This window comes from Chenopodium album, chromosome 4, assembly GCF_948465745.1.
Source record: "Chenopodium album chromosome 4, dcCheAlbu1.1, whole genome shotgun sequence".
Taxonomy (NCBI): Eukaryota; Viridiplantae; Streptophyta; class Magnoliopsida; order Caryophyllales; family Amaranthaceae; genus Chenopodium; species Chenopodium album.
The window spans coordinates 5,617,058-5,688,673 of NC_137837.1; the positions used below are offsets into that span (position 1 = coordinate 5,617,058).

The 71,616-nt window shown below is 35.9% G+C and overlaps 6 protein-coding genes and 1 long non-coding RNA gene across 7 annotated transcripts; 4 read left to right on the forward strand and 3 right to left on the reverse strand.

Moving 5' to 3' along the window:
* The first annotated feature begins 2,543 nt into the window (after nucleotides 1-2,543).
* Nucleotides 2,544-10,748, forward strand: LOC145628706 (CBS domain-containing protein CBSCBSPB3-like). The gene is made up of 14 exons (XM_081681084.1): nucleotides 2,544-2,915; nucleotides 3,125-3,299; nucleotides 3,406-3,538; nucleotides 4,389-4,559; nucleotides 4,990-5,068; nucleotides 5,169-5,282; nucleotides 5,370-5,436; nucleotides 5,523-5,628; nucleotides 5,724-5,782; nucleotides 6,826-6,932; nucleotides 7,000-7,127; nucleotides 8,221-8,303; nucleotides 8,397-8,486; nucleotides 10,205-10,748. Exons 1-14 carry the CDS (start codon nucleotides 2,779-2,781, stop codon nucleotides 10,376-10,378), a joined length of 1,623 nt encoding a protein of 540 aa, XP_081537210.1. The 5' UTR covers nucleotides 2,544-2,778; the 3' UTR covers nucleotides 10,379-10,748.
* Nucleotides 10,749-11,311: 563 nt separating this feature from the next.
* On the reverse strand, nucleotides 11,312-19,223 carry LOC145628707 (zinc finger CCCH domain-containing protein 19-like). The gene is made up of 10 exons (XM_081681085.1): nucleotides 18,991-19,223; nucleotides 17,252-17,331; nucleotides 16,207-16,394; nucleotides 14,321-15,308; nucleotides 13,839-13,945; nucleotides 13,211-13,270; nucleotides 12,838-12,888; nucleotides 12,395-12,467; nucleotides 11,993-12,209; nucleotides 11,312-11,588 (listed from the first exon to the last, which is right to left on the reverse strand). Exons 1-9 carry the CDS (start codon nucleotides 19,131-19,133, stop codon nucleotides 12,013-12,015), a joined length of 1,887 nt encoding a protein of 628 aa, XP_081537211.1. The 5' UTR covers nucleotides 19,134-19,223; the 3' UTR covers nucleotides 11,312-11,588; nucleotides 11,993-12,012.
* Nucleotides 19,224-27,454: 8,231 nt separating this feature from the next.
* LOC145628709 (uncharacterized protein At4g08330, chloroplastic-like) lies at nucleotides 27,455-28,111 on the forward strand. The gene is made up of 2 exons (XM_081681087.1): nucleotides 27,455-27,583; nucleotides 27,680-28,111. Exons 1-2 carry the CDS (start codon nucleotides 27,504-27,506, stop codon nucleotides 28,107-28,109), a joined length of 510 nt encoding a protein of 169 aa, XP_081537213.1. The 5' UTR covers nucleotides 27,455-27,503; the 3' UTR covers nucleotides 28,110-28,111.
* A 131-nt stretch (nucleotides 28,112-28,242) lies between these two features.
* Nucleotides 28,243-33,953, reverse strand: LOC145628708 (uncharacterized). The gene is made up of 10 exons (XM_081681086.1): nucleotides 33,441-33,953; nucleotides 32,178-32,298; nucleotides 31,746-31,831; nucleotides 30,717-31,125; nucleotides 30,514-30,614; nucleotides 29,971-30,037; nucleotides 29,550-29,777; nucleotides 28,868-29,344; nucleotides 28,675-28,747; nucleotides 28,243-28,516 (listed from the first exon to the last, which is right to left on the reverse strand). Exons 1-10 carry the CDS (start codon nucleotides 33,866-33,868, stop codon nucleotides 28,269-28,271), a joined length of 2,238 nt encoding a protein of 745 aa, XP_081537212.1. The 5' UTR covers nucleotides 33,869-33,953; the 3' UTR covers nucleotides 28,243-28,268.
* A 156-nt stretch (nucleotides 33,954-34,109) lies between these two features.
* LOC145628711 (uncharacterized) lies at nucleotides 34,110-34,976 on the forward strand. Its single transcript, XR_014111474.1, has 2 exons — nucleotides 34,110-34,728; nucleotides 34,819-34,976. It is a non-coding gene; the product is annotated as an uncharacterized LOC145628711 (long non-coding RNA).
* Nucleotides 34,977-55,786: 20,810 nt separating this feature from the next.
* Nucleotides 55,787-57,019, forward strand: LOC145627525 (uncharacterized). The gene is made up of 2 exons (XM_081679909.1): nucleotides 55,787-56,506; nucleotides 56,702-57,019. Exons 1-2 carry the CDS (start codon nucleotides 55,787-55,789, stop codon nucleotides 57,017-57,019), a joined length of 1,038 nt encoding a protein of 345 aa, XP_081536035.1.
* Nucleotides 57,020-68,206: 11,187 nt separating this feature from the next.
* LOC145627526 (agamous-like MADS-box protein AGL62) lies at nucleotides 68,207-68,866 on the reverse strand. The gene has a single exon (XM_081679910.1). The coding sequence runs from the start codon at nucleotides 68,864-68,866 to the stop codon at nucleotides 68,207-68,209; it is 660 nt and encodes a 219-aa protein (XP_081536036.1).
* Between the last annotated feature and the right edge of the window lie 2,750 nt (nucleotides 68,867-71,616).

Genomic DNA, 71,616 nt, shown 5'->3' on the forward strand with positions numbered 1-71,616 from the left:
GTTGTCACTTGAACATGTACGATAGACTTTGATATGAACGCCAGTAAGTTTAATTTTGATCAATAAAGCTACATGACAAAAATGACACAATCACACTTGCAGAAATAGAATTAAAATTTACAAATAGCTAATAATATTCGTGTAAGTTAATCAAACAAGTCAAGTGAACCAACCAACAACTAATATATCCGACATAAAAAAATAATAAGGACCATCCATCCAAAATAAAATCCGATTCATCGCACGGGATCAAACACTAAATCAAACTCAAAAAGGCATCCATGAAGCATCTAGTCTAGCACAAGCAATTCAAACAAGCACAATGATCAAATTTTCAGATCCATGACCCTCTTTTGTCTAAAGTTTGATGACAAATCTACAATGATGACATTATGGATCATAAGTTCATAACTCAACACTACAATTACTCAACCCAAACATAATAAGGCTGAACAATTATAATCATAACATTATGGACTTCAATATGGGCCAATATATGGGCCAGACATATTATATTCGAATGTTCTTCTTCCCCCACGTTGCATAATTGGTATACACTAGACCCTAGTGTAGGTACCACACCCTACACCCCCCTCTAAACGATGCGTTTAACAATCTCCCTCATATACCCACTTTCTGCAATTGTACAGTAAAAATCAAACCACCATTTATCTTTTTTCACTTTCTCTCTCCTCACCCATTTTTTGCATTTTCTCTCTCTACACCTATTTTCAGCATTTTCTAATCCAAAATTTTCAACAAACTTTGCGACAAATTATCCAAAAAAGTTGTTCAACTGCTACATAATTCAACAAATCAAGGTCGAAATTCAAAAGGAGTAAGTGATTTTGTTCATATTTAATTCGAAAAAGAGTATAAACCCTAATTTTTATAATTTATTGTTGCAATTATGTTACAGGAACATTTACTATTTTTAGTTTTAAAACTAGTAATTTGAACAAGTACATTTTGAATTTTGAGTATGAAGTATTTCATTTTTTTTATTGCAGTATGAAGGAAATAGTTTCGGAGAAGAACATAAAAAAAATCTGGAGAAAAGTAAGCATTAATTAAATTAGTTCGTAGTGGTTTTTTTTTTTTTTTTTTTTTTTTTTTTTTTCTTTTTAAAATTATAAATGTTCATTTTCATTTTGATAAATGTTCATTTATATATTAGTATACAATCATTCACATGTTAATAAATGATTAATACAAATATTTATTTATATATTACTACATAGTCATTGTAAAAATCTCCTATTGTAGATCAAGAACTTTTAAAAGATATTAAAACTTATGGTATAGATGTTAACATTTCTACAATTCCGAGGTAATATATGAACATATACTGAATTATAAATGTTCATTTGTATATTTGAATCTATTTGAGTTTATATTTGACTTTATATGCCAAAATAAAAAAAATGTTCATTTTTATGATACGTTATGCACATTTATGAAATGCATAAATATTCATTCATGTGAGTTGAGAAACTGACTTATGCATACTATGAAATCTTTTGATCATATATGAAATTCATAATGTTCATTTACATATATAGTAATGGAAATCAATGTAAGTATTATACTATAATCTTAGCAATTTTTATTGAAGAACTAATAAATTATATCTGTACATTCTTCAGTTTTGTTTGCAGAGCGAAGGAAACCGTTTCAGAGAAGAGAAACAAAGATTATAGTTCACAGTTATTTTTATTATTATTATTATTATTTCTTTAATTTTTTTATTTTTATTTTTATGAATGTTCATTTTCATTTTGTTAAATGTTCATTTATATGTTAGTATAACGTCATTCACATTTTAATAGATGATAAATGTTAATTTACGTATTGATAAATGTTCATTTTCAATATATATAAATGTTAATTTACGTATTGATAAATGTTCATTTTCGTTCTTATTCATGATCAACAAGTAAATGCATTAATTTTAAAATGAATATGTGCATATACTTAAAAGTTCATTTTTATACTACTAATTAAAGCACCCAATTATATCATGAATTAGTTATTTTAACAAATTTAATAAGGAATTTCAATAAGAGTGTGTGCTATGTTGTAATTTTCATGGAAATGATTCTTACGATTACAATAAGGAGTGTGTGCTACCTTCAAAAATTTTCAATAACAAGTACAAAATTATAATTTTTATACATTTTTCATCTATAATAATGCTCCTTAATTAAATGTTCAATTATAAATAATTGTATGTTCATTTACAATTATTAATAAAATATGTTCAGTTTTGAAATATTATATGTGCAAAATGACGTCACTTGGGGAGGGGGGTATAGGTAGCAGAAGCTACACCGGGGTGTAGTGTAAAATTTTTGCAGGCTCATGATTGGGCCAGTTGGCCCATTATTATAAGGTGACTTAAACTCCACGTTACCCAATCAAAAAATAAATAAATTGTTTTTTTTTTATAAAAACGTTGGATTTGAATTGAACTTCAATAATTTTGGGTGGGAAAAAATCACGAAAATCGAGATTATTTATTTTGGCGCAAAATAGGAGAGAGAAAATCTGAATTCACCAAAGACAGAATTAAAAACTCAAAGTGGGTCCCACTTACAACTAAGGAGAGAGAAATTTTAATTTTATTTTTTTTAAAAAAGATAAACCCTAGCTCTTTCTCTCTCTTCTCATCCCCAAATTTGAAAAAAAAAACATTTGACCTTGGAACCCTAGATTGATTTTCCCCAATTTGATTTGTGTTTTTATTTTGATTGTCAATAAATTAAAAAATTACAAAAAATGAGTTCTTCCCAAGTGGTACCACCGCCACCGCCGAGAAGAACTAGTTTGACCCAGAAACGGCAGCCGGCGACGGCGGCGAAAAAATCGGCGCCACCACCTGAAAATGGAACCTCCTCTAAGCCCACTTCACCTCCGTAATTTTTAATTTTTCTTTTTTTTTGGTTGAATTTTGGTTTATTATTTGAATTTTTGTTGGAATTGAAATGGGGTTATTGATTTTTTAATGGGGTTATTGATATTTGAAATGGGGTTGTTGATATTTGAAATGGAGTTTGATTAATTTGGTTAATTTGAAAAAAGATTGGAATTTAAGAAATTTAACAATGTGTGTGTATGTATGTAGGTCATCTGTTGCGGGAGGAGAGAGAACGGTGAAGAAGTTGAAGTTGTCAAAGGCATTAACGATTCCGGAAGGGACGTCGGTGTCGGATGCTTGTAGAAGGATGGCGGCACGTCGTGTTGATGCTGTGTTGTTGACTGATTCTAATGCTTTGTTATCTGGAATTGTTACTGATAAGGTTAAATTGATGTTTTAGTTTGGTTGTTGATTGATTGAAATTTGTGTTTTTGTTGGGGTCTGTTTGATTGTTTGTTTGTTTGTTTGTTTGTGTGTGTGGTGGTTAGGATATTGCTACTCGGGTGATAGCAGAGGAGTTGCGACCGGAACAGACTGTTGTATCGAAAATTATGACTAGGAATCCGATATTTGTGACTTCAGATACATTAGCTATTGATGCCTTGCAGAAGATGATTCAAGGTTAGAGGCATTTTCTAATGTCAACTTCATTTCATTTTGGAGTGTTTGTTTTGGTTGAAATTTTCTTATTTTCCGCATATGCGAAGTATTAAGTAGAGTGGAATAAAAGTATAAAACTAGTAGGAAGAAGTGGTAGTGTAATAATGTGTTAAATGCAATACAATTGAGACCATTAATATGAAATATTCTATAAAGGAAAAGAGAATAGTTACTTTGCATTGGAGGGAGTATGTTGTTCCTTATAGCGCATTGTGAAAATTGGTGGAGTACATGAGGTCCTAGGTCTCGTGCCCAAAATGAGGTTTCCAAGCTGGTTTCCTTCTCCCCTGCTACATGTACGGGTATATTCTCTTAAAAATTTATACTAAAAAAGCTTGGATTCTGATATTTGGTGCTCAATTGTGGTTTATGATGTGAACCAAGGATGCAAATTATCTTCTTAAGTTGTTTTCAGTATTGATATGATTGCATGGGTGGACCTTTTTTCTTTTTTCTTTTTTTTTTTATTTTTTATTATTATTTTTATTTTTTAATGAACTCTACCGTAAATAGATGTTTTATGAAGAGAATGTTTTCTCCAAGGCGTTGAAAATGACTGCCTTTAAAAGTGGAGCATGTCCTTTTCCATCAAGGAGGACCATTCTTCCAGCAATGTCATATGTGTTTCTGATTTAAATCACTTGAAATTTGTCTCAACAATGTTGTTTTACAAGCTCCAAAATGATACTTTTTGTTGATTCTTTTTTTCTGATCCAATGGAGCCATATCATCTATAGTTTTCAATGTTGGATGTCTATTATGTTGGCTATCTGTTGAAATTTTTGTAATACCTTCTGTTACTGTTCAACAGGAAAATTCAGGCATCTTCCTGTTGTAGAAAATGGTGAAGTGATTGCCTTATTGGATATCACTAGGTGTTTATATGATGCCATATCAAGAATGGAGAAAGCTGCTGAGCAGGGTAGTGCTATTGCTGCTGCAGTTGAGGGAGTTGAGCGTCAGATGGGAAACAATTTCAGTGGTTAGTTAAGCACTCCCCCCCCCAAGCGCGTGTGAACGAGAGAGAGGGCTTGTTCACTTGTTTTGTTCAGATATGCTGAGTTGTCTGTCCAAAATTCTTACTTTATTGGAACAAAAATTTTGAGCAGTAGACTTGGGATTTTAAAAGGCTAACTATTTAGGATGATTTTCATTTCAGTATGTGCTTCCTTTCTTTGTTTTCTTTTTCATACATCAGTGTCCCAAAGGTCCTTCAACCTTTTAGTTCGTATAGTTCATGCTCATGCTTGCAGAGCTGAGATAGTTTACTAAGTGGAGTTCTTGAGACACCCTGAACTTTATTAGAATTTAATAGGAGTGATGTTTGTCTCTTTGATCTCTTTCATTTCTTTCTTATGACTTTATGTTGGCTGACAATTTTTCAAATGGTCTTTACTTTATCTCTTTTCTAGCACCTGCTGCGTTTATAGAGACATTAAGGGAACGGATGTTCAAGCCTTCTTTGTCGACTGTTATCACTGAAAACACCAAGTATGGATTGACTTAAATTTGCATATGAGCTATTTTGTATTGATATATTGCTTTCTGAGTTTGTGTTTGGTGCTAAGATGTATGGCTTTGGGTCTTTCAGGGTAGCAACAGTCTCACCGTCTGACCCTGTTTCTGTTGCTGCAAAGAAGATGAGGGACTATCGTGTTAATTCAGTTATCATAACAAGTGGGATCAAAGTTCTTGGAATCCTAACGTACATTATTTTCACCTAGAATTCATATTCTCCTGTGTTGTTTCTTGGGATAACTTCCATTTAAGGTGCATTATATTTGTCTTGCAGGTCAAGAGATATACTCATGCGGGTTGTAGCACAGAATCTTTCACCTGAGCTAACTCTGGTGGAAAAGGTTTTGAAGCTCAACGTTCTTTTTAAGAATTGCTGTTTCAATTCTGTTTCTTTCAAAAAAAAAAACTAATGCATGTACTCCTCCAGGTGATGACATCCAATCCTGAATGTGCAAATTTGGAAACAACAATTCTTGAAGCATTGCACATAATGCACGACGGAAAATTCCTTCATCTTCCAGTTTTGGACAGAGGTAAGGATATAGGCATTGGTCATTACAAGTAGGTGACGTTTAAAATAGGTGATCTATGCTCATTGAATGTTCCTCTTATTGTTTTTGTCCTGCAGATGGATCCGTTGCTGCTTGTGTTGATGTCTTAATGCTAACTCATGCTGCTATTTCCATGGTAATCATTTTCTTGGTTCGGTTTTATAATTGTGTGATCATGTAATTGTGGACCAATTATTTTGTATTTCCTTCAATAGAAACAACATATTGTCACCTTTGTAAATGCTGTACACCTGCCTGTGAGTTTATAAATTGGGAATGGAAATGGAAATAATTGTAATAACATTTTAATTACTTTATTGAGAGTGTTTTGCCATTGTTACTTCCTTTCTTCTTTTCTGAAATCTTGTGGGCATTGTTGTCCAACTAAGGTATTGCTATAATGTCTCAAGTTATTGTATTGATGTCGCAAAGATGCAAACACATCTCCTTCTGTAGCTCATTGATATTTATCTTTTGGCCTTCATTTTATATAAAAGTATTTGTCTCCAAGCAATTGCCTTCTAGCCTTTTTTGGTAAGTACAAAAGATTGACAGACTTCAAATGGCCTTTGCACTAGTATAGAGGGTTGTACCTGATACATGGCTCTGAAAACCATTTCTACTTGTTGGACCTTCAAGGCTCCTTTGAATAATTTTTTTTTTTTTAAAAAAAAAAAAATTAAAAAAAAAAAACCAAGACAAAATTAGTTCTGTGAAATAACTGAAAAATACACTTTATAGAGAGCACATGTCGTCCACTGATTTTGTTTTTGTTTTTTTGTTTTCGAATTTGTTTTTTTGTTTTTGTTGTTATTTTTTTGTTCTTTTTATCTTTTGATTGTTCTAAAAAGAATTGCTCTTTAATTCCGTATCATCTAAAATTCTGAATACCTATGCTGTTAAAATTTTGCCAACATCTTGTGGGACTTCTGCAAATCAATCTAAATCAGTATGTCTCGTAATGAATTTGTATAAGTTTGTCTCTTGGTTTAAGTGTTCAGGATTAAGGCCTTCCCAAATCCAGACCTGCTGGTATATGTAATATGTTTTTTGGGCTGGATATATGTATATGGTTTTAGTGTTGTCGGTCTAGTCTTCTGGTGTAATTATTTTAATATTGTGTAATTACCATTGAGTTTATAACTACTGTTTAATGTTTATTTTCTTACCATTTATAAGGTTGAGAATAGCTCTGGAACTATGAATGATATGGCAAACACAATGATGCAAAAGTTCTGGGACTCAGCACTTGCATTGGAGCCACCAGATGATTCAGATTCTCATAGGTAATTGTTTTCTCTGGATTGTCCTTCAAGCTTTATGGTGTTGTTTTAACAGGGATTATTTTTACAGTGAAATGTCAGCTGCGCTGATGAATTCTGAAGGAACAGATTTGGGAAAATATCCATCGCTTGGTCTTGGAAATTCATTTTCATTTAAATTTGAGGACCCTAAAGGGCGTGTTCATCGATTTACTTTTGGTAAGTGTCATGTAGTATCTGGTTTTAGTTTGCTTGGACATTAGGAAAACACTTCAAATCTCCTTGGTAGCAATATATACTGCCTTGGTAAATTTTCTGCCCAAAGTATAAAACTGGTGCTGGCTTCTTGACTAGATAAAATTATTAAATGGGAAACTGAATGGATCTTCTTATATGAATTTGTGGAACAAAGATTGTATTGGGAATTTGGGACTTGCTGGAAGAAAAATTGGGTGCATTTATTTTGGAACATTAGCAGTATCTTTATCCTCTTTGAAAGTTTTTCCAGTCCTGTAGTGCATTATCATTCCCCGGGTTATCATGTTAAGTCAAATAAACAGTTTAAATTAAGTAAATTGCAGTGCTTGTGTATTTTCCCCGCTCTCTGTTTATTCTCTCTTGGTCTGTCTTGTCCATGCCTCACAGCCTATTCCCTTTAGTTTTTTATTGGAGGGGAAAAGGGAGTATTTGAAAAAAATTCTATCATTATTTCCTGGTGTATTCCAACTCCCCTTAGTTGACGTGGACTTGGATTCATCTTTCTTCCTTATCTACAGCTATTTTTGCTTTGGATTGATGTTGTCCATGTACACTGCTAAATGTAGCAAGAACGGCACTGTTCCTTTATTGTATGTTAATCTTTGGTGAAGATTTTGACATTTATGATTTTGATTGTGTATGCTATGCATTTATTGCTACCCTCTTATTTTCTGTAACCCCTCGCGTTTTCTGGACCTGTGTCCCATGACAGTGGGTAAATTAGGCATTTCTACTAAAAATATTCCTCCCTGTTGGATGTACTTGTTGGCTCAACATTTAAAGAGTGGACGATAAACCACGTCTTGTTTAGCAAACCTTGCATCAGCGGATTTAGTCATTTGTGGTGATGAGTAGTTGCTATATTGTTATGTGTGATTAATAACGGTTGTAATATTATTTAATGGTTGATGTCATAGTAGTTATAGGGTCATTGAGGTTAATGGTTTGGTAAGACCATGTTTGTGAATATGCAATTTTACTTGATATTTCACAGTTTTGTGTTGATGGAACCTAATTTGACGTCCCTGTCCCTTTTCTGTAAAATTTCCTTCAGCGACCGAGAATTTGGACGAGCTTGTTTCCGCTGTCATGCAAAGAATAGGGTCTAGTGACAGTGGCAATCGTCCACAATTATTGGTAAGTTTGTGGAGTTTGTGTTGTGATAATTCCGTTTTGGCCTCCCTTTTCATTAGATGCATGGCTCTTAACATTATGTTCCTTTGATTATAGTATGAAGATGATGAAGGTGATAAAATATTACTCACTTGTGATTCTGATCTCATTGGTGCTGCTCTTCATGCAAGATCAGTGGGACAAAAGGTACTATGTTTAGCCCATTTTTGCAGGGTCAACCTACAAAACTTCAGTGCATCATTTTGAAACTGTATCATAATATCCAGGTTTCCAAATTAACCACTAACATTGATTAACTATAAGTGTTACCATGGGCATGTTAATATTTAATTTTATTTGAACTCTTGGTTTCTAATTTTCCCACTAACAGAAATTGATGTCTAGTAGTCTATGTGAGAGGTTTCCGAATTTGGATAATATTTGACACTGCATTGCAGCTTTAGGATTAAAAATTTCCATTTTGCAATGCTTGTTTTTATTCTTTTCCTAATAAAAAGTAAAAACAGACATGTTAAGCTATTTAATATGAACAGCTATCCAAAAGGATCGAGAATAATATGGGAATATGTGGAAGGTTAGCTTTTATGCCAGCTTTCTTCTAACTAATCAAGAATAATATGGGAATTTTTTTTTCCAAGGACAGCAGGTAAGGACAGCAGGTAAGTTCAGCATTGCACCAAAAGTAATGCTTTGTGAGGATAATCTGATTCATTTCCCCCATTTCCAATCCAAAACTTGAGTGCTGAAAAAATGGCCAGTTATTGATTTTGATTGATGCGATACATACCACTGACTTATGTTGTAGTTTTTTTTTTCAACTTTAAGTAAATTGGGGACCATGCATTCTGGACCAGACCTACGTTGTTACGTTGTAGTTTGTTTTATTAGTATGATCTCTTAGAACTATTCCTATAGATTGTCAAGGCCCACTTCACCTTCATTTGTTGACCATGTATTCATCTAAATGGGATTTAGATGCATTAGATAATTAGATATCTGTCACCTTGCTAGATTTGTTCCTGGAAGCCTTGAATTTGGAGCTCAGCATGACCAGATCCAGTCATTGTGTATGGTATTCTGGATTCTAAAGATCCTTAATACTTAAAAAAATAATTGGGCTTGCAGAATATGATTGTTGAAAATGATGATGTTTTGAGCTGTAGCAATGAAATAATTTCAAAGTTGGAAGTCAAGATGTATCAAGCATTCGCATTCAGATTTGTGTATGGAAGCTGCAGATTTGCAGGCCTGTAATGTCTGGAGAATTAAGATTGTAATAAACTCTATCACAGAGAAGCTAGTAAATGCAAATCCGTTCACAGAAATGGTTTGGTAGTGGGAGCCGAGGAGGCAGCTGGGAAGCGGGGTATGCTGGAGGCAGGGGATATGGTGGTCTTCATGGCTATTTTGATGGTGGGGATGAGAAAGGGGATGGTGTGGTTGGTGTGAATTTGAGGACTTGAAGAAGAAGAAAGGTGATTTGAAGATGAGGATTGATGCTTCAATCTCCTTGCTTTGAACCAGAAATTACCCCTGGTCACACTCACCTTGTGCATCAGTGCATCCTGTGCATGTCATGCTCATTTATCACAAAATAATTTTACTTGATTTTTTAATTGGATTCAGAGCAGAATACAATCATGATTTGATTTCAATTGAATTCTTCTGAATGCTTGCTTTTGTCAACAATTAAATTCAAATGAAATAAGTTATGACATAATTACAAGTTTAGCAGATTTTAAATACGTAGTAAGATAAGATCAGGTAAGCTTAAACAAAATAAGTTGAATAGAATTGACCCTTAATGACAGGTTTCACTTTCCACTATCATCCCCCATATCAGGAGATTTATATATATATATATATATATTCTCGGCTCTTTAATGTTATCTTTTCCTCAACAGGTTATAAGGTTGTTTCTAGAGTTCCCTGAAGCTGTCAAGGAAACCAGTTCAGAGACTAGTGCCACTGTTGTTGAGAGATCTAGATGGACATCAGTTCATTCAGGGATTTTGGCAGGTACAGTGATGGTAACAGCTGTTGGTGTGGTGGTCTATTTGAGGCACGCAAAACGCTGAGGTGTTGCATGGAATCAGTACCAGGCTGCAGACATTGGCCGTCCTAACATAATTATACTTTTACTTCCCATGCTCAACTTGAGCTTGGTGTAAACAAAATCATGATTTGGCCTCAATTGATGCCTGCTTCTTTGTGGGAAGTTGTTAGTTTTCCCAAACACAATGTGATATGCATAAGTTTTTGTCCTTTCGGGGCCATTGTGACCTTTAAAACTATCCCATATTTTTTGTAAATTGAAAATATATAAAGCAATCAAGCAAAGCTTGGATCTTCTGACATCTGTTACTACTCATGGTGGCTCACCTTACAGAAGTATGACTTTCCTTTTTGGTTGGTAAAATTAATAAAATTTTTGTAAGTTATGTACAATTGTTCTTGAGTCTTCAGAATAAGCCTCTGCCAACATATTGACATATTGTTATCAACATTTAACAAAGTGCATATAAACGATGTTACAGTATAATGAAATTGTCTGCTCATTAAACTGTTACTTCTGGATCTTATAGCTTCAGAATAACTTTCTGAACTATTGTGAGTATTCACTCTGGTAGGAGTAATCCTAAGGCCGAAAATGAGTCTTATAGCAAAATACTCGCTAACTATAATAAAACAATAGTTCACTGTTAAATAGAGACATAGTAACCATGAAAGCTAAGCTATCTTCAACTTATCACCTACCCTAGCTATAGGGAGCAAAAGCTTATCTAAGAAATCAACAAATATAATTAGCCTTTGAAAATGCGGACAGATAAAATGTAAACTCCTTATAACTGGCATTAATCAGTATTACTGTGTAGTTGCATAACGAAAAAAGCTCCATTTTTCTGCCTAAATTAGTGATGTTCATATCATTCACCGAAAAATCACACACAAGAGCAAATAGTTCAAAACTAATCTGAAGCTTTATGAGAATGAGTTCATATCATGATTAATATCATAGTTCAAAATTCACTAGAGTTTGCCATAACATATTAAGTTGTTTCATTGTATCATCAACAATTAAGTTTTAGCTCACTTATTCATCTTAAGAACAAGCCATGAACTTAATACAATACGGTTTCTACAATAAGGTTTCTGCTGTGAATTTTCTGTATTTACAGAAAACAACTTTACCAACCGAAAAAACAAAAACTTCTAAGAGTTGTATTGTAATCGTCTGCAGGCTTGTAGCATACTATATCAGGTGGGTTTCAGATATTATTTCTGTATCTGTCACGCAAGGAAAGAAAATCAGTCAGCTTCAACCCAGCATTTTCATAATCCATACAAGAAATGGGCAAACATTATGAGACAAACAAAATGATCTATATCAATTAAGAAATTATTACTGTAACAAGCTAACAGCAAACTAAGTCTTCAGGTTTTATGGCCTTGAATCTACATGATGAAGCAGCGGATTCTAAAACTATTTTGGGTCACTACTCAGCCAAAGAAGCATAAATTATTAGCATTTTTTTACTAATGCTCAAAGAAGAGTTACGAGTATTAACAAAATCAGGCCAGTGAGAATCATCTAGCAAGATGTTATTACATCCATTCAATTGGCATAAGATCTATATACCTAAAGAATCATTCAATCAAGTTCAGAATAAGATTTAACATGTTAAAGTTACCTAGGGTCATGGAGTACCAATTACGCTGGAATTTTCTCATTGCCTCCAGAGTTTCCACTGGGAATCACTCGAGTGTTAGCAGTTCCGGAATTATCATTATCCTGAGTCTCCTCATCAGGTTTGATTACATCTGCAATTACTTTAGGGACCTCATTTAGCAAGCGCGACTGCTCTGCCTCTGACTGTAGTAGGTCTCTCCTTTGACGCGATTCAAATAATGTAAAAGACATCAAGGTTAAGGATAAATGCGTCAACATAGTAACTATGCATGCAATTGCACACAAACATATTGGTGAGTATATCAAAGAAACATCCAAAAGCAGATTGATGTTGCACAAAAATTTATTATCGAAATAATTGAGGGGAAAAAAAAAAAATTCACAATTATGACTTCTAAAGGATATTCCTGTCTCCGTCCCTTCTCATTTGCTAGATCAATGCGATTCTTTAGGATAGACAGTTCTCTGGAGATCCACTGTTGGATATTGCAAAGACAACAAAAAATTAAAACCGGTAAATCAAAATAACTCAAGAAGAATCAAAGCATGATCCCAGTGTAGAGCAGTCAATGCTCAATATACAAGAGATCTATGCAAAGAGATTATAAAATATACAAGAGAGCACCATTATTCAATAAGAGAGCAACTTCCCCTTATCTCCCACCACACAAACACCATTATTAAGAGATTTTGCCTGTGCCTTGAGAAATGATTAGGGCATAGATAGCACCTTGACAATGTTGTATACCAAGGACTACATTCAGAGATTATGCCTGTGCCTTGAGAAATGATTACGAAAGTAAGCTGGACAAAGTACATTCCAATATTAGTAATAGAATTACTCACATATTTTGTCATATCTTCATGGATTTCTTTTGCTTTCTTCTCAAGCTCCACCTGTTTGGACCAATATATTTTAATCAAGAATTACGCAAGAAATTTCACTCTCTCAAACAAAATCACCAGAAAACTTCAGTTGCAGAAGGAAAAATGAGATACCATCCAGCCCTTATTAGTATATTTTAGCAAAGTATTCAATACAAAATGTTCTGCTTTTTTTGGTCAGATATACCTTATTAGCTGAATTAGTTCAATTAGAAAGAAAAACCAAATGGTTATCCCATTATATTCATTACCAAACTTTCAAGACATTTCTACAATATCTTATACTTATTATAATAGTATTCCTTGGAGTTCTAGTAAAGCCGAGAGAGCTTACAACAGTAGGCCTAGGAATAAGGCCATTGTCCACTTTCTGACGCAATCCTTCACAATCTTCCTGCATATAACAAGCAATTCAATGCTAACAGTTAGTGTTCCTACTCTGAAATACGAAAACAAACATATGAAAGGAAATAGAAGGCAAAGGGTAACTCCACCATATTATAGGGAAAAAACAAGAGGACATACAACTTAATGTTAGATGCATATAAAAAGAGCTACATATATCACAGGAATGAATATGGAAATGGGAAAACTAATGTAGTACGCCACAGACACGCAGTTCCTGCATGCTCATAAAGATTTCGTAGGATGTCATATACCCACCTAGTCAAGGTTCATTTTACACTTTGTTGAGAATAAGCTCAGATTTTACAAAAAACATCAAATTAGCACAAAGATCTAAATTAAGGGCAGTAACATGACTAACATATTAATGCAGGGAGAGGGAAAAGATAAAGTAATATTTTTATGCATTTTTAAAAGGTGACAAAAATATTAATCAAATTTTTATCTGAAAATTACATCACATGTTTGTAAAAAAGAACTAAAGATCAGCAAATTTACTACAATGAGTCATTACACATCCATAGTATAATATTAGGAGTATCTAATTGATCAAGTACCTCAGCTATATCATCATTTGATAGTAAGCGAATAGGAACATCATTAGCTAGATTAGATACTTGAAGAAAAACCTTTCCATTGTTCTTATCACCAGAGTTCGAGATTCCTACAAAGGTATAAAAGGAGAAAAAAAAAATCAATACAATAAGCAATTGGGATAGATAAGGAAAGCATGAAGTCAAGTGCTAACTTCCCAGTTCCCACCAGTTTGTCACAAGAGGAACAGTTCAACAGATATAGAAACATGAATGATCACTGTAGAGTTAAATTTATTTGAAGAATTTTGTGTCATAAATGACAGCACTGTAGTGTCCTGTTATTATGCTTTGATACTATGTTGAACAGTTGGTAGGAAAAAATAAACGAAGCACAAAATATGTCGAAAGTATATGTAGGTTAAAGAAACAAATTACTAAGGTTAATACCATATCCAACCATATAGTTTACACATCACTCATCATCATCATCTCATATTCATTACCTTTTACTGGAAGGAGTTGATATGGACGCCTTGCATCAAATGGTTCTGACTTGACTTTCACGAAGCTTCCCACCACTTTGCTTTCAAATGTTTCACGCTGCTCCAACAACTTTTCCACTAAACACCTCTTCAAGTAAACGAGCTTCATATTTTGTGGAGTTATAGTTGCAAATTGACTATAAATAACTTGAGCAACAACAATTGGTTTTTTAGGCTCCTCAATCATCGCCTCTTTCTGTTGAAACTTTTCCATAAGTGATCCTTTATGCTGAAAAGATCCAAGCTTTCTCCACCAATTCTTCTTTATAGGTAAGGAGGCCTTTTCCTCCTCACAGCCTGAACTATATCCTTCACCTTCTGACTTCTCTAGGTTTTCAGAAAAATGACCTTCTAAAGCATCATTTATTTTATATATGCTAACTGATTTTCTTCCTATTAAAGGTCGCAGTCGTACATCACAAAGAACCTTCTTCTTTTTATCTGGATCAAACAGTTTATTTTCATGTACATACTTATTGACCATTGAAGCCACGTCATCCTGAGATAGCTTCTTGCTCGTATCTACTCCAATAGATTCAAGGAATGTTATAAGAACTTTGGAGGCCCAACCTACAAACTCAATTCTTTTAGGACCTTTGCGCCTTCTTGGCAACTGTTTGGGTTTCTTTTTCTTACTAACTATTACTGGCTTTACAGCATTATCACCAGCACCATCACCATCACCTTCACCTTCACCATCACTGTCATGATCATCATCAGATGTCAATTCTTTATTGTCTTCCTCTTTGACAGATTCATCTGAGTCAGAGTGATGCAACGGCCGATACTTATGTGACTTATGAGGTTTGTCCCTGTCATCATCCTTCTTTATTTGGACATCTGCATCATGCAGATCTTCTAAGGTCAACCCTTCCTTTTCCTTAACAATATCCCAGTATTCCTTGAAAAGGCCTTCATATGTTTCCCGGTCTTTGAAGTCCACCTTTTCCTGTAAGATATAAATAAACCAATTAAGTAAGTAACTATACAGGCCACAAATTTAATTTGACATTCATCAAGTTAACCAAACACCACTTGACTCTATTACCAGTAATCAAGAAAACTAGATGGACCATTTCAACATTAGAACACACAAAGTGGCCACAGGAAATAAATTCATTAAAACTTTGAAGCAGCAGAGAGCTGGAATAGGCAGGTACTGGGGTAAAATATAAAAGGATAAATTACTTTCAGATTTTGAAACCAAAACAAGGTACAAATTAAAGATGCAGGACACACATTAAACACCTGAGAAAGAAAAATAATTTAGGGAATAGGATGCAGCATATATGAGTATGAAGATCTGAAATAGCCTTCGTCACCAAATCTTCATAAGCCAATTACGGAAAAATTCTAACGCTATCACTAATCTGAGAGCACTTAATCTCATCTGAATATGATTATAGAGAAAAGGAGATCAACACAAACATCTATAAAGAAATATTATGTAAAATAAATTACAAAATGAACTTATACAAATTTGCCTCTATCAATTCATATAGAATTACTTGACGTTATTGACATCATCAATTCCAACATGAACTCTACGCCCATAGGTGAGTCTCATGTCCCGGTCACAATAAGGGGAGTTGTATTCAAAGTATAACCTTGTCCACATTAGAAGGCGTACACCAGGGGCCAGGATAAGCACCTAGTTGGTAAAAGAATACAGGGCATCCCCATTTTCACCCCAACATTTATGTCCAAATATCAAAATATAATATGTGGAGTAGCTGTTTAATGATACATGCATCAAGTAGATAAGAACCTGCAAGTATAAGAGATTTAACAAGGTATACATCAAACTATAGATTTCATACAGCACTGATTTACAAAGTACCCCATACCCCATCTGAGTCAACATCCACGCCTTCTTCTCCGAGTAATGCAAGTTTGAGGCAGTCATTGCAGAACCCTTTACCGCCTGCAGTTTTTGCAAATGCAGCATCCTTGAAGCAGCTTTGGCAAACAGCATTCGGACAGAGGAAACACTGGTACTTTGAGTTTCTTTTGCAAACAAGGCAATTATGCCATCCTGAAAAGAAGCACTCATCATTTGTCAAGTTTACTTGCTTGAGCTTTTTGACAATGCAAAAAACAAAGAACACCCTATAATTGAGACGAGTAGAATAATGGACACAGGATATCATCGATGGAAATGCAGAATCTGCCTCAACCTTTAGGCCTAAGATATTACATTTATTAGCTAGATATACTATCTTTCGGTCTTTCCTATCCAAAAAAAAAAAAAAAGAGTTTAAGGAATTGCAGGAGCACCTTGGCATATCAAACTGTTAGCTAGAAAAGTCTTCAACTTGATCTTATGGAAGGCTAAAAAAAGTGCCAAAAGTAGAAAAACTTTCAAATAAAACTAACGCTTTACTATTATTTATTTAAAAAAGACGAACTTGTGCATTTGCTGCTAATTGGCATACTTTCTCCCTCCGTCCTGTCAAAATGTCCACCACTCCAATTCGGGATGTTCCAAAATAATGCCCACTTACTAGACATGACAAATTCTGTTAAACTTCCAATACTACTTTTTTTTTGGCTATTGTTAAAAAAAAAATAAAGTGAAGAACATTGGCTAGTATAACACAACTAAAGAGAAGTGAAATGATCTTTCTTACCCTTTCTGAAAATTGTAAGTGGTCGTCTTTTATTTTATTTATTTTTAAATATGAAACAAAGGGTGTAACAATTTTAATTAGATGATGAAGATGGTCTAACATTTAAGATTGGCATGCAACACTGGCATTTATCAATAAATAATCAATAAACATGAGCTCAAAGGCATATATATAAAGTTGATGTCTAAGGAGACCAAATTTGGACCCTAAGATAGCATTACTAATGGCACAACACTTTGTGAAGATTCATAGACAGATTTACCACAAATCCATGGATCATCAGTATCTTCAGTTGATTCTTCTTTTCCCACACATTCAGCGTGATAAGATTTCACACAACCCCTGCAAAATCAAACCAATCACAAAAATAAGGAACTTAGCAGACATGAAAATGAAAGGATAAAACAAGGCCACACCCACGGTCCAATTGTCTGATAGGTCAAACGATACAATCATACAATACACATTTTTGAGACTATTAATCAACAGAAAAGGTCATTGTTATTTATCATTATCATCTTGAAAGATAAATAATCTTGAATTTCAAAGAGTTGAAAGTTCAGTATAGTATAACATTTTCTCCTTTTCAAATCAAAACAGAAAATTACTTCGTATAACATAACAAAAGTAATATACTCAATCTTGCAGGAATCCCTTATTCCATTGATGACTCAATCGTCACCAACTTATGTTCGAAATACTACTTCTTCCGTCCCTTAAAGAATAGTCCACATTCTTCATTAAAATGGTTGCCCTTAACTAATGTCCACTTCAAATGCACAAAAAAAATGACAATTATATAAGGGATTGGGGCATGTGCAATGCAGGTGGTAATAAATTTTGGCAGATAGAATAAATTTAGGTGAAATTTTGTGGCTCTTTGTTAAGCCCTTTCTGCTATTGCAGAAGCTGCAATTAAGCCCAGAAACAAAGGGATCTTATACAAATATTTCTTACTGAATAAATTTTTATACCAAAGTTTTTGCCTAATTATACTTCTTAATTATATTAATTTCATTAAGTATTCTGGAGTTTTATATGTAGGGGCTAGTTTTTTTTTTTTGAAAGAATATGTAGGGGCTAGTTTATACTATGTTGAAAAAAAAAACAAAAGTGTATAAACTAATACCACCTGCAGTGCACGTGCAACTAACCCCAGTTTCCTCATCTAATGCTTTAATCATTCATCTTCCCCATTTTTTTCTTCTTGTTTTTATCATTTATTTTTATTTGGATGTGGGTCAACAAAGCCACAGAGTGGCAGATTCTCATTGACTCTTCAAGTCAAGGAACTTGGATTTTATGTCCAGACAATCTTTCTCAAACCCGTCTACATCAATGTCCTTTGCGGCCTTTAGATAAGTACACCAATTAATTTAATTGCAGAAAAATAGATTGCGGGTAGTATAAAACCAAACCCGTCTACATCAATGTCTTTTGTGACTCTATATAAGCTGAATAATTTATTTCAACTGAATAATTAATTTCAGGGGAAACGGATTATCTTTCCCTGTTTTCTCTCCTTTATTTCGCTTTACCGCACCAAGAAAAAAAAAAAACAAAAAAAAAACTTAAATTTATTAATTAGATTTTATTTATTTATTTTATTGGGGGAAGCATGACTCAATTGCTCACCTACTCATAAATCACAGTGAAAAGGTCAAAACAATTTCGCCATTAATAAAAAAGGCATGACAAAGGCACAAAATTATTGAACCCCAATTTAACAAATAGTTACAAAACCAAAAAAAAAAACATATACCCAGCAAAAATAATTAAGAAAAACAAGCAATTTAAAGATTTTTAACAATACCCAGAAACAAAAATTCATAAAAAAGATGCTACATTATTCCACAAACTTTATAGAAGTATAACAAGTAAAAATCAAGGGGAATTTTTATTTATAAAAAACCCAGAAAACCCCAAAAAGATGCTACATTGGACGAACAATTAATGATCAATAAACAAAAATAACAAAAAATTAATGGAAAAGATTCATACTTGTAATCACAAACCATCAAAAGACCACCATCTTTGCAAACAAAGCAGTAATCTTCAGACTCAACTTCTCCTCCTTTAATTGGTTCTTCAATTATCTCCTTTTTCGGCTTGCTGATGTTATTCTTTCTCTTCCTCTTCACCATTGTTGATTTTAGAGAGAGAAAAAGAGGAGAGAGAAATAAAGAGCAGAGGAGAAGGAGGAGGACTGAATGACTGATGTTGTTGTATTTGTGAGGAGTTTGGTGGTTTATTTAATTGCTGTAAATAATACATGTAACAAATTACTCCGTAATACATAAATAATACTACCTCGGTTAATTTTTTTTTTTTTTTTACTAGTATTAATACTATCTCGGTTAATTTTTTTTTTTCTACTAGGAAATGTTTTCTCCGTCTCCCTAAAATTGCAACAATAAGATATTCCGCCTTTTTTTAAAGCGTAATCTATATCTGAATTAGAGTATTTATAACAATTAAATAAAAGTGATATTGAACGAATTTTATAAGTACTTAGAAAAAAATACTTATATACTCGTACTATGTGTATGAATAGTGTCAAAACTCAAAAGCAGTATTTAAGTAATGGGATTATGGAAATAACAAGGGGAAGAAAGTCTTATGTATATCAGACTATATGCTCCTTATGTTGGTTTTGTCATAAGAGGGAAGTAACGCCCCCAATATGGATTGACATATGGCTTGGGATTCTCTCCCTTTGATTATTGTGATATGTTGATATAATATTGGTTTTGGTAATGCCGATTTGTTACCTTTTAAGGAGGAATATTTCCTTATTTTATGAGGCTATGGATTATTATTTTTTTTGAAACAGTTGTGGATTATTATTCATTGTATTTTATCGATTTTAATGATTTTATTCAATAATAAGGAAATGTTACCTAAATTGAACAACAATAATGGGAAGAATTTTTTATTTTTTTTCCTTCCTTTGATGAAGATGGTGTAACAATTATCAAAAAAAAAAAAAAAAAAACACTTTGTATTTTGCAACCCCGCGTGTATAAGAAAGTTTAAACGGTTTTCCCCATTTGTTTTTTTTCATGTAAAAAGAGCTGATAATTTCGTTGCCTACTTAACAAAATGGGATACTAACGGTAATTACTCACGTGAAAAGAGACGGTGAAATCGTTGCCCACTTAGGGCCTGTTCCGATTGACTGAACTCAGCTGAACTGAACTGAACTCAGCTGAACTGAACTGAACTGAACTGAGCTGAACTGAACTGAACTTATTAATTAGTGATTTTTAACTACGGATTAGTGATCTTTGATTATTTATTGATTATTTATTACTATACATATGTGTATATACAAATGTACATATTATTATTATTATTATTATTATTATTATTATTATTATTATTAATTATTGATTATTATTATTATTATTTATTGATTATTATTATTATTATTATTATTATTATTATTATTATTATTATTATTATTGTTATTATTATTATTATTATTTATTGATGATTATTATTATTATTTATTGATTATTATTATTAGTATTATTATTTCAATTATTATTGTTATTATTATTATTATTATTATTATTATTATTATTATTATTATTATTATTATTATTTATTGATTATTATTATTATTATTATTATTATTATTATTATTATTTATTACTTATTGATTATTATTATTATTATTGTTATTATTATTATTATTATTGTTATTATTGTTATTGTTGTTGTTGTTGTTGTTGTTGTTGTTGTTGTTGTTGTTGTTGTTGTTGTCGACACGTTGTTGTTGTCGTTGTCGTTGTAATAAGAGCTTAAAAGAATGAAATTTGGCTTTATATCATTAGCAATATCATTAGACGTAAATTAAGAGCTGAACTGAACTGAACTAAATTTCAACGGAAGAGAACAGGCCCTTAATTGCAAGGTGGAATACTAGAGCATCTCCAATGGTTTAATTGTAAAGACTTGCTTGCAATTAAAATAAAAATATCTAGCTACATAGTACATACTCACCATTGGAGAACAAAAAATTAAGCAACATGGAGGCTACTGTAGCCCAAATAAAGAGCAACTACAATGGTTGACTAATTTATTTAATAGCTTGGCATGCCACATCATCTTCTTTAGCTACAATAATTCAAGCTATTTATTGCTCCAATGGTTAAGCTAATTGTAAATTAATTTATTTTTAAATTAATAATATTTTTTATCTAACAAATATTTGCCAAGCTAATCAGCTCTACAAAGCTAATTTACTTGCCAAAGCTAATCATCAAGGTGTGCAACAATGGTGTAGCTACTAGCTTAAGATTTTTAATATTTGCAAGTTAGTCCCTTTTCCCAACCATTGGAGTTACTTAAGCTACATGCTTGATTGAAAAAAAAAGACAAATAAACTCCACTCATATTGTAACATGTGTACAATTATTTAATTATTTATTATTAAAAATTTTATTTTTTGCAAATTACCAGATGTTGTAGTTTACCATTGGAATACTTTGTTGCTAAAGTTTTGTAGCTTAAAAATTGATGTGGAAAAGCAAGCTACTACCTCTATTTTGTATTAGTTGCAACTTTGGAATATTTTATATTTCTCAAATAATACCCCAAAGTTGCCATTAATACAAAACGGAGGTAGTACAAAGCATTGTAGCTTGCCATTAATAGGGGGTGGTGCAATAAAAAATTTAGGTACTTAAAAGGTGGTTTAGTACGTAAATAAAAATACATAAAAGGTTGTTTTTTCAAAAAAAAAAGTTGGACAAAAAAGGTGGTTAATACTAATTTTACCTTATTATTCGGTAATTATTTAGGATTGAATTTGTAGAATATAGGAGTAAACTTTTTGTACAGTTATGAAGTTAGAAAAATGACGTTTTGCACCTTTTATCCAACATTGCTTATGGTGATTTGCATTTTGGGTTCATTGCTAGTACTTATTATTAGTCGGATCTCACTTATGGGATTAACGCTTTGATTGATTGTTAGTACTTAGTAGTGTGATTGTTGGCCTTGATGCTCTTAAGTTTTAATGGGATATTGATTCAGTTTGCCACAATGCTGTTACTAATGCACTAGGATTATTGCTGTTTAGTCTTGATTAGTGGATTTACGGATAGTGTTGTTGTCGGAAATGCTCATTTTGTGACTTGATTTGATCAAGAAAGAACCTACAACATTCTATTAAGACAGTGCTAACTGCTGTAGTTTGTGCTTTGTATGTATTAGTGGATTTACTGATAGTGTTGTTGTCGGAAATGCTCGTTTTTGTGACTTGATTTGATCAAGAAAGAACCTACAACTAACATTCTATTCAGACTGTGCTAATTGCTATAGTTTGTGCTTGATCACAATTTCACAAACATAAACTATTAAAGTCTCTTCCCTTGTACTGTGTTTCAGACTTAACCAACTGTTGGGTTTTGAATTTTGTATTGTATAAAACATGACTATAGTTCAGACTTTTTGTTACAAATGACACTTCATTTGTCCTGCCCTGATTTATTCTCTGGGTTTATTGTCTGTTGCAGTCGGATGAGGATACGCAGCACTTTCTAAGCATGCTAGAGGCTGCTGCTGAACCGGCTTTTGAAGCGTATGCAGAGGTGTGTTGTCTTTCCTTTGCCTTTCAGTGTTTTAATTGGTTGAAATTATTTGCTGAACTTGTAAAACCATCAGTTTGTATATTCTTTTTTGGCAAGGTAGTTTATGATGTTCATACATGTGAGAATTAGCTGCTGTTCTTTGGATCATAATCTATTAATATATCTGCATAATTTTATCAGACTGACTTTGAATTTGAATCTATTTGTTTCTGTTTTTTATCTTTTCGAAAATTATAGAGGATGGTTTCCGAATCCAGTACAGTTGGTGTTCTGCCCTCCAAACAAACATTACAGCATAGCCCGAGTTTTGCTGCAGCTAAGATATTAGGAAAAGATAATATAATATCTTAGTAATATCTTATTAATTGGCAAAGATAAATAATTGCTATATTGTTAGTATTATCTTAGGTAAGTATGATAAACTTCCTAAGTTAGATAGACTTTAGTCCTTGTGGCTCAAGGCAATTCTTGTATAAATATCTTATGATGGTGGAGGAATAAATTAAGCTTGGTTTGCTAATTATCGTAACATGGTATCGGAGCGGGTTAACTAAAATTTTTTTTTTTTTTTTCAATCATACCTTAAACAATGGGGGACACCCCACCACCTCCACCATATCGTGCTGCTGCTCCTTTCCCGAACCTCACTGCCGAGCAGTGGCAGGCTGTCATGGCAGTCATGGGTAATAATTCAACACCATCTCATCGAGTGAACGGTAAGTGGATTATCGACACTGGGTGTTCTCATCATGTCACCGGTGATCTATCTTGTTTGTTGGATGTGCACGATGTTCCTTCATGCAATGTTGGCTTACCAGATGGTCAAAACGTAGTAGCCATGAAAGAAGGAATTGTGAAAATAACGGAAAAAATTACTCTTTTCAATGTGCTTTATGTTCCTAAATTAAATTGTAACTTAATTTCGGTTTCACAATTATGCTCTACTAATAATTGTGAAGTCACAACTAACTCTCTAACATGTACTATACAGGACCAACGCACGAGGGAGGTGATTGGAACGGGTGATCTTAAGGATGGACTATACTATCTTCGGGAGGAGGAATCGATTGCGGCTATTTCAGTTGAAGATACCCTAAAACTTTGGCATAAGCGGTTGGGCCACCCTTCCGAAAAAGTTGTAAAGCTACTTCCTTTTTTAAGCAATTCTAGTGGTCATTTAAATAAAGATTGTGAAGTGTGTCATCGTTCTAAGCACACTAGAGACAAATTTCCTTTAAGTGATAATAAAGCTTCTCGTATTTTTGAAGTAGTACATTGTGATTTATGGGGACCCTATGATGAACCCTCCTCGTGTGGTGCACATTATTTTTTAACCTTGGTAGATGATTTTTCTCGTGCCGTTTGGATATATTTGCTACTTGATAAAACTGAGGTGTTTAAGATGTTTATGTCATTTATTGCCATGGTTGATAGACAATTTTCTCAGAAAATAAAAATTGTCCGGAGTGATAATGGTACCGAATTTTTTTGCATGAAAAATTATTTCCTTGCCCAGGGTATTATATTCCAAACCTCATGTGTAGGCACTCCTCAACAAAACGGGAGGGTAGAGAGAAAACACCAACACATTCTCAATGTTGCTCGTGCTCTTAGATTTCAGGGGGGGTTACCAATATATTTTTGGGGAGAGTGTGCTCTTGCGGCAGCTCATATTATTAATCGTACACCTTCTGTGCTTTTAGACAATAAAACACCTTATGAATTGTTGTTTGGAACCCCACCTCTATTTAGTGAATTGCGTGTGTTTGGCTCCTTGTGTTTTGCTCATAATCAAAAGGCGAAAGGGAATAAATTTGCAAGCCGTAGTAGGAAGTGTGTTTTTGTTGGGTATCCCTTTGGGAAGAAGGGATGGTATTTATTTGATTTAGATAAAAAGGAATTTTTTGTGTCACGTGATGTGCGTTTTTTTGAGGACGTTTACCCTTATTTGGATGCCGAAAGCACCAACATTGATACTACTACGGATGGCATACAAGCTACAATAAATATGGGGGAAAATTGTGACAATATCCCACCCATATTCGACAGTGAGGAGGGGCAGCCTAGGCAGCAGCCTACGGACCCAGCCACCCCTCCCTCACCGCAGCAGGTGGCTGCGCAACACCACAGCCCTGCCACGGCTGCCTCCCCCACCTCGGCAGCAGCAGGGGCTGATCAGCGTGAGGACACCACGGCCCCCGAGTTAATGGGGCGTGGTCATCGTCCTAAATATGCCAACACCAAATACCGTGATTTTGTAACTCATACTCATGTGGCGCGAAATAGTCCATCCGAAGCTTCACTTAATCCAATTGCTACTCCTCCCTCAGGTATGCCGTATCCTATAGCACATTATGTTAGTTGTGATAAGTTTTCTGCAAAACACCGAAATTTTGTTGCAGCTATTACAGGAGGGAAGGAGCCTCGATCATTCAAAGAGGCAATGCAAGATCATGGTTGGAAGATGGCCATGAAAGAGGAAATGAGTGCTCTAGAAGCCAATGGCACATGGACACTAGAGAAGCTTCCTCCCGGAAAGAAGGCTCTTGGGAGTCAATGGTTGTACAAAATTAAATATAACTCTGATGGAAGCATTGAAAGATTGAAAGCAAGATTGGTTGTTTTTGGTAACCACCAAACCGAAGGCATTGACTATGATGAAACTTTTGCCCCGGTTGTTAAGATGACCACAGTTCGTGCATTTCTCGCCATTGCCGCCTCCAAAAATTGGGAGCTCCATCAAATGGATGTTCACAATGCGTTCCTACATGGTGATTTAGATGAAGAAGTTTACATGAAGCTTCCTCCGGGTTTTTCTACCGATGAACCGGGCCTTGTTTGTCGTCTTCGAAAGTCTCTATATGGCCTCAAGCAAGCTCCTAGATGTTGGTTTGCCAAATTGACTGCGGCATTAAAAAAATATGGTTTTATGCAGTCTTACTCGGATTATTCTCTCTTCACTTACACAAATGGATCTGTTCACCTCAATGTTCTTGTTTATGTGGATGATCTTATTGTTGCAGGGAACAATTCTACAGCTTTGAAATTGTTCAAAAATTACTTAAGTTCTTGCTTCCATATGAAGGACTTGGGTGTGCTAAAATATTTTCTTGGCATTGAGGTAGCAAGAAGTAGTTTCGGCTTGTTCTTATGTCAACGCAAATATGCACTTGACATCGTCTCGGAGACAGGACTCTTAGGGTCAAAACCGGCAGCAACCCCTATGGAGCAAAATCATCAATTAGGCCGAGCAAATGGCCCTATCCTCGAAGATCCGGAGCCTTATAGACGCTTGGTTGGTCGTCTAGTGTATTTGGCAGTGACGAGGCCTGATTTAACATATTCCGTTCATGTCCTTTCTCAATTTATGCAAGCTCCTCAACAAGCTCATTGGGATGCTGCGATCCGGGTTGTGCGTTACTTGAAGAGTACACCGGGACAAGGGATATTGCTGAGTGCGGACAGCAACCTCACGCTCGAAGGGTGGTGTGATGCGGACTGGGCAGCGTGTCCTTTAACGCGTCGTTCAGTCTCGGGTTGGCTTGTTTTTTTGGGTCATTCACCTATTGCGTGGAAGTGTAAGAAGCAGCCTACGGTGGCAACCTCATCAGGTGAATCGGAGTATCGGTCTATGTGCGCCATCACTATGGAACTGAAGTGGCTACGGGGTCTACTTTTGAGTTTGGGTGTGCAACATCCTCGTGCTATACCAATATATTGTGATAGTCAAGCGGCTATACATATTGCTCAAAACCCCGTATTTCATGAACGCACAAAACATATCGAAGTGGATTGTCATTTTGTTCGGGATGCAATTCAAGAAGGTTTGATTGTTCCTCATCATGTGCGTACAAACGAGCAATTGGCCGATTTATTTACTAAGGCACTAGGAAAACAACAATTTGATTACCTACTTAGCAAGTTGGGCATCTTTGACCCAAGTGCTCCAACTTGAGGGGGGGTATTAGGAAAAGATAATATAATATCTTAGTAATATCTTATTAATTGGCAAAGATAAATAATTGCTATATTGTTAGTATTATCTTAGGTAAGTATGATAAACTTCCTAAGTTAGATAGACTTTAGTCCTTGTGGCTCAAGGCAATTCTTGTATAAATATCTTATGATGGTGGAGGAATAAATTAAGCTTGGTTTGCTAATTATCGTAACATAAGAGGATTCTGAAGAAATGAAGGTGTCTCATTGAATTTGTATCAATTATGTATATATATATATGCCAAAGTTGCTTCATGTTCTACACTTCTACATAATGTATATCATATATCTCTTTATATCATATTTTAGATGAATTGCCTAGCATTTTCTACATAATGTAATCTTTTGTAATTATAATTATAGTTTCTTCCTCTGTTTAAGATGCATTCATTATATAATTATTAAAGAGTTCAATTTTGTTGGCATATTATGGCTTCCATATTACACTATTTACACCCCCTTTACCATCTTTGTTTACAAATTATATGTAAGAAAAAAAAAAAAAATATGTCGATGTGAGATCATGTTAAAGTCGCTTAAATTGTCTCACTTATAATTTCAAGTTAACTTTTTATAACTTTTATTTATTAAACATCGGTTGATGTAAAATAGGAATCATATCAACAAAAATAAAATGAAAAAAAAGCATATTTTATTAATCAATTTTTATATCCTTTGACCAGGTTGTTTCAAAAAAATTAAAAAAAAAAAATCCTTTGACTAGGGGTAAAAGAGTCATTTGGTCCTCTCTGTCGACATGGCAACTTTAGCTATTTTCTATCCTTTTTTTCGAACACAAATAAGTGGAGGCTAACGGTAACTTGATGGCGGCAGTCTGTCATTATCCAACATTCTAAAATTGCAAAAATCTGGTTTTTCCTTTCCTCAACCAACATTCAAACACAAGACAAAATAATCATGTTGGTTGATCCGCATCACTTTGATGGCTACCCTGTCCATTCCCTCTCCTCCTCTTCGCTTCACGACGTCGATTACAGGTTCTCTCCTCCCCCTTCTCTAGCTTCTTTCTTGTCAATTTCTCTGACATTCATTCGTTTATCTCATTATTCTGGACTGTTTTTTCTTTCCTGCAGCTGTGGTTCATGTGGGTATGATCTCAACCTCAATTCATGTAATCGTAATACCTCTGTGATCGGTTCAAAGTACTACGGAAAATCTATCAAAAAGGGCATCATTTCTTTCTTGTCTATAGACGAGACAAGGTTTAGTCGAACCCAGCAGCTTAGGTGCAAGCCTTATTTCGAGTCAGCTCGTTCATGGGGGATATTTCAGCGAAGAACTAAACTGTTATGCCGGAAATGTGGCAACTATGTTGGAAATGATCGTAATTTTAGCAACTTTGGCCGTTCTCATTCTTCCAAGCAGAAAGATATATCCCCTGATACCACAGGTTCATGGGGATGGAATGGGGATTCAGATGCAGCCGGGACTTATGATATCAGGATTCGCGCTCTGCAGCCTTCTTCTTGTGACGAATCTAATATTTTCAGCAATGATATATGAATCAAATAATCTGTCAATTTTAATATATGATGAGTTTTCTATTGGTCCTGCAAATTAAGGATCAACTTTGTCTATGCTTTTTCAACTTTTGTTTTGGTTAGGCTGGGACTTAAGACTCTTGGCTCTTCCATGATGCCAGAAATATAAGCTGTGTTATATTTATTCAACCCAAGTTATGTCTATATCGTTTAATTTTGTAAGCCATTCCTGTGTATCTAAAGATACATAAGGTTTACATTCTGTACTTTCTTCAGCTTTATCACTATCAGCTGAACTATTATCAATTTTCTTGTCACTAGAAAGACTTGTCTGCTGCCTGTTGGGGTGCCTTAATTTGAGCGATAGAAGACGGGATACTTCATGTAGGCCGCCCCATTTTTCAAGGGCACGGGCAATGTCATACCGTCCTGCAAAAATAAAATTCTTCTCAGTTTTTTATATCTTGCAGGAAACTAAAACCAAAAGCCTACCAAAAAGGCAATAAGTGAATTTTTTTTTTTTTTTTGGAAACAAAGCTGTCCAAATATATACAGGTTGGGAAGTAATTAAGCAATAATAGTTTGACCTGCGCGTTCAAATGCTTTTCTGCTGGGCATATATGATGGATCCATCCCCCAGTTCTTTTGAAATCGATGAATCTGAAATAGACAAGGAGTAGATACTTTTATTAAGAATCTAAAAAATTACATAAATGTTCTGTTATCTTACTAAAATTGATCAGACATAGGGAAATAAACGAGCAGAATTCTAGAACTTACCTCCACCTGCAAATTTTCAAGATTGTCCCAATAACCTTTGGGTTTTCGATGTTTATAAGCAAGAGACAGGTTCATCAATGTTGCAATCCTCCTAAAACCGCCCATCCGGTTGATTGCCTTTTCAATGTCAACCCTACCATGAGAACGGAGTTGCTTCCTCATGGGCATGAACCCATCCTGCCCATGCTCAGAAACAAATTTCAGGAGCTCAGACTTTAGAACTTCAATGTCCTGTTGCAAGCCAGGGACTCTAGGCTTTTGCTTTATGGAAGTTGAACTGCTACTGCTCAATTGAATTTTCACATTCCTTTGATCAGTTTTGCCTCCACTAGAAGAAGTGTTAGGCTGCACTTTGCAAGTTTCATCCTTCTGCTGCTCCACATGTGGTTCATCATGTTCGTCAGAACTTGTTCCCATCCTCTTCTCAATGTAGTCTCGAATTGCACATAAGTTGGACGGAAGATCCTCATATATAACCTACATATTCATATTGAATTGTTCATCATCTCTTCCAAGCCAATATAACAGCATCATCCAATTGTAAGCATTAAAAAATACTCTATGCCGAATTGTTTAACACAAGAGGCAACCAGATTGCAATCAGATAACAAACCGATTTTAACAACTTCTTGAATCCTAACCCCGTGGATAATTAATTACTAAAGTTGAAGTTTTAGCATACCTCTTCCATAATTGATTCTGAGAGAAAAGTATCTTGGCGCATTTTTGACTCCACAGAGTACTTTAGCAATGTGTGATGGTTCCCGAGCTGCTCAAGCTGCCACCTGCCATGGAAAGAGTCAAAATCTCCCTCAACTTGCTCAAAGCTAATTTCTTGCTCAAGCTGTTCACACAAGTCCATGACAACCCGTGCATGGAGTACCATATATAGTAGACCCTTGCATCCTTCCTGTGGAAAAATGCGTAAAAGAACTTCACTCACTTTAATAAAAATAGAATAAGCTTTAAACCAGGTAATAGCTATGGGGGAGAAGAGCATAGAATTTTTAGGTTTATGATTTCAAGACAATGATGCAATGGATATAAGAAGATTGCCTATTATGTTAATACAAACTAGAATTAAAAACATATCCTGTTTTTACCTGAAGGATGCGAACTTTGTTGTTATCTCGAAATAAAACTTTGCTGATTGCCAAATTTGGAACTATCCTGCAGAAACATATAGCTTAGTTAACTAAGACTGAAAAGCCTAATGCAAAGAAGCAAAAACCACAGGTCAAGTGTTTTTATTTTATTTATTTAATTTTATTATTATTATTTTATTTATAATCTTAGCCAAGTAACAATTCTTTCAGGTTGCCTTGGGTTGATCTTCATGGAAACATCATTCAACTAAACAGATTACTTTTGTTTACATAACGAAGTTTTGGAATGGTCAGCACAGAATTATTTCAGAAAGATGGTTAATTCAAGTCATAAGAATGTGTATATAAAAATAAATTCATCCAAGGCAAGCATTTTGATCAATTTATCCGGGATGAACGTTCTCCATCCCAAGATAAAGTTTAAACAAAATTCAGGCAAAATTAATTAAACTTGTGAAAAAAAAAACTGTCAAGCACAACTAAACTGAAGAAAAGAACTAGACAACATTCTGATTCATGCAACAAATTGGCTTTACTCACTCTGGAAGACTTTCATAAGTAGTTAATACATCCCAGACTTCACGAACAGGAGCTTTAACAGTAATGCTAGCAACAACACAGCGATGAACACCACCATTTTCCTTCAGTACATAAGTTGTTGTCAGATAGACATAGCAATTAGCAACAATGAGATCCTCTTCATCAGGAAAATCAATTGAAAATAGTTAAAGTCAATTAATTACCAATAGGCCATCAAATCGACGAAGATGAATCTCATCCACTAAGCAGGGTTTGTCAAGCCTACAAACTTTACCATATATCCCCCAAGTACTATTCAACTCAGAAGGTGCCTGGGGCAAGGGCCCAAGGATAGAACTGGAGGAATTCTTCTTTAGCTCCTCTGTAGACATATCTTTCTCTTTTAAAGTACTTGGCAAGCTAGTGCTACTAGTATTAACAGAATTTCCGCTTTTTGAGCTAACTAGTTTAGGCATCTTCTGATTTCCCACAACAATGCTCTCAGCTCTGCAAGCCAAGGCTCGAAGATTCACAGGCAGGTCTGATTGAATAATCCTCTCCAAAAAAATTGCTGGAAAGTTGAACTTTGGTATGACATTGACCTCGTAAGATAGTGTTGTCTTAGACGAGGATCTGAGATTATGCAATACAGAAGCATGTCAAAATAGTACAAATATTGAAATTTGCAGGTTTTCTTAAACAACAAAAGCTGTCTCATTCAGAAAAGCTACTTTCAGTGGAAGACATAACAAATTGTATAAGGATAATATTTCTAAAGGTTCTCACAATTCCAGTTGCACAAATCACTGATATAACTTCTAAAAGTTTGCAAGCAATATCTATATGTGAACAGACAGAATAGATATTCAGTCAGTGGCACCCTCACAGAAAATTTGTCCATAGTCTAATCAGAGTTCATAACAGATTAAGAGATCAACACATTTAGCTGTTACTTCAAGATTTTCGACAGATGAAATGGCCCTTTTTTTCCTTCTTTTTAATCCTGCTTCTATAATCATAGAGAATGGCAGACCTAACTATCAATGTATCATACACATGTGATGAGAATCATTATAGTTTTGACTTGATTAGTCATTCCTTCATCATTGTTCTCACTTCTCAATGTGTAAAGCTCCAGTTAAAGATGATATTAAAGTTGCCTCTCTACTCTAAAACTATTATCCTAAACTTAGAACAGCTACAAATTTAATTAAGAGTGAACCCTAAAATTTCATTGGGAACAGTTATCATACCTTCTCTTTGATTTTACCGACCATTTTCCTTCAAACTTCTTGAAGTCTCCATCCACCATGGAGAAATGGAGTTCATGGTCACTTGGCTGCATCAGAATCGATAATTACTTTTTGATGTTAAAAAAATGGTTTACATCCATAGTGTTAGATAGGTCATAAACAAGTTTCCATGCAAAATATCTATATAGATGTGAAGCCACAACAATTGGGTACATAAAGAAAGTTCTGTAAATTTGAGGCTTTGAGCTATTGGCAGTAGATTATAAATCTAACATATCTTTATAAATGTTCACATTATTTTTCTACTATAAACAAACTATTAGAGCCTAAAAAAAATTTAAAATCAAATTTACTTACTCCCTCCCTCCCTGTACAGCTTGAATTAGTCACATATAGCTACAGAGATGCAATAAAAAGTTTTTAAGAACTCACTGAATTAGGAAATTCTTTGAGATCCAAGACAACACGAGCTTCAATATGCCAATACAATGCCCTTTGGAAGCCTCTTTGCTCTAACCACAGTCTACCAGGATACGGACAAGGAATTCTTCCACTGGCAAATGGCAATAGTAGGCCATAGAATAACCATTAAACAAAAGCATCAGAATGAAGCAGGTTGGAATGTAAAAAAGTGTTTCACAAGAGACAAAAATACTTTCACCGCTAATTACAGTAGACACTGGGGTGAACAAGAGGAACAAACTTATCATGAACATCATATGTTAGTAAGGCCGTGAGAGCGCAACTTGTTCCAATATCAAACCTCTTATACCTCCCTTATTACTACATACATTTCATAGGGATATATAATAAGAATTACTTTGGGAATAATGCACCATTGAGTCGTGATCTTGGGCATCCGCTACAACCCAAATCACAGGGTAAAATTCACAACTAAGTTGATATTTACGAGCTATGATCCCTTAATATGTCGAACAAACCAATGAAACATTCATCAGATCCAGTGGTAAACAGCAAAATGTCAAACATTAGTTAACTTCTAACATTTAACAACAAGATATTACTCCTTTTTACCATCTTAGCAATATCTATTCTTTTTGCCAACATACCTTAAATTATTAGTCTGTTTAGATCAATTATCTGCTTGTATACAACACTCACTACTCTCTCTATCTCAATTTAACTTAGACATCTATATATTCTCGAGAAACATAGTCTACTAATTAAGAGAGCTCTAGCTAAAATCAACCTTACCAAGATACTAACAATTAAGAGAACTCAAGCAAAAACTAACTTTACATGAATTTTTTTGGACAAACTAGAATCATTAACATATTGTTGCGCCAAAACGGGGATGCCCCAGTTTCTCATAACGAGAAACAAAATTTATTTCTCACATGGCATTTTCGTAAATAATCCAACTTTATTCAATTGTAGAGCCCATAATAATGAAAAAGATGTTGATTTATTCACGAAAATGCCCCTATGAGGAAACAAATTTCGCAGGGAATTTCCCCAAAACAACTTTTGTATTCTTACCAACAACTCATTAAGTGTTATATAATCTGAATTGCTTCTATAATACTCCCTCCGTTCCATAATTCTCTATATTCGCTTTAAAGGCTATCGCAAACATACGAAAAACCAACTAAAGAGTAATGATTCCATCAAATTTATACAAGTAACAAAAACTATAGCATAAAAATATAAAACAAATTAAAGATGAAAGATTACCTACAAACAAGATTAGGTACAAAATCAGCAAGGCGTTCATAATCAGTAAGAGCATTCCAAACCGATTCGACATCGGAATTGACAGTAATCTCCGCCTTAATCCGACGCTCTCTCCATGAAATCACTTCAACCTCACAATTCACCTTCCGATCCCAATTTTCTCTCTCCTCCACCACTTGCTGTTGTTCACCAACATCTCTGTTCCCCGCTCTTTCAAATCCGCCATTGACGGCGTAAGCATTAACAATCACTCTCCCCTGTTTTCTGCAAAATCTAGGGTTCGGATTAATCTCATAATTGTCAAAAGTGTAGATTGAGGTTTCGGATGAAACGTTTCGAAGCGAGAAAATGTATGGTTTGGCGGGAAATTGGGGATTAGGGTTTGTATTAAAGGAGAGAGAAATTGGATTGAAGATGTAGGAAATCATGGAGTTTGATACTTGATTTTTTTGTGAATTTGCAGTAGATTTTGTTTTTTTTTTTTTTTTTTTTTTTTTTTTTTTTGTATTTTTCAGTGTTCAAGTACAAGAGAGTGAGAGAGGTGGTTAAGGACCGTTAATTGGGTGATTTTGGCGCTGAGTGAAGTGAGGAAGTTGTGGTTTGGAGTTGGGGGTTTGTTGGTCATTTCCATATTTAACTTGTGGTTGAAAGTTTACAATTTTTTTATTTTTTTTTTTAAATGAAAGGGACAAGTCACATAGGGACATTGTCACTTAAATATAGCTTATAAAAAAATTGATCCGAGTTGAATTAAATACGATCAATACTTAGTGCCTTGATTTTTGCCTAAAAAACTCACATAACACTGTTTTTTCTACTCATTTAACTTTACATAGTAAATTTTTCGAGTGAAAATGTACATAGAAACAAGTGAATTGATAATTATGAAAATGAATTGCGATAAAAACTTGTCATCTTTTAACACTATGTGAGGGAGGAAATAGAGAATGTGTCCAAATGCGTATCATGTGGCGTGTGGCACAACTAAGGCCAACCTAGACACCTAGTAAAAATACTTAAAACCAATAAGTCACAGATTTTCCAGATTTCAGATAAGCCAATAAGGCAATAACCTAACACAAGATAAGGAAATGCTGCTTTCAGGAAATAGCTTCTTGTGCACCCATATTTCCCACAGAAAAAAAGGAAAGAGATTTCTCACAACATTTGCAAAAAAGCCCAATTTTCCAGAAAACAAGCAGAACCCCAATTTCAAATTCAAGATCTCTAGCAAATTATTGACTCAATCTGCCATTGGAATTCTGGGATTAGGATTTGTTGATGCAGGGTAATAATACTTCCTTCCCTAAATTTCATACTTTTATTTACTATGTATTGTAACTTAATTTGTGATTATTACATTGAATTAATTTGTCAGATATAGTGGAGATTGGTCAAGAATTGGAGTGATTTCAAAAGGAACGGAGGATTTGCTGAAGATTGCAGCTTTTTTAGTGGTTCCTCTCTGTTTGTTTGCTATATTATCTGTTGCTAAAAACCCAGATAATTAACGTCTATAATTCTTTATTTTTCGTATTATTTTTACTATACATGTATGATTGTATGCTATGTGTAACAATATTCTCATATCACAGAGTAGTGTTTAACGAATAACAAATCAACAACTAATTAGAACTTAGAATGTCTATGCCATGCCTACATATAAGCATTTAATTTACTTTCCCTAAAAAAAAGCATTTAATCTACTCTAGAAAATTATTTAAATTTAGAAAATCACGACAAAAACACACTAATTACATCGATTTGCGCGTGTTTTTGTCATGAATTCCTAACTTTATACATTTTTCAATAGTAAATATAATGCTTATATATAGCCCTAACTAAGAGCTTAAGAGTTATGTATAACATTACCATTATTATTATTATTACTATTATTAATTGATTTTTTTTCATTTTAATGAAGAATCTTTTTATTTTTAAATTAGCGCATCACTTCTATGGTGGCATGGGCATTTAGGGTTTGTTTTCATACGTTTATTTTCAGTTCAGTTCAGCTCTTAATTTCCTTCTCTTATAAAATATTCAGTTCAGTTCAGCTGAGTTCAGTCTATGATAACAGGCCCTTAGTGTAAGGAGAGTTATTTTGATATATGTAGGCATGTAGCAATGCAGCAGTAATGTACTCCTACGTCTCCCACTTATTACTCCAAATAAAAAATAAAGAAAAAGAAGAAGAAGTCTAGCTACTAGTCTACTTCGTATTATTCCCTTTGTACCTATTTTTTTGTCTCATTTGACTGTGCAGGATCTTAAAGACACATATTAAAACATCTATATCTTTAATTTTTACACGTAAAAATTATAAAAACATGATATTAATAAAATATACAATGAGACGAATCTAACAAGACCACTCATGACTAAATTATCTTTTACGGAGTATAGATTAATGGTAATTAATAATCAAAGTTTTCAAAGTTTGACCCCAAAAATAATAATTGATTGGGCAAAAATAAAAGGACCGAGGGAGTAGCATATATATTAGACAACTCTCATTCATGGGGAAAAAATAAAAATGTCACTCTCTCTACTCACTTTCCCACTCCTCTTTTCCATTTTTTCTTATGGGCATTTTATTTAAGAACTCTTTCCACACTCATGGGCTAAAAAAAAAAACCACACCACCATCTCTCCTATATTTTCTCAGACCACTCTCACTCATGGGCAAAACATAAAAATGCCACTCTCTCTACTCACTTTCTCACTCATCTTTTCCATTTTTTCTTATAGGCATTTTATTTAAGAACTCTTCCCACACTCATGGTCTAAAAAAAAAACCACACCACCATCTCTCCTATATTTTCTCTCACAAACACTATCTAATTTTTTGATAAAGAGGTAGGGCCCATAGGTACTGTAGCAATTTATTTTTGCCATTCCTAACCTGCAAAATATTGACTTGAACCAAACCTGAGAATTACCCTAACCCGTTTTAACCCGAATTAAACTCGACCTATTGTTCATCCGACACGAATGTAACTCGACCTGTTATTAACCCGACCTAAACCTGACCCAAACCCGATAAGAAGTATGACCCGACGTGACCCGACTAAAGCATGGACCAACCCAAACCCGACCGGCATAGGTTATGGAATTAATCCAAATTGACCTGAGCTGACCCGACCCACTCTTGCCGACCCAAATCCGACCCGTTTGCCCGAATTGACAGCTCTATCCGAAACATTAAAAATTTCTCAAAAAGCGTGGATATTAGCCATCAATTTTGGAAATTTTGGACTTTTTTTCACCCGCAAATAAAAATTGCCGAAATGTTTACCAAGGTCCCTAATACCCTCCGGGAGTCCAATTGGCTAGGCGGAACCATCCAATTTTCCTTTAAACAACCATTTTACCGGTTAACAACTTGCACCGATTTCATTAACTCAAACTTACCAAGAACATTTATGACAACAGATAATTATCATATATGGATCTAAACGGCATTATATGACCCCGAAATGTAACCCATAAAATCTCAATACTTTTCAACACTAGTCCCTGAAACATTCGAAATTTCTTAAAAAAAACGTGGATATTGCCTTTAATTTTGGAATTTTTTGACCTTTTTCCGCCCGGAAATAAAAATTGCCAAAATGTTTACCATGGTTTTTAATATCCTCCGGGAGTCCAATTGGGTGGGTGGAACCATCCAATTTTCCTTTAAACGGCCAATTTACCGGTTTACAACTTAAGTCGATTTCATTAACTCAAGTCTGCCGCCAAAAACATTTATGACAACATATAATGATCATATATGGTTCCAAACGGCATTATATGGCCTCGAGATTAATCCCCTAAAATCTAAAGGTTTTTCGACACCGGGCCTCGAAACCTCCAAAATTTCTCAAAAAGCGTGATATTAGCCTTCAATTTTGGAATTTTTTTTTTACTTTTCTTAGCCCGGAAATAAAAATTTCCGAAATGTTTACCATGGTCCCTAATACCCTCCGGTAGTCCAATTGGGTGGGTGGAACCATCCTATTTGCCTTTAAACGGCCAATTTACCGGTTTACAACTTATATCGATTAAATTAACTCAAGCCTACTACGAACATTTATGACAACATATAATGATCATATATGGTTGCAAATGATATTGTATGCATGACCCTGAGATGTATTCCCTGGAATTTCAAGACTTTTCAACACTGGGCCCCGAAGACTCCAAAAATTATCAAAAAGCGTGGATTTCAATATTGGAATTTTTTTACTTTTTTCGCCCGAAAATAAAAATTGCTGAAATGTTAACCATGGTCCCTAATATCCTTCGGGAGTCCAATTGGGTGGGTGCAGTGGAACCAACCGAATTTTCTTTAAACGGCCAATAATTTACTGGTTTACAACTTGAACCGATTTCATTAACTCAAGCCTACCACGAACATTTATGACAACATATAATGATCAGTTATGATGCCAAACGACATTATATGACCCCGAGATGTATCCCCTAAAATCTCATTTCTTTTCGACACCAGCCTTGAAACCTTCAAAATTTCTCAAAAAACATGGATATTAGCTTTCAATTTTGGACTTTTTTACTTTTTTTCGCCAATAAATAAAACTTGCCGAAATGTTTACCATGGTCTCGAATATCCTCTAGGAGACCAATTGGGTGGGTGGAACCATCCTATTTGCCTTTAAACGGCCAATTTACCGCTTTAAAACTTGCACCAATTTAATTAACACAAGCCTTCTACGAACATTTATGACAACATATAATGATCATATATGGTTCCAAATGGCATTATACGACCCCGAGATGTATCCCCTAAAATCTCAAAACTTTTTGACACCGGGCCTCGAAACATCCTAAATTTCTCAAAAAGCGTGGATTTCAATTTTGGAATTTTTTACTTTTTTTCGCCCGGAAATAAAATTTTCAAAATATTTACCATGATCCCTAATGTCCTTTGGGAGTCCAATTGGTTGGGTGAAACCATCCAATTTGCCTTTAAACGACCAATTTACTGATTTATAACTTGCACCGATTTCATTAATTCAAGCATACCACGAACATTTATGACAACATATAATGATCATATATGGTTCCAAACGTAATTATATGACTCCGAGATGTATCCCATAAAATCTCAAGCCTTTTTGACACCGAGTATTGAAACCTACAAAATTTCTCAAAAAGCGTGGATATTAGCCTTCAATTTTGGAATTTTTTGACTTTTTTTCACCTGGAAATAAAAATTTCCAAAATTTTTACCATGGTCCCTACTACCCTTCGAGAGTCCAATTGGGTGGATGGAACCATCCAACAATTTGCCTTTAAACAACCAATTTACCGATTTACAACTTGCACCGATTTAATTAATTCAAGCCTACCACGAACATTTATGACAACATATAATGATCATATATGGTTCCAAACGGCATTATATGACCCCGAGATTTATTTCCTAAAATCTCAAGTTTTTTCAACACCTGGCCCCGAAACCTCCAAAATTTCTCAAAAAACGTGGATATTAGCCTTCAATTTTGGAATTTTTTGACTTTTTTTCACCCGGAAATAAAAATTGTCGAAATGTTTACCATGGTCCCTAATACCCTCCGAGAGTTCAATTAGGTGGGTGGAACCATCCAATTTGCCTTTAAACGGCCAATATACCGGACTACCGGTTTACAACTTGCACTGATTTCATTAACTCAAGCCTAACACGAACATTTATCACAATATATAATGATCATTTATGGTTCCAAACGGCATTATATGACCCCGAGATTTATCCCCTAAAATCTCATTTCTTTTCGACACCGGGCCTCGAAACCTTCGAAATTTCTAAAAAAAAGCATGAATATAAGCCTTCAATTTTGGAATTTTTTGATTTTTTTTTCGCACGGAAATAAAATTGTCGAAATGTTTACCATGGTCCCTAATACCCCCGAGAGTCCAATTCGGTGGGTGGAACCATCCAATTTGCCTTTTAACGACCAATTTACTGGTATAAAACTTGCACCGATTTCATTAACTCAAGCCTAACCACAAACATTCATGACAACAAATAATGATCATATATGGTTCCAAACAACATTATATAACCCCGAGATGTATTCCCTTGAATTTCAAGACTTTTAGACACTAGGCCCTGAAAACTCCAACTTTCTCAAAAAGTGTGGATATTCGCCTTCAATTTTTGAATTTTTTGACTTTTTTTCGCCCGTAAATAAATTGCAGAAATTTTTACCATAGTCCATAATATCCTCCCGGAGTCCAATTGGTAGGTGGAACCATCCAATTTGCATTTAAACGACCAATTCACCGATTTACAACTTGCACCGATTCAATTAATTCAAGCCTACCACGAACATTTATGACAAAATATAATGATCATATATGGTTTTAAACGGCATTATATGACCCCGAGATGTATCCCCTAAAATTTTAAGGCTTATCGACAACGGGCTCCGAAACCTCTAAATTTCTCAAAAAGCATGGATATTAGTCTTCAATTTTAGAGTTTTTTTTTTTTTTTTTTTTTTTTCCTCTGAAATAAAAATTGTCAAAATGTTTACCATGGTTCCTAATACTTTCCGGGGGTCCAATTGGCTGGGTGGAACCATCCAATTTGCCTTTAAACGGCCAATTTACCGGTTTACAACTTGCACCGATTTCATTAATTCAAGCCTACCACGAGCATTTAAAACAACATATATAATGATCATATATGGTTCCAAACGGCATTATATGACCCCGAGACGTATTCCCTAAAATCTCAAGGATATTCGACACTAGGCCTTGGAACCTCCAAAATTTCTCAAAAAGCGTGGATATTAGCCTTAAATTTTGGAATTTTTGGACTTTTTTTTTGCCTGTAAATAAAAATTGTCTAAATGTTTACCATGGTCCCTTATACAATCCGAGAGTCCAACTAGGTGGGTGGAACCATCCAATTTACCTTTAAATAGCGAATTTATCGGTTTACAACTTGCACCGATTTAATTAACTCCAGCCTACCACGAACATTTATAACAACTTATAATGATCATTTATGGTTAAAAGCATTATTATATGACCTCGAGATGTGTAACACCCCAATAATTCTCTCTTTAAACTTGTGAGGACCCTGAACAACATTCAAGAGAATTACTGGCGTGCTACCGCCACGTGTTCAAACGTTAAGGCTTTATCAGAAAATAGCAGCGGAAAAACTAAATCAGTTATAAATAAGTTTCAAAACCAACGAATGAAACCAAATTAAGTCATACAACTTGGAACCATTAAGGCCCTTATTCAAAACCCAATAAAAGTAGTAAGTGATTAAATTCAGTGTTCAAATAAATTCAAACCCAAAAGAAATAGTGTCGAATAAAATCGAATTAAAATAAATTCAAACTTGCAAAAGAAATAAAATGCAAACAACCAGCTCTCTACTCAAGATCCCACAACCCTGATGAATGCTGCATGTGTAAGAACCTGTGTTAATTCTGCTCCCCAATATTACAAGTGTAAAAATTGGATCGTCACAGGGTCATTGAAAGGCGAAGGCCATGACCAAAGAAAGACACACACAAAAGCACGCAGTCAGCAAAGCTGAGTACATACAAGCTGCAAATTAAATTAAGAAATCCATAACATGCTACTAATAATCAATCATCATGCATCATTAAATTATAGACTCAACACACGACTCAACTATTTATGTTACTAAGACTCCAATAATTAATAATAGGTAAATCATTATTTTTATTCATTGGATTACGCAATAGACAAGGTTGTCCAACCCATGCTCCATTTGGAACATCAATAAAAGAAAAACCCCATGCCTCCTTTCGGAAACATCAATAAACATCCAACGACCACGGGCGCGACTCCGTGACCGTAGTTAGTATGAGATCTCACCTAACTCCTAGTTTTGAAAAATATTTGAAATAAGAGACTCGTAGATCAGACGGCCTCGAGAAAAGTACACGGCTAATACCCCATGTACCCCAACCCCTGATTGTCATTACTCCAGAAGTGCACCAATCCAGAGTTTTATTGCTCATCCATCTTGCACTTTACGTGATTTACAGGTTTAGACTTGGTGATGACTCATATGCATAACAATACAATCAATCCAATATCAATACAATCAAGTAAAACAACTTTTCAATTTCAATTCTTGATTTATTAGTGGCAAGCAACATTTATTATTTATTCCTTTACTACCTCGGTGTATAAACACCTTGAGTGCATAAGGCACCCCAAAACCTTAACCTCGTCTTAGAAGACTTAAATTCTTCCTTTACTCATCCTGCTTGCATAATCATGAATGAGTAATAAATTAATCATTACACCAATAATATACCTTTGCCTCTAATTAAGCGCACCTTGCATAATTAGAGCACAAATAATACTTGCAATATAAAATAGTGCACGTTATACGAAATTCACAATGTATAACCAAACAATTTAACTCAGTCATCCCTATACATGATACTAAGTTCTCGATCCGTCGTCCTTAAACATGCACCTAAAAGAAAGGTTTCGTAACTTGTACGTACCTTGAGCAAACGAATTGGTATGCCACTTTACTAACTAGAAATCACTTTCAATAAACTCCTCTCCTAAGCCAAATAATAACATCTCAATCAATACCCAATCAATCAAATTTACAGCAGTACTAACTTACTTTAAAACCTTCAAAATCCAAATCAAACAACACTTTAAAACCTTCCCTTTAGTTAAAATTAAAGGCTTATATATAGTTCTTTAAATTTTCTTCATAAAAACCTTAAAATACACTCTTATACATGAAATTACAGCAAGTTCAAAGTCTAATAAAAATCTGAAAATTATATAAAAACCCATAAAAATCTCCCTTTTTAATGGGTGATTAAACCCTCTTTATAAAACATTAAAAGTAGTACTTAGAAACTATTTCCAACACTTAAAACTTCAATAAAAACATATATTTATGTTTAATTAACTTTAAACATAATTAATTTTATTAATCAAACTCAAGGATAATATTTTAAGTAAAAAAAAAACTTCGTTAAAATCAAAAACTGTCCGAAAATCATATTTAGAGGCTGAATTTGGCCACGAGAGGGTGGTGCTCACTACCAAAGGTAGTGAGTCTTTCTTAAAACGTTGTTTCCACATGGAAAACACTATTTTTCATCAAAATAGGATGAGTTCAGAATCTAATCGGGATTAAAACGGGATTAATATTAACGAACGAAAATCTAAAAACTAAAACACGAATTTACATGTTCAAAATAATCTGGAATTAAGTTAAACTAATCATTAGTTATAATTACCAAAATTTCAAAACATCATTACTATAAAAGCCCTAAATCAATTGTTCATAAAAACCCTAAAATCATGATTTTCAATAATTAAAAACCCTAGGTTATAAAATTTACAAAATCTGAAAATTATGATACTTATAAAATCTGAAATTATAAAGTTTAGTCATCAAAATACAACTTGATACTAATTAAATTACTTTCAAACAATAAAATCAAAATCCATAAATCAATAATTATAATTATACAAATTAATAAAACAAAGGAGAGAGAAAATAAGACTAACCTTTTGGTGTGGGAAATTTTTGGGGATTAATGGGGTATTTATAGGAGAGAATGTTGTAGGGTAAGTAAGAAGATTGGGCCTCATAAAATTATTGGGCCAATTAGGTAAATGAAATGGACTAGACTTTGTTTGTATGATCATGAATTGTAGAACATAGGTTCATAAAATAATTTGTGCTAAAATAATTTTTGACCAATATTAATAATTTGAAACTTTTGTTATTAAATTCCGGAAAAGTACAAATAAATATTATAAATAAAATAAAATTTCATTTATAAAATATTTAAAAATACGGGGGATTACAAGATGTATCCCCCAAAGTTTTGGATGAAGAAAAAAAATTGTAAATAACTCCCCTGAATACACCCTACTTTGAAATAACCACTTTTTTTCAAAAGTATTGGATTTCACCGCTTTTTAATAAATTCATTTTAGAGACAGGAAATTATGAAACAAATATATGTGGTTGGTCACACTGTATAATCAGTAATAGTAGACTAATAGAGGTTACTCCGTTAATCTTATAGGGGTTACCCGATCAGTGTTTAGGGGTTATTTCATAAGTGTTATAGGCGCTACTCAATCAAGTTATAGAGGTTACTCGGTCAGTACTTTAATGATTTCTTTGTTCTTTTACAAAATTACAAGCGGCCACACAATATGACTAGCTGCTAGGAATGGCAACGGATCGGATTCGGGTCGGATATGGCTAAATCCGAATCCGATCCATTTAGTAAACGGACCCTGGACTCGGATCCGAATCCGAGTCCGAATCCGATCCGACTCGTAATTTTCGGATCCGAATCCGGTCCGTTTATTCGGACCTCCGAAATTATCCGAATATTTTTTATTTTTTATTTTTTGTAATGTCATATACCTATAATTGCTTGTATTGTCATACCAATTAAAATATAAACATAACATATTTAAATTATAAACTAAGTTACATAACAAAATTTTGATACAAAACAAGCAAATAATTATCCTAAGTTATAGAGCATATGCTTATACTTTTGGATTCGGACTCGGATCGGACTCCGTCGGACTTTGCGTAGGGTCCAAGTCCGATCCTCCTCCTATTCGGATTCGGATCTATTTTATCGAATTCGGATTCGGACTAATATTAAACGGGTTTGAATCGGATTTTTTCCCTTCGAATCGGATCGAATTTGAATCGAACTCGGATTAAATTGTCATCCCTACTAGCTGCGCACAACACTCACTAATCTATTTTACACTTTTTTTTAAAAAGCATATTATTGTATAAAAATAGTATACAATCGTTAGTGGTACACATTACATAGTATTGTGATTCATGAATAATCATCATCAAATACGACTAAGTTATACCTCAAAAAATAAAGAATAAAAAATAAGTAGTATTTAAAAAATGATAATAAGTAAATAAATAAATAAACAAGTAAACAGCTAATGTATGGTTGTTTTTGATAAAAATTGATTACTCGGCCGTCTCCATTTACGATTTTTTTATAATTAATTTTTTAAAAATTATTGACAGCCAAATTTAATACAAGTAAACATAGTAACACAAGTTACATAACAATAAAAAGGTTACGTGGAGCTCTTAATTAAGTTACCATGTTTATACAGTTGCATGACTTGCATCGGACAGGGACAGCCTGATGAAGAGCTACTTGAGGTAGCGGTTTTACTCTAAATTTAAACAAAATAAAAAATAAACTTATCCAAGCCTACGTGGAGATCAAGTAGTTTCATAATTAAGTTTCATTCCGACGCAAAAATGTAAATAAATTTTAAAGTAACCATACTTTTGTAATAGGGAGCATCATTTGGAGACATCAACTGCGTTTCTTAATTGTGATGATGAAGATTTGCATGTCTCTGTCGTTTTATCAATTGGAGGATGAGAGAGTATATCATTGTTTTTTTTTTTTTTTTTTTTTTTAATTTTTTTATCATAACAACGTTACTTTAAAAAAACATGAAACGCCAATTACTAGCCTTATAAATAGAGTTGATAGAGAACCAAATAAATTATTAAGTCTACAATCCAAATCCCATATATACATTCATACTATTGTACGGTTCTACCTGATAAAGTATATAAACCAATCCTAGACTTCAACTATCCTCGCTGCTCACCAAAAAAGAAAAGTACGAGTTACAATAATGAGGAGTTCAAGAGTAGCCATATTCATGGCCATGATGATGGTGGTTGTTGTTATCCAATTCCAATCCATTTGCTCTCAAGATGATCTCGAGTACTTCACTAGTAGTTGTCTGGTTTGGTTCGTACCGCAATGTTCATTGGGCGACTGCTGCGATGCGCTGGAACGGCTAAATCAGCATGATCGTAGATGCTTTTGTGCCCTATTGAAATTATTGTCAACTAATGACCCATTATTTGCCAACAATGATGAGTTACAATTCCTTAGAGAAAATGATATACGCGGCTGCCCCATTTTTCGTAAAAATGTCGGGTGCACCACTCTATAATTCGAAGGGTGTGCGCTCATTCATTGCTAATGGAGGTTTAAAGATTATGTTCGTTACAAGTTATTGAATTGAGTTTGCTTAATTTAATTTGATTGCAATTTTTAATTCTAAGGGTGTCCCAAATGTATGTGTGTGTGACTGTGTGTGAGAGTTTTTTTTTTTTTTTTTTTTTTTTTTTTTTTTTTGGAGTAAGGAATGACCTTGCTCACTATCTGTGGTACGGTTGACTTTCATTTGTATTTTAAAGTTTAAAACCAATGGCTTTAATTATTGGGGCTATTATATTGGTTCACCTTGTATCGGAATATTATTGCATATAAATGTTATTATTGTATGTATGTATATATATAAGAATGTGAGCTACTCCATATATTATCAATTGACGCACTTTAGCCTTTAGGAAGTAACTCATGTAGGATCGTTTGAATGCGTTTAAACTTTCTTTACTAATTCTCATTAGACTTTGTTAAAAAAAATATATTGTTCCTCGCTTGCACTACTTGGATACTCACTCCGTTTTTAAATACTTGTTCCATTTCTCTATGCGCGGAGTTTTAGGAGAAATTGGAGAAAATAATAAAATATAGAGGTAGTGGGGTTGATGGAAGAATAAAAAATTGTAAAAACCCAAAAGTAGTGGAGAGAATTGAAGGAGAGAGAATATGGAATTAATATTGTTGGGTCCACTTGGTGAGAGAAATTAATTAAATATTGTAAAAGTTTTCCAAATAAGGAAATAAAGCAAGTATTTAAAAACGGCCGAAAAAGAAAAGTGAAGGAAGTATTTAAAAACGGAGGGAGTATTTGTTAATTAGTGGTCTATAAATACATTAAATTATTATAGAATTATCTTAAAATATATACAAAAAGTATGTGCTAAATTTTTTTAAAATTACTTCTTGCTTACACGAATTCAACAAACAATAGTTGGTTCCTACAGGCGCCTGTACGGTGCAATGTACAGTCATTTTGTAGGAAAGAATATGATATAAAAGTAATGAACATATAGCTATAGTGAAAAGAACATACTATTAAAATGTAATAAACTTATACCTAGAGTGAAAACAACATACTATCAAAATGTAATGAACAAATACCTAAAGTGAAAACAACATACTATCAAAATGTAATGAACATATACCTAGGGTGTAAAGAACATATTTGCACCCAAAAAAAAAAAATGAAAAGAACATATGTTTATGTTCTTTGATTGTCAGTGTAATGTATTTTTATTTGCGACATAATGATCATTGCTTATTGTGAAATGTTTATTGAATTTTGTTTTCAAATTATGGTGGTAATATATAGATAATGTTTATTACTCCCTCCGTTACGAGTTACTCGCAACAAAGAGGGAGTTTGCGGACTCCTAGGCAAAATTTCTTAAGTGTAATTATTGGAAAATAAAGGATGTGCTTAGTATTAATCAAATCAATATAAAAAAAAAACAAAAACTAAACACCAAGCACCACAACCACGAAACCACCACCACCTAGCTAGCAACACCACCACCACCTAGCAAAACCAGAACCACGAAATCACCACTACCCAGCGCACCACCACCACCAACGAGCCCAGAACCCTTCGCGAAGCCACCGAACCCACTACAACCCAGCACCACCCACCCCGAAACCCACAACCCACGAACCCAGACCTACAACCCTGAAACCCACCACCACGAACCCAGACCCACAACCGCCGAACCCACTACAACCCACCACCACCCACCTCGAAACCCATAACCCCCGAAGCCAGACGACCAACAACTGTCGAACCCAATACAACCCACCACCACCCACCCTGAAACCCACAACCCATAATCCACCACCACCACCACAGAGCACTACGAGACCACCCACGAATTCAAACCCAGAAATTCAGACCCACGAAATTCAAACCCATCACCTCCGAATCCTGAAATTCGAACCCAGAATTTCGACCCACCAAGCACCACAAATTTGACCCACCAAGCACCACAATCGAGCCACCAAACACATAACGAACCCGGAAAAAGTCAGATCTAGAAAAGGAAGAGAGAGAAAATGAAGGCGTTGACAAGGAAGAAGACAACGACAGTGATTTCCAGCGATAGTAGCGATCGGTGGTGGTGGTGGTTGTTGCCAATGAAGGTGATGGTGGTGGTGGTTGTCAATGAAGGTGATGATGAATTTAGATATGGGAGGTGATTAAATCAATGTTAGGGTTTAACTTAATAAGATAAAATTAGTAATTTAATTAGGGTGTTTAGGAAAAAAAAGTAAGGGTAATATTGTAATATCACACCAAAAAAATTACCATAAAAGGAAAAAAATAAGTTTGTTGCAAGTAATGTGTACCGGCCATTTCTGGTAATTGTTGCGAGTAATTCGTAACGGAGGGAGTACATAATATTGTCATACTCTTTATTTATACTCCATTCGTCCCATAATACTTGACACAATTTTCATTTTCGTCCGTCCCTCAATACTTGACACATTACTAAAAATGGAATGAGGCCACTAATAAAAAAATATTTTCTCACATTGTCTCTCTCTTCACCTACCCTACTTTGTTGTTTTTTTTACAAATATACAAATAAAAAAGAGAATAATTTATACACTAAACAAATATTTTAAATGGACCCACTTGAAGTTTTCTTAAACTATGTGTCAACCCCAACGTCCCAAGTATTATGTGACGTCGAGAGTATTACAGATAGATATTCTTTAGATATGAAAAAAATTGTATAAAATTTGATGTTTATTACAAAACAACTATATATATGTTCTTTACAAAATAGTTACATGCTCTTTTTTGCGTTTTTTTACTGTACCAAGCAAGATACAGCCGCTTAGAATTTTCATTCAACAAAATCCAATAACTCTATGTTGATTTTTGTACCGAGTATACCAGTAGATTTTTTTTTAAAAAAAATAAAAATAAAACCTTATAATAACATTTAAGAATATATTATTGTTTTTGTTTATTTTTGATCCTGATCATATAAATAGTTTTTGAGGTAAAAAAATGGGTTAGATCCATAATTATCAATAATATATAAAAAATGTTAATACTAGTTCAACATATAACCTAATAATAACACATTTACTTGTATTATTTTTTTTTTTTAAAAAAAAAACGAGAGAAACACCAAATAGCCCTATAAATAGAGGGCGATAGAGAACCAAAACAAATCAACGATCCAAATACTCCCATATAATACATTTCATATTATCCTGCCAAGTGCCAACCAAATTAGGGAGGTGAAAAAAAAAACCTAAAGTAATAATGATAACAATGAGGAGATCAAGTGTAAACATAATGATGTTGATGATGAGCGTCTTTTTCTTTTGCTTTTTGTCCATAATAAGGAATGACCTTGCCGGTTCTCCATGCAATATGCATGTATCTATGTACTTCCTATGTACTAATGGCCGTATTTAGGCCGATTATATTGGTTCACCTTACTGAGTGATGAGGGAATCAGAATATTATTGCATATTTTTTATATTCTACGTTGTACTCTTTTTATTCTTAACTTTTGACTTTTCTTCGTCTGTTAAAGACACTAATTTATTTATGAGATGAGACTACTCACACCACTTAGGGCCTCTTCTGATTGACTGAATTGAGCTGAACTGAACTTATTCGAGCTGAACTGAATATTTTTATGAGAGAAGGAAACTAAGAACTGAATTGAATTGAACTTATTGGAACTGAACCGAGCTGAAAATTATCTGAAGAGAACAAGTTACATTTAAAATTGGTGAGCTACTTGGCCAATTGACTTCTTTAGGGTGTGAAGTTATGAATGCGTCGATCAAATTTACGTCTTATAATTTTTTTAAGTTATATTTGCATATTTAGAACCCATTAATAATCTTGTCCACTACCACTCATTCCTTAAAAAATCGTGATGAAAATTTTAATTGTGACACCGATTTTTGTATTTAAATCAAATAATTGTGATACAATCATTTATAATCCTAATAGCCTAATATTCTAATAAGATTGTAATGGATAGGCGTTGATAATTATTATTAATTAATACATTTCCCAGTAGGCTAGTACAGTAGTAATGTACTCCCACTTGTTCCTCGAAATAAAAAATAAAGTAAATGAAGAACAAGTCTAATATTACAACAATTACAATGATAATAATAAGTTAATAACCAGAGCCGGCTACAAAACAAGTCTAATATTACAACAATTACAATGATAATAGTAAGTTAATATCAGAGCCGACTACAAGGGGAGCACCTTGAGCAACGGCTCAAGCCCCCTTTAGACGGATCCCACCCCTTAAAATAACATTTGATATTTTTTTAAAAACAAATTTTTTTAAAATTTCAATTTTGACACGGATTTTTGTATTTAAATCCAATATGACATGGTTTGTAATTAATAATAATAATAATAATAATAATACATACATACATACATACATACATACGTACGTAGGCCTATAAAAAGAAGGCGAGCGATGATAACCGAAACATATCAACAATACAATGCAAAAAATCCTATACTACATACATATACCCTGCCAACCTAATTTTTTTAAAAAAAAAAAAAAACACACACAAAGGTAATAATAATAATAATAGTAATGAGTTGAAATAATGTTACCATAATGATGATTGTCGTTGTTGTTATCCAAATCCAACCCATTGACTCTCAAACTGATTATTCGGTAGTAGAGGATCAAAATTACATCTTTTATTGTCTAAAATTAGTGCATCTATCATGTTCGTCACCTGGTGACTCACTAACCGAGTGCTGTGACGATGTGGTATTGCTAGATAGCCGTAATCATAGATGCTTTTGTACAATCTTGTCAATCGACGAAATAATTGTTGATGAAATAAGCCGTGAATCTGATTTCATCAGACCTACATTCGATAATGTTAACCGCTGCATTAATAGACGACGCAAAGTAGCAACTAACTCGTGCTTATATTAAATGCTGACGGACTTTACTTTCTTTGATTTATTGCTTCTCATTTTCATACAAATGCTGCTACGATACGTACGGTGTTTCAATACTTTTCTTGCGAGTTCTCCGTCTATGTATGGGTTAATGGCCGTGCTTAGGTATTGTTTTAAAGTGGACTCCATAATGTGTCAATGTGTGAGATGAGACTATTACACATATAAATATGGTCAATATTTAGATCAAATTTTAATAACATTGTATTGTTACGGTAACCGTAAAAAGTTTGTCCTAAAAATATTGTATAAATTTCCATCTCAGGGCCAGATTACAAAATTCGATCAAATTTATAGCACATGTACGTTTTAGTCATATAATCTCTACTATAATTTGATCGATTAAAAATGAGATACTCTATAAAGTTCTATTTCTAAACCTTCTCATACGATACCACCGTTGCTGGTTTAGCAATTACCACCTACATTTTTATTGTTTGAATTTTACCACCAACTATTTTTTAAAATACTACCTTCGTTACAGGTTATGTGCAATGATTACATATGTCTAATCGTTGCACATAATTTGTAACGGAGGTAGTATTAAAACTTCCCACCTACTTGGCTCTAACTGAAGTGTAATGTCATGTGGGGCCCTCAAACTACCTTCTAACATTATTTCCCTTCTTTTCTTTATTTCACTCTCAATTTCTCATTCCTTTATATTGTACTCCTCTCAAAATCAGAGAAAAAACTTCAAATTAAATTACATATATTTATGTTAATTATTTCACGAATTGAAGTTTTTCCCTAATTTAGAGAGGTACACAATATTGTTTCAAATAAAAAAATAAATAAATAAAGAGGTACACAATAGAGAGAAAAGATAGTTAGTGGGCCCTACATGATGTCACATTTGAATTGAAAGCCAAGTAGGTGGAAAGTTTTGATGTTTTAAACATTTGTTGGTGGTAAAAAAAAAAACCACTTTTTGTGGTAATTGCTAAAACAACAACAATTGTATGCGGTAATTGTCAAATTTTTCTATAATTAAATAGAACAAGTGGTAATATTAGATCTATGACTACATTTAATAAACACAAGATATTACACAAGATATTCGGACATACGCAGGTGTTCTGCGGGAAGCCGAAGCTTACATTGAGGCGGCGGACTTTTGTTCGCTCACAAAAACAGAAGCGCCGGCCAAGGGGGCTGAGAAGAAATCTTCTCAGCAAGACTCGGCCGGCCAAAAGAAAGAAGGAAAAAAGAGAAAGGAAGTCTGGGTGGCTGATGGCCAGCCGCAGAAAACCAAGAAGGTCAAGGCGTACGAGCCCCAGTTTGAATTCAACAAGGATTGTTATTCTATCTTGATGAAAATCAAGGATAAGTTTGAGTTTGAGAAGCCACAGCCGCTAAGAGGCCTGGCTCAGTACAGGTACAAGAACAAGTATTGTCATTACCACAAGGACGTGGGACATGACACAAATGATTGTATCAACTTGAAGAGACTGCTGGACAAATTGGCCGAGAAGGGCATGCTGAATTCATATGTGATGAAGTCCAAATTCACTTACACACGGACAAACAACACGTCCGAGCAGAGACAGAAGAATGATAAGAACAAAGAAAAAGAGGATGATGGCAACAGCACTGATTCGGGATTTGTGGCCGTGATATCAGGAGGATTTGCCTCAGGCGGTCCCACTATGAGAGGGATCAAGCAGGATGCTCGGAACCTGGGAAAGGTGATGCAGATGGATTCAGTGAAGGCTGAACCCTTCCTCGAGGTAATTATCAGTGAGGCCGATCAGGGGGAGGTCAAAGCCTTGCACAATGATCCCATTGTATTCATTATGAAGATAGCCAATCTGAAGGTCGGACGAATATTGATAGACACGGGTAGCGCGGCTGATATCATCAGCCTGGCCGCCTTGAAAAATCTAAGCTTCCCAGAGGATGCTCTCCAAGACATCACTCACCCGTTGGTCGGATTTGGGGGGAATGTCATTCACCCGGTGGGCCGGATAGATTTACCCGTCCGATTTGGGCAAAAAGGGGAAGGAAGAGATATGGTTGTCCGCTTCTTGGTTGTGAAAGAGCTTACTGGCTATAATGTCATACTCGGCCGTCCTACGTTGAATGCAGCAAAAGCAGTCATTGTGCCTCACCTAATGCTGCTAAAGTTTGAGAGGACGGACGGGAAAATAGGTACAATCCAAGGAAGTCAGAAGATGGCAAAGGAATGTAATCAGTTGGCGGTTAAGCCTACAGCGCGCGGACCAAAATCGTCCGAGCCAAAAGAAGAAGGAACCTCACTCCCAACACACCAGGTCGGCCAGAAGCGTAAGGCGGCCAAGATAGAGCAAGCATAGCAGCTAATGACTGTCGGTCGGCCAGAAGAGTTACGACCCCAGCCGACCGGCAGTCACCAGGATATAGTGCTCGACCCTGATCAACCAAATCGGACAGTCAGTGTGGGCACTATAGCTTTGGGTGTGCTTGGGGATGAGTTAATTCAATTATTGAGAGAGTTCAAGGATGTATTTGCATTTGAGGTCGGCGAGATGCCAGGCATAAGTCCAGATCTGGCTGTGCACAACTTAGCGGTAAATCCGGCCGTTAAACCTGTCCGCCAGAAGAAAAGAAATCATGGAGAGTGTAGACACCCATTTGTGTCTCCCCAAAACCAAACCCAGTGATGAGTACCTTTCACGTCGAATCATAATCGAATGAAACGAAAGTGTGGAAAGGTCTGGTGTTGCGGAAAGTTTTATTTCTTTTCTTTTCTTTTCTCTTTGTTTTTGAAAACTTTATTTTAAGAAAACGGACAATCCAGTTTGGTTGATCCATGATATGGGTCCAATAGTGGTGTAGTTGGATGGGGTTTGCAAAGACCTTTCCAACGATATATTATAAGCCCAATTCCGATGAATATTGAGGAATTTATGGCCAATTTACTAAACTGGGCCCGGTTTGAGTTTTAAGTACGGCCCAATGATCTAGGGGCGGGCCTAATATGATTTATCATTCCTAATGCAATTAAGAATGGTTTTGGTCTTCTAGAACATTCTAGAAGGTTTTATCATTCTTAATTCAGTTAGGACTCTTCAGAGTTTTAATTAGATCAAATAGCATTTTCGACTGAAATTATATTATTTTATCTTCCAGTATGGGAAAATTATCAGAATTTCGAAAACGCGTTGAAATCCGAATTGGCGTCCAACCCCAGGCCTTGGCGCCTGGAACCAGGATTGGCGCCAGACGCCAGCATTGGCGCCTGGCGCTAGCCACTGGTCCTGGCGCCAATGAGCCAGGGCTGGCACCAATGTGTTTTTACGATCTTCAGACTCTGTTTTGATAAATTATCTTTTTTGGATGATTTTCTCTATAAATATCGTATCAACATTCATCAACATTCATCAACATTCGTCAAAATTCATCAACAATCATCAATTACCATTCATTAATTTTCTCTTCATTCATCTACATTATTCATCAATTTCCATTCATTAATTCTTTATGCATTCTTTCTTCTTTGCTTTTTAATACCAAATTCCGCATTCACAAGATCTAGAAACACCTAACCATATTCGAAGTTGCCTTCGCCCTAGACGTGAAAGGTTTTAATTTCTGAGGGTTTGGTCCCAAATCTCTCTTTCAATTATTTAATTTAATTGTTTTGATTATTATTTTCCTTGAAGTTACTAACGTGTGTATTTTGTTATTAGAAAGAGGTACGAGGCATCCACGTAAGTACTTTATTGGTTTTAATTGATATTATGATGTAGAAATCATGCTTAGGTTGTTATTATGATTCCTAATGTTATGTTAGGGCGTTTTGATCTTCCTAGTATCATGTTTAGGGTAAATTTAATATCAAGTATGATTAAAAGTACGATGCTTCCTATGTTCTTCCTAATATTAATTCATGTTAGTATCATGTTAGGGTTAAAGGTTTGATTTTTATTGCTTAGTGACATGCTAGGGTTTGTTATTAATCTTGTTAGTATCATGCTTAGGATCTTGCTATGCTTTAACATGATTATGATTATCATGATTATGATTGATATTATTATTATTATAATTATTATTTATGATATTGATTATTTATTTATTATGTTGCTTGATGCATATTGTTATTGCTTGATCACCTTTATTGTATGTTAAAGGGAATTGGTATTTGCAATCACGCTTAATAAGATAATTAATAATCTTGTTTAGGGTTAATTGTGATTATAATTCAAGTGATCGCCAATAATAGTTTATTTGTGCATTAAAATTCAACCAACATAGATTAAACAGGTTTAGGGTTAATCCTATTGATTGTATGTTAGTCAGAAAGCGCACATGAATACGAGCAGAATAAAGTAGAGGCCTATTATTTGGGCAGATTCAATCTCTTTTAGGTTGGATTTGTACCATCATCCCCGAACCCTTATTTGGTTCATGACCTTATGGAGTTGATGATCTCTTGGATCGTTAAGGGGTGTAACCTTCACCTCGTGAACGGTTTACAAGTTCCTTAAAAACTTGTTGGCGACTCTTTTGCTCTATCTTCTTCCCTTTTGGACGCCACCGTACTTTAGTGTATGATCACAGTGGGGTTCAAGCTAGTGGGATTTTAAAGGCTTGAAACTATTCCCTACAGAGAGGAAAGGAATCAGGCGGCCGCAACAGAAGTTAAGAAGCTTCTGGACGCCGGTTTCATTCGGCAATGCTTTTACCCAGAATGGGTGGCTAATGTGGTCCTTGTCAAAAAGCCGAATGGAACTTGGAGAATGTGCGTGGATTACACAGATCTAAACAAGGCATGCCCTAAGGATAGCTTTCCCCTGCCCAAAATCGACCGGATGGTTGATTTGACGGCCGGGCATGCCCTGATGAGCTTTATGGACGCATACTCCGGATTCCATCAGATTCCGTTATGGGAAGAAGACCAGGAGAAAACGGCGTTCGTGACTGAGCAGGGGTTGTACTGTTACAGAGTCATGCCATTCGGCCTTAAGAATGCCCCAGCTACCTTTCAGCGACTTGTAAACACAGTCTTCATAGATCAGCTCGACCGGAATATGGAGGCGTACATTGACGACATGATTGTCAAGTCAAAAGAGCCGACCGACCATTTGAAGGATCTAAGAGAAACTTTTACCGAACTCAGGCGGCATAAGATGATGTTAAATCCAAAGAAATGTGTCTTTGGTGTTGAGTCCGGTAAATTTCTCGGATTTTTAATTGATCAACGTGGAATTGAGGCTAACCCTGAAAAAATCCAAGCTGTCTTGGACATGAAGTCACCAAGGACAATTAAAGAAGTCCAAAGATTGACCGGTTGTTTGGCCGCACTTGGTAGATTTCTGTCAAGATCAGGGGATAAGTGCCGCTATTTCTTTCAAACCATAAAAAAGAAAGCTATGTTTGAGTGGACAGAGGAAGCCGAGGAAGCATTTGTACAGCTAAAGGGCCACTTACATACATTGCCTCGGCTTTTCAGTCCACTTAAGAGCGAGAAGTTGTTCATCTATCTTGCTATCTCAGAGCACTCCTTAAGTGTCGTCCTACTTGCTGAGCGGGACGGCCGCCAGATCCCTGTCTACTTTGTTAGCCACGTCCTACATAACGCTGAGCTAAGGTATCCCCCCATTGAAAAATTTGGCTTGGCATTGTACATGACATCAAAAAAGCTGCGGCCATATTTCTTGGCACATTCAATTGTGGTCTACACAGACCAACCTTTGAAGAAACCATTTACAACGCTAGAGGCAAGCGGCCGTATGCTCAAATGGGCCTTGGAAATGAGAGGTTTTGATATTACATTTGAGCCAAGAAAAGCAATCAAGGGGCAAGCCTTTGCTGATTTTTTAGCCGAAATGACTCGGCCGGATCTTCAGACGGCCGGAGATCAAATCTGGAAAGTGTTCGTGGATGGCAGTGTGACAGCCACTGGTTGCGGTGCAGGTGTTATATGCCAATCACCTGAAGGAGATAAGTTTGAGTACGCCCTGAGATTCCAGTTCCAAGCCTCTAATAACGAGGCCGAGTACGAAGCCCTCTTGGCCGGCCTCAGAATGTGTAAGGTGGCAGGAGCGACAAAAATTGACGTGTGCTCGGACTCCCTACTTGTAGTCGGCCAGGTGAATGGAGACTTCGAGGCGAGGGAGCCGGCCATGATAAAGTACTTGAAGATTGTAAAAGAGGAGGCTGAGAGCCTAGATCATTTTACCCTACAGCAGGTCCCACGTTCGTCCAACCATCAGGCGGACGCCCTCTCTAAGTTAGCATCCTCAGCATCATGTGATACTCCCAGGTCAGTGTTTTGGGAAGTAAAGGAGAAGAGGAGCATTGATGTTGAGCCAGTGCATGCAATTGATAGAAGTTCCACTTGGATGGACGGGATCCTGTCTTACCTCAAGGACGGATTACTCCCGGCCGATCCTAAAGAGAGCTGGTTGATGAAAAAGAGAGCGGCTTGGTTTGAAGTTAAGCAAGGAGAGTTGTTCAAAAAGGCATTTGTAAAGCCGTACCTGAAATGCATTACTCCTGAGAGAGGGTATGATGTCTTGGATGATATTCACCAGGGGCAGTGTGGTTCTCACATCGGAGGACGCGCTTTGGCTGAAAAGGCTGCCCGCCTGGGTTACTACTGACCGAGCTTAAAGTCGGACGCGATGGAAATGGTGAGGAAATGTGACAAGTGCCAGAGGTTCGCAACATTAATTCACCGACCCGCCAACAGCCTTTCGGCCATCAGTAGTCCGCTCCCCTTTGCCAAATGGGGGATGGACATCTTAGGTCCATACACACCAGCGTCCGGCCAGAGGCGGTATGTGTTTGTAGCAGTTGACTACTTCACAAAATGGGTAGAGGCCGAGGCCGTCCGAGGCATCAAGTGGACAGATGTTACAGCCTTCATATGGAAGAGTATCATTACGCGTTTTGGCATTCCCCAGTCTATGGTGTTTGACAATGGACCTCAGTTCGAAACGCCTCAACTCAAAAAATGGTTGGAAGACCAAGGCACAGCTTATTGCTTTGCTTCGGTCGGCCGCCCACAAGCGAATGGTCAGGTAGAGGCATACAACAAATTGATCTCCAATGGAATGAAGCGCAAGCTAGAAAAAGCAGGTGGCTTGTGGGCTGACGAATTGATTAATGTGCTGTGGTCCATACGAACCACGGCCAAAAGTTCCACAGGAGAAACTCCCTTCTTCCTAGTATATGGTGCTGAGGCGGTCCTTCCCATTGAAATGTATGAGCCCACTCTTAGGGTGATGCTATATGATGAAGCGGCCAATTGGGAAGCCATGAAGACCGCTCTAGACTTCCTTCCTGAAGCTAGGGGCAATGCGGCGCTTAGGCATGAAATCTATCGTCTTCGGATGACCGGGGTGATGTATTCATTTTATATAGTATTTTACCCCCGTCCCTTGGTCATAATTAGTAGTGTTTTTGGCTCTTTAGAGCCACTTTTATTACTAATTGGTGTTTTCTAGTGTTTTCGTAGATTTGGTTGACTTTTGCAGGGATTTATGCTTTTGGAGTATTTTCCCGAGATATTTAGGAGCAATCACAAGCACTGGAGAAGCACGACCAGAGTTTATAGCCCAGGGCCGGTTGGAGCCATCGAACCGGTGATTAAGGGCTCGGTAGAGGTGATACCGGGGCGTTTGGACCGAGTATTCAAGACCCAAAGAGGAAACCCAGATTGGCCCGAAGAATTGGAGCCCAATCGAAGTCCAAATATTGGCCCAAATGATCCGCCCGGCCAAAAAGGCTGGCGCCCGGAGGCGCGCCCGGCCGGGCGGGAGGAGCGCCCGGTGACGCGCCCGGCCGGGCGCGAGATTGTTGTTAGAGGTGAAAAAAAGGCGCGCCCGATCGGGCGGTGCCTCGCCCGATCGGGCGCGTGTTTATTTAGGAGACAATTAGAGTCGTTTTAATTTGTTTTAGTTTAGGATTTTTGTACGGAGTATAAATACTCCTCCGTAATACGTTTTTAGATCGTCTCTTCTTTTGGGGAGATCTTCTTCTCTCTTCTTCTTCTTCTCTTAATCCTTTCTCTTAGACTTTCTCTCTCTACTTAGTTTTCTCTCTCTAAACCTTTGTTCTTATTTCTTTGATTAATTCCAGATTTATTTTGGTGACGATTTCTCTTCCCTTAATCTTAGTTATTTATTTTATTCCTTTGATCATGATTTATTTTATTGCTTTGCTTAGTCTATATCTAATTATGTGTGAGTAGTTTAATTTCTAGGGTTTATGGGGATCTAATAAATAATATGAAGGGGTAAATTATTGTTGTTGATTATCAATGCTAGATTAATTTCCTATTGATTGATTTAATGCTCTGTGACTAGATTAGGCCTATCTTTTATGCATGAGTTTGACAATATTGATTCAAGAATCGAGAGATGAGAATTAATGTTTAGGTCTAGTTTCAATAGGCAAGTTAATTTATAAATGGTTAAGTCAAGATTCGAGAGATGAGATTTAATACCGATAAATTAATTGTGTGATTGTAATAAGTAGCGAGAGCCCTTTACAATCTGGTTAATTGATGCATTGATGATTGACTATTATTGATTGTTGGTATTGCATGATGATTTCTTATTGGATTGTTTTAATGTTTTACAATTGCGGCTTGTAAAAGTATAGCAATATTAAATTGATGAATCGAGCAGATGTTAATTTGATATTAAAGGCTATTTTCAATAAGAACTTAGATCTAGTAAATTGCGAGAGCCTGTTAGATCTATGTTGATTAATAAATTCCGAGAGCCTGTTAATCATGTTATTTATGCCATGTTAATGATTGATTACCCTATTTTACCCCGGAATATTATTTATTGGTGAACCTATGCCCTAGATCCTTTTATATATTATTTTCTCCCTTTTCCTACTCTTTTTAGTTTAGTTTCATATTCAACTTTTAATATTGGTTACTTAAATAATTTAGATTATAATATTTAATTAGGAGTAAAAAGACTTGTTTCCCTGTGGAGATCGACCCTACTTCCCTATCTACTTTAGTTAGTGAATTAGGTAATTATTTTTGATTAGGGGATACGACTTTACCCTGTCACGGGGCATACAATCGTCGAGTGTCAAAGCGGCCGATAAAATTGGGAGATTTGGTCCTAAGGAAGATGGAAGCGGTCGGGAGAGCAAATGAGGATGGCAAGCTGACCCCAAATTGGGAAGGGCCTTATCGAGTCAGGGAAGAGGTCAGAGATGGGACTTACCGTCTTGAAGCCATGAACGGCCGACCCATCCCGCGTACATGGAACACCGACAATCTGAAGAAATATTATGTTTAATTACTTAGCCAAAAAGCTGTGTATACAGCTAGGTCTGTTGACCGAGCAATGTAAGTCGTACGGCCATGACAATGTAATTTTGACAGATTAATGAAAAAGTCAAACATTGTTATAATCATTTTTCCATTTTATTAATGCTTATTTGTACAAGTCATAATTTATACGGATAGGCCGCGTGAAAGTTGCAAGTAGGTTATTTGCAACATAGCAACACGGTCGCAGAACAAAAACAAATTAAATAAAATAAGAATGGGCAGCTTGAGCCCAAAATTCGCATGAATGCGTCCGCCCTAAATTAATGCGGACGATAGGGGTAAGGTACCCTGTGAAACCCACATAGTGGTGCAAGGGCATACCGAGGCACCCCAGCCTAGCCGAACATGAAAATTTTAAGTTGAGATCACACTTGGAATTTCCTGAGTGCGTCCGAGCGATAGTTTCAACGGGCAAACTCAAATAAAGCCAATCGAACGGCCAATTTATGTGTTGATTCGGCGTACCACCTAGTCCAAGGGCAATCATTATTATGATTTGATTAACTTGGTAAAAGTTGTACCACCTAAGGTATAAATTCTACCAAGCCAATCAAATCACCCAAAGTATGGACTAGGCGAACGCCGAATAAAGGGGCATACCCCCCAATTGTACGTGTATAAAAATGCAAAAAACTCGTTAAGTATAAAATAGGCAAAGTATGAAGCAAAATCGGAAGCCAAATCAATAAAAGGGCCGCTCAAAAGGCGGTAAAATATCTTACATAAAAACCGCTCAAAAAGGCGGTTGAAAAAGTCAAGAAAAATATACATGAATAAGAGCTTAAAAACAGAAAGCTGAAAGTCAGGTGGCGGCCGGAGCAGAAGCTGAGTCTTGGACTGGGATGGGATCCTGAAGAGCTGCAGGAGAGGCGTCCTCAGTTGGTACCTCTTTGCTCTCCGCTTCACCATCATTGTCGTCCGCCACTTGATTTTCCTCATCCTCTGAGGTTGTTGGTGTGGTGTCCAGCTCAGGAGAAGGCTGGCCAGCCTTCTTAGCCTCCTCCCTGAGGCAGACGAAGTTGAGGCGCTTAGTGAAGCGCTCTTGAAAGTAGGCGGCCTCCCCATCCTCCACCATGAGCTCGAACGCCTCGAAGAAGAAACTCTTCAGCCTATCCTCAGCGTTCTGCTCAATGCGGACGACCTCGTCTGCGCTAGGGGCCCGAGGTGTTTGCAACTGGAGAGTTAATTCCTTAACGGACTTCTTTAAACTTTCCACCTCGGCCCTCAAAGTGTCCGACTCGTCCAAGGCCTCCTTTAAGTGTTTTTGGGCCAAGGCCACATCACTTTGGAGCTTTTCGGAGGCCTCGAACCTTGCCCTCCAGCGTTCGCCGTCCAGTAGGGCTTGGTCCCTCTCTTGTCTCATGGCATCCCTGGCCAAGGACTCTTGCTTTAGGGCCTCGCCCAGCTTCACCAAATCCTCTGCCTGCCGCGCAGCTTTGTCGGACAGCGCATTGATTTGGGTCTCAAAATAGCGGCGCTGGATGGCCGCCTCCCCAGTAACAGCATCCTGGGTCTTTTGAATCTGGGCCCAGGCATGCTTCAGCCGCTCGTTCTCCTTGTCCTTCCATTCCAGGAAGGCATTCAGCCGCAAGAAGAGCTGCGTACAGGGTAAATGTGTTAGCAAAATGAGCGAAAAATTGGCTAAGTGCATTTGAGGGAAAAATTTACCTCAGCGCTGCAATTGATCATGGGGCCGAGGAAGCCCTCATGAATTCCCCGCACCTTGTCTCGCTGCTCAGCAGGGACGACCCGAGCCATGGCCTCCTGCATTGCCTTCCTGTCCGCTCCAGTAAGGGACTGGCCGGGCAGCTTCATTTGTAGCTCCTCTGCAATGTCTGTAGACGGACGCAAAGAGTTAAAAAAAAAAAAAAAAAAAAAAAAAAAAAAAAAAAAAAAGAAGAAAAGTTATTGGAACTGACCATCAGAGAAGCTTGGAGGAGTTGGGAGGTTGAAAGTGAATGACGGGGGCGGCACCGGCTCATTACTCTCCTCCCCCGTCCGGCCAGGCTGATCGTCGGCCGACTGATTGGCATCAAGCCAATCAGATTCATTGACTCTTTGGACGGGCGGAGTCACTTTTGGCCCGGTCGGTTTTGCCTGGGTCGACTTACCCCTATCGCCCGATTTCTCGGACCTAACATGATCCGGCATGGCGGCCGGATCCATGGACTTGGAGGCCCCGCTATCACTCAGCCGGGGTTGTTCTCCTTTGGACTGTCTTGAGACAGTCCGCGACGTCGTCTTGGCCACAGAAGTGGAAGTGGTCTTGGATGCGACCGTCTTCCTTTGCTTGGAGGCCTTGCCGTCCTGATCCGTCTTGGACGCAGGAGACGACTGCTTCCGCTTGGACCTGGGGGTTGGAGTGGCCAGCTGTAGAAACAAAAGTTAGAAAAAGAAAGCAAGATAATATAATAGGCCAAGCCTAGTCAGGAAGAAGATCTCTTCCGTAATGCATACACGGACGTAAGAAAGAAAGCTAGATGGGTTTACTTACTCCTTTAGTTTGCTCGTACAGTCTCTGGCGAGCCTTGTACCGAGCCAGGTCAATCTCGAACATGTTGACCTCCCCTTTTTGCTCCTTGTCCAGCATCTCGTACGCCTCAGTTGAAAGAAGAAGAAAAAGAGTTAGAAGATTTTTCAAGATCAAATATTATGTGTAAGTGTAAGAATATGTGTCCGTGCGTCCACCTTGGGGCAGGTTTCTGTATAGGCCGTAGGCGGACATGAAGGTGGGATCCCGCAGCCAGCCGGATAAAGGGACCCAGTTACTTGGAACGCGCTCAGTCTTGCCGTTCCTTTTCACCCGCTTGACTTTGAAATATTCAAGCTGGTGCTCCTGGCTAGGGTGGACGGGTGGCTTATCGGGCTTGAGATCCCCGCGTCCAAGTTGAATTGGCTCAGCATTGAACCGATTCATCCGCAAGTTAAATTCGACGTCCTTAGTTTTGACGCGGTAGAATCGGTGCTTCCAGTCACGCCACTTGGAGACGCGGTCCATCACCACCATGTAATCCCTAGTGGTGCTCAAGATGAGCCAGCCGTCTGTATCCGCGTCCAGCTTAGTCAATGAGTGCATCTCACAGAAAACTGCAAAGTCTGGCACGAAGCCCTTGCAGATGCACATCACCAGGTATCCAAAAATGTTCAACCAGCTGTTTGGCATCAGCTGGAAGAGAGCTATGTCATACTCGTCCAAGATTGTGCGGACGAAAGGATGGAGGGGGAAGCGCAGTCCAACGTCTAAGGCCGCCCTGTAGACGCTGAAGGATCTTTGGCGCGGCCTCTCTTTTTCCCAGGCGGCCAAGGCGCGGGACTTCCTTGGAGGCTGGATCTCAAATCCTTCCCCGAGGAGGAGGAATGCCTTGTATTCCTCAAAGTTGTGGTTCAGGTAGCCCAAGGTCGTGCTACCCACCATGCAGGCGTACGGATCCTTGAAGTTGTCAATATTGGCAACCTCTTCATCGGCCGCCTCTTCGCCCTCTGCGGCCGCCGCTCCACCCTCGGCCGCATTTTCAGCTTCGCCCTCCTCTCGTTGAGGAGCGCTCCCAAACTCGGAGGACAGCACTCTATCGAGGTGAGCTGCCTCCGCCGAGCTACGGCTCCTAGAGCTATGGCCGCCCCGGAGGGAGATTGTGTCTTCAAGTGGCCGTTTGCCCTTATCTTTGGCACCGGCCGCCTGACTCCCAGTAGGAGGGGCTCTGCGAAGGGGCAGGTCGGACGGTTCGTTAAGAGAAATCCCCGTTCTTGGTCTGTCCGACCCGCCATATCGGAGATAGAGTTCTGAAGGAGTAGGGACGGACGCATAAGCGTCCGCTCGAGAAGAGGAAGGAGGCCCCTCACAGAGTAGCAACTCGGCCCCATCCATGACCGAGCTGGCATATTGGGGGAACCTCAACTCCGGAGTTTGCCCGGACGTTCCCCCCACTAAAGGAGCGCCTTGAGTTCTTTGACGCTCCTCAAATGAGGAAGTTACCTCCACGGCCGAGCAGTGAGTGCCCGTGGAAGCGGTCGTAGGAGTAGTGGAAGGGGTCTCAGCATTAACTCTGTTTGGGTCATAAGGCGGCCTAGGGTTTACCAGACTTCCGTCTGGATTTCTGGCCGCGTGACGGTCATGCGTTTGCATCGTCCGTGCCATGTTCGACTGCAGGGACAGAGAAGAATGGGTGGATATGAGTTGGTACACACTAGAAATGGACCCACTCCATGAAGGAGACAACTCGTCTCCGTCCACTCTAGACTCCTCAGTCCCAGGCGAACGGCCGGCCTCATGAGGAGAAACGGACGAAGCCGAGTGTTGAGCCAACTTTTAAATAAACAAAGAAATAAAAAGACAAGGAAAAGAAATGCAGGCGGCCTACCTCTGTACGTGTTGAAAACTTGGAGAAACTTGAAGATTGATCGGAAACCTCAACCAATGTCACCGGAAAACTCAAAGGCACGGCGGAGCTCTTGAAGATTCAAAGGAAAAACACTTTCTCTCTCTAGAAGCTTTGACTTCTCTCTAGAAAATGTAAAGTTCCAAAGTGCCAAAATGAAGTCAAAGCCCTTGTATATATAGGAAAAATTTATGGGGGTAAGATTGTAAATTCAACTTTCCTGCCCAACTTAGCTAAACGGTTACAATTTGAAAAAAGTGACCTAGAATTTGGAAGGACAAGGAGCAATTCCGTCAAAATAGACGGAAGGGACGACCTAATAAACGGCTCTTCCAAGGGAAAGCTGGCAGAACTAAGGCTCATTCCGAAACGGCAAGACGGCCGCAAAAATCGACAGCCCAGCTTCGTCCGCGCCGCTCGAATAGACAGGCGTTCGCCTTAAAAATGTTAGGCGGACAGAAAGTCGACAAACCTCTAAAACATCTGTACGCGCCAAGGCTATTAAAGGTCAGAGGATCCCGCCTATTAGCGTACGAGCCATCCCCTCTGAGGGGCAAATGTTGAGGGTAAAAATACCCCGTATACGTGGACAATCCCACAGTGACACGTGGCCCAATTATGGGGTGACACGTGTCACCACGGGAAGATGCCACGCAATCCAGAGTTTTTAAGGTCTCAGGCCAACCCCATGGTGACACGTGGCCCAGCCATAGGGCGACACGTGTACCACGGGAAGATGCTTCTAAAAAAGAGCACGCCAAAAAGCCCTAACAACGTCAGGGCCCAAATTCTGAGAGATGACACTGAAAGCCGCAAAACGGCGCCCCCAGAGGGGCACGTGGCGATCGCTGATTGCGCAGCCAATCACGTCACGCAAATCTAGGGTATAAACCCTAGAGGGGCACGAATCCCACCCCTATAAATACCCCAATCATTTATGATGAGGGGGGATTTTTCAGACAATTGAAAACACAGAGCAGTAAATAGCTCCAACTTCTCTCTACTTTCTCTCTCTAGCCCTTTTTCCGTTCTGATCACTGACTTGATCGTCGGAGGCGAATATTCCGTTGAACGGAATATTCGTGGTTTTGCAGGTGGGACCAACGTATTGCCAGCAAAGCGTGACCAGTATCCCAGGAGATCCAAAAAAGACCCGAAACATTTAATACTATAGATTAAATTTTCAACAGCTATCTCAAAAACTATCTCTAACTTTTGGCGTGACCGGCGTTAGCTTTTGAGTAGCTTTTAGGTATTGGTCAAACCCCTACTTAACAAATTGAAATGCAATTAATTCGCAGTTGTGCTAAGCCGCTAACACTAACTTGTATACATCAATTGTGATTCTTAATTGTGATGAAGACTTGAGAATATATTAGAGAAAAAAACAGCTAATGTTTTGATAAAATTGATTACTCGGCCGTCTCCGATTACGGATCATGCAATCATATTTTTATTACTTCGTATTAGTTTTTTTAATATGCACGGCCAAATTTAATAAACAAAAATAGAACAAATTATTAGAAATGAATAGACTATGCAAAATAATCTAAGTGCGCACAACGTTCGAATGCAATTGATTATTTGCACACGTATCATTTGGAGATATCAATTGTTATGAAGATTTTCACGTCTTTGTCATCAACCTTTGGAGAATTGGAGAATATATTATTGTTTTTTTTTTTTTTTTTTTTTTTTTTTTTAATTCTTGATCGTGATGGTATTGTTTTTTTTTTATCATAACCAACACCAATTAACCCTATAAATAGAGGTCGATACAGAACCAAAAAATTAAATCAACAATCCAAATCCCATATATATTACCTTTATGATAGAGTATATAAATCAATCCTAACCTTCAACCATCAATGTCAAAAAAGTACGAGTAAGAATAATGATGAGCTCAAGAATAACCCTATTCATGGCCGTGATTATGGTGGTTGTTGTTATCCAATTACAACCCATTTGCTCTCAAAATGATGCTGAATTCATCAATAGGTGTCTGGATAAGATCTCACCGGAATGTTCACCTGATTCATCGGAAAACTGCTGCGATGCGCTGGAACGGCTAAGTCGGCGTCAGCGTGATCGTAAATGCTTTTGTGCCCTATTGTCAACTAATAACCAATTTGATAGCAATGAGTTACAATTCCTTAGAGAAGATGCTACAAACTGCGGCATTTTTCGTGAAGATTTCGAGTGCACCACTACATAATTCTATGTTTCAAGTTATTGAATTGAGTTTGTTTGATTTAATTTGGTTGCAATTTCTAATTTTCTATACATATTGGTGTATGTGCCAAATGTATGTGTGTGTGAGCATTTTTTTGTTTCTTTTTTGTATTTGATTTGTTGATAACCAATGGCTTTATTAGGGCTATTATATTGGTTCCACCTTCATGGTGAGGTATCGAAATATTATTGCATATACAAGTATATGTTGTTATTATTGAACATACCGATTGACACACTTTAAGAAATAAGTAACTCGTGTAGGTTCGTTTTAATGCTTTTAAGAATGTGTTTAAACTCTCTTTACTAACTCCCATTAGGCTATCACATTTATGTTTGTAACAAAAACAACAATAGATGAATCCAATTAATCAATCCAGCTTTTTTTTTTTTCATATTTATCTCAGCTCTCAATGACCCCCAATCATATAAATGACATCACTAGTAGTTTAAGAGACTATTTTAATGACGATGCTTTTGTTGACAATAAAGATAATAAATCATATAACTAATATATAAAGCTAAACTTTTAGCCAGGCGACGAGAGAGCGACACTTGGCGTTCCAACTTTTCACCAAGTGTCGTGCCACGTAGGATAGAGTTATATAGAATTCAATTTGTAGGATAAGGTAGTTTAGAATTTTGTTTTCAATCAAATTTGGATAGAATTTTTCTTTAAAAAAAATTTAGATAGAATTTTAGGATAAAATTGTTAATTTAGAGTTTTATTTTTGATTAAATACCAATATTTCATATGTACAAATCATATAACTAATATATAAAGCTAAACTTTTAGCCAGGCGACGAGATAGCGACATTTGGCGTTCCAATTTCTCGCCAGGTGTCGCACCACGTAGGATAGAGTTATATAGAATTCAATTTGTAGGATAAAAAAATTAATTTAGAATTCTATTTTCAATCAAATTTGGATAGAATTTTAGGATAAAATTGTTAATTTAGAGAATTTTAGGATAAAATTGTTAATTTAGAGTTTTATTTTCGATAAAGTAACAATATTTCATATGTACAACTTAAATTATAATTTTATTAAAAAAAAATTATAACACTCATAAATTATTTTTTGTATCATAGTATTTTTTTTTTTGGAGCAAAGAAATTAGCTCAAAGTGCACCACATCCATATTTATAATATATTCTAATCTATTAAAACAACATACTTTACAATCTAATATAATTTTATTACTGTGTGTAGACCTGTCAATCGGGTCAGGTCACAAGTCATTTCGGACAGGGTCTTTATTTCAAGTTACGGGTCAAGAAATGTTTTTCACCAATGTTATTATTATTAGTCATTACCTGCCTACTATATGTTTAAATCATCACAAAAACATATCAATTCCTAACTAATTTTGTATCAATAATATGTTTTAAAATTTGACATATAGATTAAAAATTTATCTTAAAATTCAATAAACAACCCGGGCATCGCACGGGCACAAAACTAGTTAGTAATAAAAATTAATACTTCAATCACCCAATTAACAATCGATCAAACAAGACAATAAAAATAATAAATTAGTAATAAAATTAATACTTCAATCACCCAATTAACAATCGATCAAACAAAAATCAATAATAAATCATATATACACGCACTATACCAATTGACAAAATACAAATCAAATCAACCTTCAATCAAACAATATAAATCGATTATAAATCAAAGGACTTGCAAAATCATATTCTTACAATATAATGCTAATTTTACTATAATTTGATCGAATAAAACTAACATACTATATAATATTGCAACGCTAAACTAAATATCCAATACTACTAGTAATCTTACCAAAAACCCTAATTCTCAATCAAAAGGAAGCCGTAATATCGTGACAGATAAACCCAAACCCTTCTAATCAACGATTTGTCGAATTAGAAGAACAATAATAATTATTGTTATTATTAATCGAATCAACCCTAGAAGAAACTTGATCACGTAAACCCTCAAGTGAACCCTTCAATTGTTCAAGCTCCAACAACCCTAAATTATCAATCGGTTTATCCCACCAAAACCCGAACTCGCTATCATCACCACGTGGATTACTCCCATTGGACGACGATGACGAACCAATAACATGATCACTCCTTTTTTTCTCAACCTCAATACTACTCAAAACCCTCTTGTACTGCTCACAAAGTACACTCGTACCAAACTCATTCCCATTACCACCATTTATTATATTATTATTCTCGACGCCCCTTGTATAATTAATATACCGACTAACAACCGCGTCCGCGTTCGGGTGACCGAACGAGAAGAGCTTCCCGGCCTCGGAGAAAGTGATAATGGCAACCTCGGAACCGCATAAGGAGCTTAATTCACTCGCCTTCTTAAACAACCCGCCTCGCCGTTTCGTAAACGTAACTTGTCTGCTTGTTTTGTTGATTATACGCTTCATTTCAATCTTCTGCTTTCCGGCTTTCTTCTTGTTCATCACTATTGGCTCGACTGTGAAATCTTCGGAAAAATTTAGGGGTTGATCTTCCATTCTAAGATCATCCAAGTATTCCTCCATTGTTATTAATTCAAGTGTTTTTGTGGGTTTAATTATGTTATGCGGGTGTATGTATGTTAAACTGAATTTTAGAAGGTGTGTATTTAAGTATTTATAGAATGCGAGGAGAGAGAAAGTGGGTTAATATTAAATGATGTGTCAGAAAATATTAACAAGAATATTTTTGGACACAATTTAAGGGAATAAAATCTTTGTTATTATTATTAGTGTTCGTTAACAATTCTAATGTGGGTTCCTTGTAAAAGATACACCGACCTAAATGAGGTACAAGATTGCATATTTGCATGGGCTGTATCTTGTAATGATCAACAAAAGCCCAATACTTATCACATTCTAACTAGTCCAAATCAAGGCTAAAAAAAATAAAATAAAAAAAAGTAAAAGCTTGATATAATTTTTTGAAAAAAAAAATTAAATAAAAAATTATATAAAAAAAAAAGGTAATGTTATATATAGCCGTAGCCCTAAGAGCTTTATATAAGCATTAAATATACTCTAAGAAATTGTATAAAATTAGGAATTAATGACAAAAATACGCATAAATCAGTGTTATTAGTGTTTATATTTTAATAATTTCTTTAACTTTTTACAATTTTTCAAGTGTAAATTTAATGCTTATATGTAGCCCTAAGAGCTATGTTTAATCTTTTCCTTGTAAAATAAATAAATAAAATTACTACATTACACAATACATACTTGAAGATCAAGAAATTTTATTGAGCATATAACAGCTTGCATAATTCCATTATCCAACATGTATGGGGGTATGGAAGATTAACATAGATTAAAACACGGTTACAACAAAAATTAGTAATTGCAACGGTAGAAGAAACTGCCTTAATCACAACCGTAAATTCCAGATTTTCACTTTCAATCAGGGTCTTGGCTATTATTCCTTCCTTTCCAAGCAACTAGTCCAATTTTGAAAAGCCTTTTATAAAAGTTATCGATTCGTCTACAATAATAGAACCCCGCGGGGTCACTCACTAGTTGATTATTAATTAAAGTGTTTGGGATTAATAATATAATGAAGACATTTACGCGGATGTTAAACTGAATTTTAGAAGTAAATAAATAACATGTAATTAGATTGTGAGGAGAGAGCAAGATAAAAAAAAAAAAAAAAAATCGGTAATTAATGAGTTAAGGTAATAATTAGGGAGTAAAGTTTTATACTTTTCACCTTTTGGGACCTGAACTTTTTTTTTCACCGTTTGAGACCTATGGTTAAATTTCAAGTCATTTAACCCATCTGAAAAATTTACTAACCAACTTGAGCATTAATTGGAGTTATAAAAAAAAAAAAAAAAAAAAAAAAAAAAAAAAAAAAAAAAAAATTCCAAACCAAAAAAACATCGTGAATATCAGCTATAGAATTTTTTAAGCAAAAAAAAAAAAAAAAAAAAAAAAAAAAAAAAAAAAGTCTTCTATGTTCCTGTTTTTTACCTTAAACTAAAATAGCAAACCACAATCCAAAATTTCAAAACAAAAACAACAGCATCCAACATCCACAACATCATGCAGCTTCCAACATCCAAAAATACCAGCAAACTTTCTTCATATCATATTTACTTTTTTTTTTTTTTTTTTTTTTTTTTCAAATTCTCTTTTCTTGCTCTCCCAAAACCAATGTTTCAGCCTACAATTACAAGTATGAAATGGTGAAACAGCCAAATAGGAGATGTAGTTAAAAATTTTCAAATTGCAATTTTTTTTTTACTCTGTGTATTTGTTCTTTAGGCATTAATTTGTCGTTGTATAATTGAATTAAGAAGATGGTTTTCTTACCTTGCATTTTAATGAAATTAGAACCTTGTTGGTCCATTATACAATGAACTTTGTTGTGTTAAATGATTTGTGTTTGATCCATGACTTGACTAACTTAGTACAAATGCATGACTTGATTGAGGTGGAATTGTGTTAAGATGCTTAATATACCGCTAATTATCTACACTAAAATCAGCTTCAAAGCTTCAATTTTTTTTCAAAGGGAGGTTGATGATGAAGGAGTACTCTGATGAACAATGAGAGTTGAAAATGCACCTTTTTTTTAATTTTTTTTGGGTAAACACGGTTACTTTTTTTTTTTTTTTTTTTTTTTTTTTTTTTTTTGAGAAACCAATAAAAATTCTCTTTGCAAATAAATTAAACCTAAAATAATTAGTGGGTCCCAATGCTTAGCCATAGTTAATTTTTATATTTATGTGATTACATTTGTAATTTTATTAGTTGTACGTAATATATCATTTTCTCCGTATTTGTTTTAAAATATTAGATAAAATTCCTAATCTCAAAAGATAATATTTCGTATTTAATTAATGTAACTATTAAAATCTCATTGGTCAATTATGCTTATGTGGCACTTGAATTATTTATTGGATATAACTATAATTTATAATCTTACGTGGCACGTTAACTAATTTTAGGTGGCATAATCCTATTGTAGCGTTTTAAAAATATTAATCATATGTGGCGCTCTAATAATTTTTTAAAAATAAAAATCCTACATGGCGCTCTAAAATCTCGGGAAAAAACTCCCCTTTATATATATACTAGTTTTGTACCCGTGCGATGCCCGGGTTGTTTATTGAATTTTAAGATAAATTTTTAATCTATATGTCAAATTTTAAAACATATCATTGATACAAAATTAGTTAGGAATTGATGTGTTTTTGTGATGATTTAAACTATATAGTAGGCATGTAATGACTAATAATAACATTGGTGAAAAACATTTCTTGACCTGTAAC

What these genes read in the sequence shown, in the direction of transcription:
- LOC145628709 (XM_081681087.1), top strand. Translation starts at nt 27,504, where the DNA reads ATGTTGGTTGATCCGCATCACTTTGATGGCTACCCTGTCCATTCCCTC. An exon ending in CTTCACGACGTCGATTACAG is followed by an intron (nt 27,584 to 27,679) that starts GTTCTCTCCTCC and finishes TCTTTCCTGCAG; the next exon opens with CTGTGGTTCATGTGGGTATG.
- LOC145628708 (XM_081681086.1), bottom strand. Translation starts at nt 33,868, where the DNA reads ATGATTTCCTACATCTTCAATCCAATTTCTCTCTCCTTTAATACAAAC. An exon ending in TCAAAGAATTTCCTAATTCA is followed by an intron (nt 31,832 to 32,177) that starts GTGAGTTCTTAA and finishes ATTCTGATGCAG; the next exon opens with CCAAGTGACCATGAACTCCA. An exon ending in CAGAATCAATTATGGAAGAG is followed by an intron (nt 29,345 to 29,549) that starts GTATGCTAAAAC and finishes ATGAATATGTAG; the next exon opens with GTTATATATGAGGATCTTCC.
- LOC145628706 (XM_081681084.1), top strand. Translation starts at nt 2,779, where the DNA reads ATGAGTTCTTCCCAAGTGGTACCACCGCCACCGCCGAGAAGAACTAGT. An exon ending in TCTTCCAGTTTTGGACAGAG is followed by an intron (nt 5,629 to 5,723) that starts GTAAGGATATAG and finishes TTTGTCCTGCAG; the next exon opens with ATGGATCCGTTGCTGCTTGT. An exon ending in TGTTCATCGATTTACTTTTG is followed by an intron (nt 7,128 to 8,220) that starts GTAAGTGTCATG and finishes AATTTCCTTCAG; the next exon opens with CGACCGAGAATTTGGACGAG.
- LOC145627525 (XM_081679909.1), top strand. Translation starts at nt 55,787, where the DNA reads ATGTTTGAGTGGACAGAGGAAGCCGAGGAAGCATTTGTACAGCTAAAG. An exon ending in CCCTACTTGTAGTCGGCCAG is followed by an intron (nt 56,507 to 56,701) that starts GTGAATGGAGAC and finishes TGGGAAGTAAAG; the next exon opens with GAGAAGAGGAGCATTGATGT.
- LOC145628707 (XM_081681085.1), bottom strand. Translation starts at nt 19,133, where the DNA reads ATGGTGAAGAGGAAGAGAAAGAATAACATCAGCAAGCCGAAAAAGGAG. An exon ending in TTGATGGTTTGTGATTACAA is followed by an intron (nt 17,332 to 18,990) that starts GTATGAATCTTT and finishes TTGATTTTGCAG; the next exon opens with GGGTTGTGTGAAATCTTATC. An exon ending in TGATGATCCATGGATTTGTG is followed by an intron (nt 16,395 to 17,251) that starts GTAAATCTGTCT and finishes GCTTCTTTTCAG; the next exon opens with GATGGCATAATTGCCTTGTT.
- LOC145627526 (XM_081679910.1), bottom strand. Translation starts at nt 68,866, where the DNA reads ATGGAGGAATACTTGGATGATCTTAGAATGGAAGATCAACCCCTAAAT.